General features: G+C 45.6%; 1 protein-coding gene and 1 long non-coding RNA gene across 3 annotated transcripts; one reads left to right on the forward strand and one right to left on the reverse strand.

Annotated features, from left to right (window-relative positions):
• Positions 1 to 17,082: 17,082 nt before the first annotated feature.
• Positions 17,083 to 48,804, reverse strand: CTCFL (CCCTC-binding factor like). 2 transcript variants are annotated; one of them, XM_033186832.1, is made up of 10 exons: positions 47,347 to 47,889; positions 46,736 to 46,952; positions 39,054 to 39,224; positions 38,603 to 38,736; positions 35,567 to 35,687; positions 34,455 to 34,604; positions 32,442 to 32,602; positions 28,462 to 28,644; positions 23,704 to 23,869; positions 17,083 to 18,602 (listed from the first exon to the last, which is right to left on the reverse strand). In XM_033186832.1, exons 1-10 carry the CDS (start codon positions 47,887 to 47,889, stop codon positions 18,451 to 18,453), a joined length of 1,998 nt encoding a protein of 665 aa, XP_033042723.1. In that variant the 3' UTR covers positions 17,083 to 18,450. The 2 variants fall into 2 exon arrangements, with proteins under 2 accessions (XP_033042723.1, XP_033042722.1); XM_033186831.1 differs by lacking the exons at positions 17,083 to 18,602; positions 23,704 to 23,869; positions 46,736 to 46,952; positions 47,347 to 47,889 and adding exons at positions 26,610 to 27,720; positions 48,701 to 48,804.
• LOC117068975 lies at positions 25,105 to 52,009 on the forward strand. The gene is made up of 3 exons (XR_004431328.1): positions 25,105 to 25,249; positions 47,458 to 47,734; positions 51,731 to 52,009. It is a non-coding gene; the product is annotated as an uncharacterized LOC117068975 (long non-coding RNA).
• The last annotated feature ends 19,803 nt before the right edge of the window (positions 52,010 to 71,812 follow it).

Below are 71,812 nucleotides of genomic sequence, written 5' to 3' on the forward strand. Positions count from 1 at the left end.
CCATTGTTTTTGAGACGGAGTCTTGCTCTGTCGCCCAGGCTGGAGTGCAGTGGCGCGATCTCGGCTCACTGCAAGCTCCGCCTCCTGGATTCACACCATTCTCCTGCCTCAGCCTCCCGAGTAGCTGGGACCGCAGGCGCCCGCCACCATGCCTGGCTATTTTTTGTATTTTTAGTAGAGACGGGGTTTCACTGTGTTAGCCAGGATGGTCTCGATCTCCTGAGCTCGTAATCTGCCTGCCTCGGCCTCCCAAAGTGCTGGGATTACAGGCGTGAGCCATTGTGCCCGGCCTCACCCATTTTTAAAAAATGTACCTGAATTGCCATATCCTCCTCCTTTCTTCCCTTATTTCACCTATTTTCATCCTTAAAAGTTTAGAAACTTGACGCAGCAGCACCCTCCTTGCCTAGGCTGGGACCCTGTTCCCCACCCACCCTGTGGCTCCGAAGTGCCCACCACACCATGCCTGTTGTACTAAGGAGGGCTGGGACAGGACCCACTCACCCGCCTTCCCGGTGTGGGGCACAGAGTGGGTTCTCAGCAGACACTTGCTGAACAAATGGATGAGGGAATCAGTGAATGAATGAATAAAGCAAATGCAGAAGTAAATTCAGATTCAAAATCCACCAGAGGTGTCTCGCTGCGATTTCAGTGATCCCGGTCTTTGGTTTAGCAGCGACGTATCTTTTTGAGGCCCGAAACTACTTTTCTAAAATGAGGATATTAGGAGGGGGTGGCAATGCTGGACCTCCCCCAGGGACTGTTGCAAGGATTAAACCAGTTAATATGCTAGTGTATCAGAACAGTGCCTACCCAGAGCAAACACTCAAAAATGTTAATAACAGTAATGATAATATTTATTATTTTATTTATTTATTTATTTTTATTTTATTTTTAAGATGGAGTCTCGCTGTATCACCCAGGCTGGAGTGCTGTGGTGCAATCTTGGCTCATTGCAACCTCCACCTCCCGGGTTCAAGGGATTCTTCTGCCTCAGCCTCCCAAGTAGCTGGGATTACAGGTGTGCACTACCACGCCCAACTAATTTTTTTTTTTAATTTTTAAGTTTTTTTTTTGAGACAGAGTCTTACTGTTGTCACGTGGGCTGGAGTGCAATGTCGTGATCTCAGCTCATTGCAACCTTCGCCTCCCAAGTTCCAGCAGTTCTCCTGCCTCAGCCTCCCGAGTACTGAGATTACAGGCACCTGCCACCATGCCTGGCTAATTTTTGTGTTTTTAGCAGAGATGGGGTTTCACCATGTTGGACAGGCTGGTCTCGAACTCCTGACCTCAGGTGATCTGGCTGCCTCGGCCGCCCAAAGTGCTGCAATTATAGGTGTGAGCCACTGCGCCTGGCCTATTATCAGTTGATATATGAGACATATATCTACCTATCATTACCATTTATGACAAGTGATAAGGTTTCCCATGTACTGTAGCACTGTGAGATTTTACTTTGAAATAAATGCATTTGATATTAAAAAGTGAGTTGGAAATAAGTAAAGGTCGGTGCGGGTGAGGCCTAGATAGGATCCCAGTCCCGCGGTGGTGTTCAACCCCGGGGTGTAGGATCTCAGGTGAAGGGTTACTCAATTTGGGGCAGCTTCCCTAAGCCATGTTTGTGCCATATGCAGGGCTGGCAGCCTGGATGTCAGTGTGGGGAGGCCCCGGCCCTCGGAGGAGGCTGAGGCAGCCTTGTTTGGGACCCCAGGTATGCCTCCAGCCATCTTCCCCACAGCCCCTTCTCTGAGCACGCAGCCTTCACCCCAGACCCGGGCTGGTATTTTTAGCACACAGGCACCCTGCACGGCCCTGTACACTCTGACCAAATTTAGAAATCTCAAGAGATCTTTGCTCTTCTACGCCTTCAGAAAGAGCAATGAATGAAAAGCTCCCAGTCTCCAGTTTAGCGAGAGCAAACCCTCCTGTTTTCAGGGCTCTCTCTGGTAGGGAACCCCAAGCTTTACTGCATAGTGAAAAAAAGCCAGGTGCAGAATCCTGCGTGTTTTGGGTCTACGTCGGCAAACGCAAAGCAACCCCTGCACCGTGCACGTGTGTCTGAGTCGGCACAGCCAGCAGCAGGGCGTGGAAGGAGCCCCCCGCAGGTGGGGGAGGAAGGAGCTGTGGAGGCGATTAACTCACCCTCATGAATATTACCGTTTCCCCTGTTGAACAAGTGTGTATTACTTCCGAAATCTGACAACCCCAAGCACCAAAAGGTTTAAAAATATCTCCAGATTGTAAAGCCTCCGACAGAATGCTGAAACAGGATTGTACAGTTTTTGACCAGGAGCTTCTGAGGTTTTGGCGGACCCTCCATATTTCTGACTGCCGGACAGTCACAGCGCTCTGTTCTCTAATGCCACCAGATGTTCCCTGGGACTCCTGTCCCCAGCTCTGGTCCACACAATGCTGCCCTCCACCTCCAGACCCAGGGGAGGGGAGTGGCCAGGGCTGGCCAAACCGAGCACTGTATGGCCCTTGGTTCAGGACATCTCTGGGACCCAGAGGCCAGAGACCTTCTGCTGGGATCCCCAAGGATCCCCTGGGACCCCCTGGGACTGTTGTCCACCTCTGTGCCACCAGGAGAGGAGAGCCTCGCTAAGACTGGAGTGACACGAGAGGGTGCAACCAAGAGCAGGCAGGGAGAACAGAGTGCAGGCGCTGCCTGAGCCCCTGCCCTGGGCTGTGTCGGGGGAGCTACTGTGGAACTTTCTGTCTCTGCAGGCTCAGCAGGCAGCGGTGTGTGCCACCTGGTTCTGACCAAAACGAACCCACAAACGCTGATGGCGAGATTATTTGCACATGTGTTGTTAAATATGGCCAATATTAAAATTAAATGATACAAATGTATAATTAAAGGAATTATATTAAAAACAGAGATAATGGCTCCTCAGGACACATCACTCCCTAATTAGCATACTGCACTTCACCATTCCCCAGGCTCTTGGGGCTGCCACCTCTGCTGCATTTGCGGGAAGGAAATGCTTTAGGTCCAGACGTGCATTCCTATGCGTCCTCTGGATAGCAGGAAATCCACCAGCATGGAAATGGGCAAAGGCTACAAACAGGCGTCCCCCCAAAGCCGTTGCTTCCCAGCAGGCCTCTGAGAGAAGTCCTGTAACACAGGCAGGGGGGCTCCTGCTCTGCAGGACCCCAAGCAACAGGAAGGAAACGGGAAGGAGAGGGGAAGGAGAAGGGAAGGAGAGGGGATGGAGAGGGGAAGGAGAGGGGAAGGAGAGGGGATGGAGAGGGGAAGGAGAGGGGAAGGAGAGGGGAAGGAGAGGGGAAGGAGAGGGGATGGAGAGGGGAAGGAGAGGGGAAGGAGAGGGGATGGAGAGGGGAAGGAGAGGGGAAGGAGAGGGGAAGGAGAGGGGATGGAGAGGGGAAGGAGAGGTCTTCGACATCCTTACGGTGAGAATCACATTTTCTCTTCCCCGTTTCCCTGGTAGCTAAGAAGGGCATTCAATTAACATGTATTGATTGGCTTGAGGAAATCGGGGTCCTAGAAGTCTAGGGCTTACTGTCACCTAGCGGTGGGGCAGGAAGTGGGACACAGTTTTAATTTGACTCCGGAGCCCTGGACTGGCCTTGCATTTGGCACTTCTTGTGCAGTGCTCAGGGACAACGCAGCTGAATGAAGGCCCCGCAGGTGGCTGGACAGAAATGCCCTGTAGCCTGCATCCCTCACGTTCAAGCCTTCTGCTTTGAGCACTCATTTCTAAGTGGCTTGCAGCCTTGCAAGGTGAGTTTTGGAAGTGCACGGCTACGGTACTTAAAAACAGAGAGTCCCAAGTGGAGGCAGGTCTGCCCTTTCCAGTTAGTTTCCAATGCTGACTACAAAGAGGTTTCTTATTTAGGGGTGAGCCTGCCTTTCACACGTGGGCAGGCTCCACCAGCAGCCTCCTGTGCTCCAGTCTCCAATAGAAGTTAAAAAAACAAGGAAGGTTCAATGTGTTCACTTTGGGGGATCCCTCCTACTTATTAAGAAAACGATTTTCCATTTTTGGTAACAGTAGAGTTTTCTTTTAAATTATGTAAGTAAATTTGGGGAGCAAAGGCTACAGATAGTTATGCAAGGCATCCTGAGCTGATGGGCAGTTGTTGGATTTGACGGGAAACCAGGGTTCAGTTCAATTTCCCAGAGAACGCAAGGCCTGGTGCGGGCAGGGAGGGTCAAGGAAGGGAGGAGCCCAGGGTCCGGCCCTCAGCCCCGCTCAGGGAAGGCAACTGCCTCAGAAAATGCTGGCTTTCATATGTCAGGGACAAAAAGGACCCTTTTTTCTCCTCTTTTTTTAGTTACAAGGAAAGCTTCGAACCATTTATTTATTTATCTATTTTCTTTGAGACGTCTCACCTTTCGCCCAGGCTGGAGTGCAGAGGCACGATCCCGGCTCACTGCAAACTCCGCCTCCCGGGTTCACGCCATTCTCCTGCCTCAGCCTCCCGAGTAGCTGGGACCCCAGGCGCCGGCCACCACATCCAGCTAATTTTTTGTATTTTTGGTAGAGACGGGGTTTCACCATGTTAGCCAGGATGGTCTGGATTTCCTGAGCTCGTGATCCGCCGGCCTCAGCCTCCCAAAGTGCTGGGATTACAGGCGTGAGTCACCGCGCCTGGCCTGAATCTTAAGTAATAAGAACAAAATCAGTCTTCAGAAAACTTTGAGGGGTTCCAACAGCATTTACCATGGAGCCTGGTGAAACAGGAGATTTGTTTTGCCTGGCTGCTGCTTTGTGGGAGGATGGAGCAGAGCAGGATGGGGCATGGCTCCAGACAGGTCGGGAACATTCTCAGAGCTGGGCCCCTGGATGACCCTCTCCTGGTCAATACAAATACAAAGCCCCACCCTGGCAAGAGGTCAATACAAATACAGAGCCCCACCCTGACACATGATTTCAGTTTGTCTTCTGTCATGTTCTGGCGACTTCTCAATAGTGCTGTGGTCCTTGGGGCATGTGCACCAGGAGTGGGGGGCTTTCGCTGCCCTCTGAGGAGATGCTTTCTCTCTCCAGTGTTGATTCATTCTCATTTAATTAAACTTCAAGTTTTAAAAATGAGAATTTTCTAACCCAAGTGTCCATCAATAGATAAACAGATAAACAAAATGTGATCCCCCCTCATGCAAAGGAAAATTATTCACCCTTAAAAGGGTAAAAAAATTCTGACACAGGTTATAGCATGGATGAACCTCAGTGAAATAACCCAGGCACATAGAGTAGTGAAATTCATAAGGGATGGGAAGGAGAATGGAGGTCTCCAGGGGCTGGATGGAGGGGGATAGGGAGTTCATGTTTAATGGGGACAGAGTTTTAGTTTGGCAAGATGAAAAGAGTTCTGGAGATTGGGAGTACAACAAGGGGAATGTGCCTAACACCCCTGAACTGTACTTATCATGGCTAAGATGGCCAATTTTATGTGTATCTTCCTTCCACTTACAAAAAGGATACTGTCAAGAGCAGTGGAAGCCTGTTTGCCAGCTTGCTGGGTCCTATCAAAAGGCCCCGCTGACTTCAGTCCTGTCCAGTTTGCTCACTGGGGCCTGCTCTGTGCTCTGAGGTTCATCGTGGCTTGGAGTTGTTTCTCCTAACAGAGTACAGAGAAGCTGAAAGTCCACTGTTAGCGGGTTGTTGGAGGAGAGCACTTACCAGGGGCCCACCTCTGCTGCCTGCTGTGCCAGGCTGTATGAAGCACTGTAATCCCATTCTCACCATAGCCACAGAGGACAGCACATGGTCACCCCTCAGGAACCCACAGAGACAGCCCGAGGCTCTGATGGGCCATAAAAAGTAATCCAAAAAGGAAAGGTAAGGAAAAAGAGAAAATAATACAACTACATAAATAATAACATTACATGTAAGTGGTCCAAATATACCAATGGAAAACAAAGATGGGTGGACTGGATGAAAAAGAAACTATATAAATAATAAACACCCATTTAAAATATAAAGACATAAGTCATTTAAATAAAATAGAAATAAGTAAATATATAGAGAGAGTAAAGAGAAAATAAATAGAATAAATAGAAAATTTAAAACATGCCCTCAATCTGATAAAGAGTGCCTACAAGGCTACTCGAGATGATTTTGATTTTCGTCAATTTACTGAGACTTGTTTTGTGGCCTATCACATGGTCTGTCCTGGAGAATGCTCCATGTGCTGGTGAAGAGAACGTCTATTCTGCAGTTGGTGTAACGATCTGTTAAGTATCTACCTACCTGTAACGATCTGTTAAGTATCTACCTACCTGTAACTATCTGTTAAGTATCTACCTACCTGTAACTATCTGTTAAGTCCATTCTTCTGGGGTATAGTTTAAGTCCATTGTTTCTTTGCTGACTGTCTTGATGACATGTCTAGTGCTGTCAGTGGAGTACAGTGAAGTTTGCCACTACTATTGTGTTGCCATCAATCTCATTTCTGAAGTCTAGTAGTAATTGTTTTATGAATTTGGGAGCTCCAGTGTTAGGTGCATATATATTTAGAATTGTGATATTTTCCTGTTGGACTCATCCTTTTACCATTATATAATGTCCCTCTTTGTGTTTTTTTCCCCCACTGTTGTTGCTTTAAAGTCTGTTTTGTCTGATATAAGAATAGCTACTCCTGCTTACTTTTGGTTTCCACTTGCATGGATTATCTTTTTCCACCCCTCTACCTTAAGTCCTGTGTGTTAGGTGAGCCTCCTGAAGACAGCTGATACTTGGTTGGTAGATTTTTAGCCATTCTGCCATTCTGTATCTTTTAAGTGGAACATTTAGGCCATTTACATTCAAGAAGAGCCTGTGTAGCCAAAGCAATACTAAGCAAAAAGAACAACTCTGGAGGCACACATTACATAGTCCTCAAACTATACTGCAAGGCCATCCTTATCGAAACAGCATGATTCTGGTATAAAAACAGGTATGTAGACCAATGTAATATAATAGAGAATCCAGAAATACAGTCAAATACTTAAAGCCAACTGATCTTTGACAAAGCAAACAAAAACATAAAGTGGGGAAAGACACCCTATTCAACAAATGGTGCTGGGATGATTGACAAGCCACATGGAGAAGAGTGAAACTGGACCCTCATCTCTCACTCTATACAAAATCAACTCTAGATGGATCAAAGACTTAAATCTAGGACCTGAAACCATAACAGTTCTAGAAGATAATATTGGAAAAACTCTTCTAGACATTGGGTTGGGCAAAGAGTTCATAACCAAGAACCCAAAAGCAAATGCAACAAAAACAAAAATAAATAGATGGGACTTAATTAAACTAAGAAGTTTCTGCACAGAAAAATAAATAATCAGAGTAAACAGGCAACCCACAGAGTGGGACAGAATATTTGTAAACTATGCATGTGACAAAGGACTAATATCCAGAATCTACAAGGAACTCAAACAAACCAGCAAGAAGAAAACAAATGATCCCATCAAAAAGTGGGTAAAGAGCATCAACAGACAATTCTCAAAAAAAAAAAAAAAAAACAAATGACCAACAAACAGATGACAAAATGCTCAATGTCACTAATTATCAGAGAAATACAAATTAAAACCTCAATGAGATGCCACCTTACTCCTGCAAGAATGGCCATAATTAAAAAATAAAAAAATAGGTGTTGGTGTGGATGTGATAAAAAGGGAACACTTTTACTGCTGGTGGGAATGTAAACTAGTATAACCAGTATGGAGAATCCTTAAAGAACTAAAAGTAGAACTACCATTTGATCCAGCCGTTCCATTACTAGGTATCTACCCAGAGGAAAATAACTCATTATATGAAAAAAGACACTTGCACAGCACGTGCATGTTTATAGCAGCACAATTTGCAACTGTCATCATCAAGACAGCCTGGTTCTGATGAAGGGCTAGCTTCGGAAAGAATGGAGCTAAAACACCCACACATGTGGCCAATCCTTTTTTTTTTTTTTTTTTGAGATGAATTCTCACTGTAGCCCAAGCTGGAGTGCAATGGCATGATCTTGGCTCACGACAACCTCTGCCTCCAGGGCTCAAGACATTCTTGTGCCTCAGTCTCTCGAGTAGCAGGGACTACAGGTGTGCGCCATCACACCCAGCTAATTTTTTGTATTTTAGTAGAGACGGGGTTTCACCAAGTTGCCCAGGGTGGTCTCAAACTCCTGAGCTCAGGCAATCTGCCTGCCTCGGCCTCCCAAAGTGCTGGGATTACAGGCGTGAGCCACCATGCCTGTCAATACATTTTAACACAGCTGCAAAGAGAAGTCAAGGGACAAGGGATAGTTTTTAAAATAAATGGTGCTAAAACAATACATCAGCCATGTGTGGAAAAGCGAACATTGATCCACACTTTGGGTCATAAGTGATATTTGGCTCAAAATGGATCACAGACTTAAATGTAAAACATAACATTATGAAACTTCTAGAAGTAAACCTAGGAAAAGACCTTCGTGATCTTGAGTTATGCAAAAGATTTCTTAGATATGACACCAAAAGAATGATTCATCAAAGAAAAACAGATAAATTAGACTTCATCAAAACTGAAAAAAATATTTGCTGTTTGAAAGACACCATTAAGCGAATGAAAAACAAGACACAGACTGGGAGAAAGTATTTACAAAACGTATGTCTGATAAAGAACTTGTGTCCAGAATACATAAATAACTCTCAACCCAGAGTATAAAATGTCAAAAGCTATGAACAGGCACCTCACCAGAAACCATCTGCAGATGGCAAATAAGCATGTGAAAAGATTTTCCAAATCTTTGGCTATTAGTGAAATGCAAATTAAAACTGCAGTGAGATGTCACTATATGCGTAGTAGAAAGGTTAAAATTAAAAACAAAAACAAGGCCAGGCGCTGTGGTTCACGCCTGTAATCCCAGCACTCTGGGAGGCTCAGGCAGGCGGATCACGAGGACAGGAGATTGAGACCATCCTGGCTAACATAGTGAAACTCCGTCTCTACTGAAAATACAACAACAAAAAGAATTAGCCAGGCATGGTGGCGGGCACCTGGGGTCCCAGCTGCTCCGGTGGCTGAGGCAGGAGAATGGCGTGAACCCTGGAGGCGGAACTTGCAGGGAGCTGAGATTGCGGCCCCTGCACTCCAGCCTGGGAGACAGAGTGAGACTCCATGTCAAATATAATAATAATAATAATAATATAACATTATTATAATAATATAATATAATATTAATAATAAGTATATTATTATATAATTATAATAATATTTTAATATTATAATATAATATTATATTATATGATATTAATATTATATTATATTATTATATAATATTAACATTATAATATAATTATAATAATAATAAATAAAATAAAAATAAAAATGAAAACAAAAGCGTGACTGGGTGTGGTGACTCACGCCTGTAATCCCAGCACTTTGGGAGGCCAAGGCAGGTGGATTACTTGAGATCAGCAGTGACAGACCAGCCTGGCCAAAATGGTGAAACCCTGTCTCTACTCAAAATACAAAAATTGACTGGGCATGGTGGCACACACTCCCAGCTACTCGGGAGGCTGAAGCAGGAGAATTGCTTGAGCCCGGTAGGCAGAGGTTGCAGCCAGCAGAGATCACGCCACTGCACTCCAGCCTGGGTGACAGAATGAGACTCTGTTAAAAAAAAAAAAAAAGTCTGACAGTGCCAAGTGGTGGCCAATATTTCTAATGGGGCAATGGGCATGCTGGGACCTTGCTGGTGGGAGTGCAGAGTGGTGCATTCACGTCCGAAGACGGTTTGGCAGTTTCTTATAAACATGCATCTACCTCGTGACTTAGAAATCTCACCCTAGGTATTTGCCCAAGGGAAAGAAAAATACCTGTTTACACAAAACCTGTATGCAAATGTTTATAATGGCTTAATTCATAAACCTCTCAAATTGGAAAGAAAGCCAACGTCCTTGAACACGTGAATGATGAAGCAATTGTGGCGCGATCAGACAATGGAATATCGCTCAACAATCAAAAGAAAGGAACAGTGAGCCACGAAACAGCAGAAAGAATCTCGAAGTCTTTGTTGAATGAAAGAAGCCACACTCAAATATATAGTGTAGAATTCCAGCTATGTGACATTCTGGAAAAGACAAAACTATCTAAGACAATTGAAATAAAATCTGGTGCTGGGTGCTGGGAGTAGGGGTAGTGCTTGACTACAAAGGAGTATAATAGAACCAAACTGGGGTCTGTTTGCCATCGTCAAACTGGGTATTTACACCAAGGTTTCCAGTGATAGGAAGAAAGGTTTTTATTGTAGGGTGTCGAGTATGAAGAACTAGGCAGCTGAATATTTTAAGTCTGACCTCCCCAATGACTTGCAAGTTAGGATTTTTAAAGGTGGGGGTAAGTTATTGGAAAGTAACAGTTACAGGCAACATTATAAATTAATATATGAGGGTTCTATGTTGGTTTAGACTTAAAAAGGGCGGGATGTCTTCAAGTGCGGGCTTACAGGTTGTAGATCGATTCAAAGATTTTCTGATTTGCAATTGGTTAAGGAAGAGCAGCTTTGTTTAACAATCTGGGGTCAGTAGAAAAATGTTCACTGACTAGGGGGAGTGACTTTCTTAAGCCCCTCAAGAAAAAACTTAGAACTAAAGTTTAGCTTTTACTTTTCTTAAATTTGAGGTTTATGTGTCTGGATCTGTCTGATGGGAGATCTTAGAGGGGTTTTGAGTTTTTGAACGACAACTCGGTAACATACATTAAGATGTTGTCTCGGTTTTACAGGGAAGGTAAACATTTTGGGGACTTTGAACTCTTTTCGCTGTCGTCTTAGGTTATTATTTTGTTTTAGTAAGTTCTTTACTTTTGGGGCTAGATGTCTGGATTTCTTTTTGAAGGAACTCAGGGCTTTTTATGTGTGGGGTCCACAGGCCCCTAAAAAAGGGGGTCCTTGTTCTAATTTTGGGAGCTAACAGTGGGATGCCTAGGGAGATGGAGGTGCCCTGTGTCTTGACTGAAGCCGTGATTACGTGACTATTCATTTGTCAAAACTCATAGATCTTAAAAGTGGGAATTTTACTGTAAGTTATACCCCAAAAAAGTTTTTAAATTTAAAGACCTAAAAATATGTAAAACAATGCATTGTTAGAAAATTGTACTAAGAATTCCGCTTTGCACTTCACTGAGCTCAAAAGCTGTGTAAGGAAACTCACTTCCATTTGCCCAAGTGGAGGCCTCACCTTCTCATGACTGATTTCTGATTCTTTGTGGAATTAAAAATATATATATCTATCATGAATTATCTACCTGTCTGCATCCATCCATCCAAACATCTGAAGTCATCCCGCTCGTTGCAATACATGGTAAGGATAATTTTTAAAGAGCACCAGCCGCGCTTATTTGGAAATGGGTCCGTATCACCAAGGGTGGAATATCATCCAGATATAAGACCAAACAAGCTCCAGACAAACTCGCAGAGTCAGACAGACGAATTCCACAGTTGATGAATCCTACCCACACTGCACGTGACCGCATCTGCCTCCAGGTGGAAGAGGAAACTCTGTGTAGTCAGACCCCGAGTCTTCTTGCTGCCTTCCTCCCGTCCCCCGGGCCTTCCCTGGCCACTGCAAAACTGGGGTCTTGTTGGCTCCCCCGCCATGTCACCTGGGCATGCAATCGTGCTGGTCACTCCGTGGAGGAGGCCTGGCAAATTCCACAGCACGAGTCATGTGCCACTTCCAGAGGCTCTGGAACAAAGACCGGGTGACAGGCCAGCAGAGAGATGCTGCATTGCTCTTTTGGGTTGAACCACCCAGAATAAAATGCTAAGGGCCTGGCTACTGAGAGAATCTCCGGTTTTTCAAACATCTGTGAAAGCAGGAAAGAAACGCAGACTGGAGAGCAGGTGGCCTCTGGGGCCAGTGCTCCTGTGCCACTCCCGAGATCCTGTTTCTGGGGGTCTACGGGTAGGGGAGGGAGTGTTCCTGAATCTGTACTTTTTACAAGCTCCCTAGATGATACCTAGGCCCAGAGAGATTTATGAGCCACTGTGGTTGAGGGCCTTGAATGTCAGGTGGGGGAGCTGGGCTTGCACCTCCAGATGGTGGGATCAGAGGAAGGCCAGGGGTGTCACATGTCAAGACTTGAGCAGGGCCACGCGGCAGGAGGAAGGAGCATGTGGGCCCAGGCAGATGGAGCCACTGGTGACCCAGCGAGAAGCACACCTCCAAGTGAGGGGATCCAGGGACTCTGCCCAGGCTGCCTGTAGCGGGAAGCACCCCACAGGGACTGGCTGCCACCCATAGGCGCACGGAGGTGGATCCCCACGTGTTCCAGTCAAAAACCAGGCTCTCCCTCCGTCCACAGCTGCCCGACAGCTACTACTATCGGATAGAAGGACACCCTACTATCCTTCTCACCCTTTCGTTAAAAATTACTTGCATTTTGGCCGGGCGCGGTGGCTCACGCCTATAATCCCAACACTTTGGGAGGCCAAGGCAGGCAGATCACAAGGTTAGGAGATCGAGACCATCCTGGCTAACATGGTGAAACCCCATCTCTACTAAAAATAGAAAAAATTAGTCAGACGTGGTGGCACGCACCTGTAGTCCCAGCCACTCGAGAGGCTGAGGCAGGAGAATGGCTTGAACCCGGGAGGCGGAGCTTGCAGTGAGCCGAGATTGCACCACTGCACTCCAGCCTGGGTGACAGAGCGAGACTTCGTCTCAAAAAAAAAAAAAATTACTTGCATTTTAATTCCAGTGTCTCTGAGGCAATCGGATGTTCGTAGTCAACTGTAACACGGGGCTATATAGGATATTGTGTATCAACATTCTTGGGATCGCATTCTAAAATTGCAGGCACCCAAAGTTAAAACAGAGTGAGATCAGCAATCATGGCCATGTTTCCGGGAGGCTGCTGAGCTCGAAGTCACATGGGGCTGATCCTGAGGCCTCCAGTGTTTGTCCTGGGAGTGAGTGTGCCAGGGAGCTGGTGGCTCAATTGGGTACATCCGTTGATGAAACTCTGACTCCTTCCGCCTTCTCGGAAGAAGACTTTTAAATATCAGCTTTTTTCTCAGCGGTTGCAAGCAGGAGGCTGCAGACTACTTACTGATGCTCTGCTGCAGAGACAGAACAGGCGCATTTGTATCCATTCTAAATCAATTTTTGAACTCCAGGGCAGCTGGATCTAACTGCTTCTATATGATCGGTAAATCTGGGCATGCCTGTGTAACAAGCGTTTTGTTTTCTGCTTAAGAAAAATTATTTAACTGACACAATGATTTTTTTTTTATCTAATAGAAAAATCCTTGGATCCCTCTTAAAATTTTGTCGTATTCACAGATAATTTTAGCGCCGCAAGCATGTTACTCTCCCCATTGGGAGGTAAGCGGTTCTCACGCTGTGAAAACGCCGGATGGGCTTTTTTCCATACACAAGTATGTGTTGAAGTTGTCACACAGCCATTAGGTGAAGGGGCTACCCTGGAAAAGCAAGAGAAAACACACCTTTTTCTATGGAATCTAGTAACCCATGGAGGCTGATTTAAAGTAACTCATTGTTGCCAGGCATGGTGTCTCACACCTGTAATCCCGGCACTTTGCGATGCTGAGGTGGGCCAACTGCTTGAGCCCAGGTGTTTGAGACCAGCCTGAGTAACGTGGCGAGACCCCTTCTCTACAAAAATTACAAAAATTAACCAGGTGTGGCGGCGTGCACCTGTAGTCCCAGCTACTCAGGAGGCTGAGGTGGGAGGATTGCTTGAGCCCAGGAGGCAGAGGTTGCAGTGAGCCAAGATTGCACCACGGTACTCCAACCTGGGTAACAAAGCAAGACCATCTCAAAAAAAAAGTAATTCATTGTCTAGTATGTTATTTTCTGCCATTTTACTGCTTCCGATAGTTCAGGCCTTAGGTTATGAGTATAGCAATGACCAGAATGAGTCTTTTAGTCAGGAACCGTTGGACTCATGTACACACGGTCATACTTTATTAAAGGGAACTATAGAAGCGTGTGTTTAGGCTCACAGTTGCTCCTGAGAGGAGCTATTCACAGCCTTTCTCTATGAACTCTGCAGCCAGCTTTCATCCACTGTGGTGCAATTGAGTGTTTGTTTGAAACAGGGTCTTGCTGTGTCACTCAGGCTGGAGTGCAGTGGTGCAAGCAGCCTCAGGCACTGCACCCTCAACCGCCCAGGATCAAGTGATCCTCCCATCTCAGCCTCCTGAGTAGCTAGGACTGTAGGTGCATACCACCGCATCCAGCTAATTTGTGTGTGTGTGTGTGTGTGTATATATATCTATTTATTTTTTGTAAAGACATGGTTTCACCATGTTGCCCAGACTGGTCTTGAACTCCTGGGTTCAAGCAACCCTTCCCACCTAGGTCCTCCGAAGTGCAGGATTACAGGCATGAGCCACCTGGCCCAGCCTAACTAAGTTTGTTGATAGCACTTTTTGTCCTGACAAAGCGAAGTGAGCATCCCATATAGTACTCTATCTGCTATGCCCAGAAAAACGAACATATGCATCTTAAAATGCATACTTTAAAAGATAATGATTTAAAGGAACCAGGTTCATAATCACACCCATGCCTTGGAAATGATTCAAAAGTTACTAAAAATAGCATAAACCAGGCTGCCACTTAAAATCTTTGTTTATGTGATACTCTCAATTAAAAATAAGCTGCAGTGAAAGCATGAGGAGATGCGGAAAGCTGATTTGGTAAGCCAAATGTCCCAAGGCTTGAATGGAACATATTTAAGCAGGAGTAACAATGCCCATTAGTGACTATTATAATAGTCATACAGAATGCATAGACAGGGACTATTCAATGGTATCAGAAAAAAGTAAACATTTATACTGGAAATAATATCTGGAAAATATTGTGCCATTTTCAAAAGATAGGCTGTCCAACTTTATCATATAAAATGACTTCAGTTTCATCACACCTATCCAGCCTTTTCAGGGACTGATCTCAAACAATAGAGGCTGTGAACATGCATCAGCCAGGTCTTAGGTTTGTTTAAAAGCCATCCTTTATATAGTAAAACTGTTGTCAAACAATGTTGTCATTTAAACACCCACTCCCTGCAAAACAGAGACGTTAAACTGTGCAAGACGTGTACATTTTGAAATTATTTCCTGCTGGATCTCAAAACTATTTTAAGCAAAAGCATGTCACTCAACAAGCATTCACGAACTCAGATCCAACTAGTGTCCTCACTCCCAGGTTTTGCAAAGGTCCCTTCTCTTCCTTGGTGAGGAAAAGATTTTCTTTCTGTATCACAGAATTAATAAAATTACCAAGACTTTGCTATAACGTTGAGTGCTTGTAGTCTCCAATAGTGAATCCGTCTCAATATTGGAAAAGGCAGAAGCGACTGCCCTCTTGCGGGCACTATTGCCACTGCTTCTGTTTCGGAACCAAAGGCACTAACTGCACTTGAGGACCAGGTGTTGCACCTTCTTGCTAGATGTGGGTGAGAGTCACGCATGTAATTGAGTAAGTACTGATCATCTCATCTGAATTGTTTTACATCTCAACAGGTGTTACACACACGAAACACTGCAACTATTTATAAAACTGGGTTTATAGGAGCTTTGATATTGAGACGGAGTCTCACTCTGTTTCCCAGGCTGGAAGGCAGTGGCACAATCTCGGCTCACTGCAACCTCCGCCTCCTGGGTTCAAGTGATTCTCCTGCCTCCACCGCTCCCCAAGTAGCTGGGATTACAGGTGCCTGCCATCACACCTGGCTGATTTTTGTATTTTTAATAGAGGTGGGATTTTTACCATGTTGGCCAAGCTGATCTCAAACTCCTGACCTCAGGTCATCCATCTGCCTCGGCCTCCCAAAGTGCTGGGATTACAGGAGTGAGCCACTGCACCCGGCCTAGGAGTTTTATTTATTTATTTAAAATAGTGTTTAGATACTAACTTGGCTTGCATTTTCAAACATGTTTATGTTATCTGTTTTTGAAATTAAAATACATTTGGTCATAGTAAAATACACGATATAGTTTGGACATTTGTCTCTGGTCAAAGCTCACGTTGAATTCTAATCCCCAATGTTGGAGGCAGGGCCTGGTGGGAGGGGACTGGATCATGGGGGCGATTTCTTAGGAATGATTTAGTACCATCCCCTTGTTGCTGTCCTCATGACAGCGGCAGTTCTCACGGGATCTGGTCGCTTAGAAGAGTGCGGCACCTCCCCACTCTCACTCCTGCTTTCACCATGTGACGTCCCTATTCCCCCTTCGCCATCCGCCTTGATTGTAAGTTTCCTGAGGCCTCCCCAGAAGCTGGGCAGATGCCAATATCATGCTTCCTGTACAGCCTGCGGAACTGTGCGTCAATTAAAACACTTTTCTTTATAAATGACCCAGTTTCAGGTATATCTTTATAGCCATGTGAGAAAGGACTAATACAACATAAAATTTACCATTTTAACTATTTTTAAATGTATGGTTTAGTGGAATAATTAGGTAGATTCACACTGTTGTGGGGCCATCACCACGACTGATCTCCAGAACTCCCTCGTCATCCCAAATAAACTCTTGTGTCCATTAAACACTAACTCTCCATTCTCCTCTCACCCCTCAGTGCTTGGCAAACATCACTTTACCATCTGTCTCCATGAATCTGACTACTCTAGATACCTCCTATAAGTGAGATCATATAATACTAGTCCTTTTGTGACTAGCTGATTTCACTCAGCATAATGTCCTCACGGTTCCCCATGTTGCAGCATGTGTGAGGGTCTCCTTCCTTTTTGAGGCTGCATAATATTCCACCGCATGTATATACCACATTGTTTATCCACTCACCTGTCCATGGAACTTGGGTGGCTTCCATCTTTGACTATTTTTGAATAATGCTGCTATGAACATGGGTGTGCAAATACCTCTTTGAGACCCTGCTTTTAGTTCTTCTGGGTACACGGTATATCTGGCAGTGGGACTGGTGGGTCAGATACTAATTCTATTTTCATTTTTTTTTTGAGAAAATGCCATACTGCTTTCCACAGTGGCTGCACCATTTCACATCCCCACCAACAGTGCAAAAAGGTTCCAATTTCTCCACATTCTCTCCAGACAAAGAAGACGTTTATAAGGACCAATAGTGACGTATAACAAATATAGCAATTTTAAGTCATTTCATTTTATTGAATTACGTAAAACATCTTTAAATAACAGTAAACAAATTAAGAAACTATTGCAAAAATTCAATCACAATGATGGCATACTACGGCCCACAGAATTTAAATCTCACGTGAGTTGAATGGAATTAATTTTCTGGTACAAAGAGAATATATTGCTCTTCCTGCTGGGAAATTATTTCCACATATTCACATTGTGTAACAGAGCTTCTGAACTTGTGATATTTTCAATAAAAGGTCCATATCTTAAGAATTTGAATTTAGGACCTATCAATGATCTTGAAATACTGGGGCGGAGAGAGGGTCGCAGCAAAAGAAACTGCTGGACTAAGAACGAAGAAAAATCTGGCTCCGTATAAAGATAGAAATGAATTTCAAGTGTTAAAGAGGCACCTCTCACGCTGCTTGAGGGTGGGAAAGTCTTGTCAGTTGGCAAGAGAGAGATCCTCAGTAATCACTGGGCATTATGAAAAGTACAGATTCCTTACAGCCACACATTTGCATTATCTGATTTGATGTTTCTTCTCACTCTGCCAATTATTTTAAAAATATAAAAAGAGTAGTGTTAGCAGAAAAAAGGGTTATGGAGTGAAATACTAATAAGCAAGAATGGAATGTAACCAGGGCAATTTCATACCTGCCAAGGAACATAATTGAAAGAGAACACAAAAATCTAAAGGTGAACCCTGCTCCTATAATACCAAAGTAAAATAGATGTATTCTTTGTTTTCTAGTCTAGTTTTTCGTTTCCTACTTAGTTTTCCTTTTTATAAGATTAAAACATTTTTTGTTGAATTTAGAAACTAATTAAAAGCATTATGGTAGCTTTAAATTTTGTAGAAAATTCATTTGTATAAAAATATAAAATTTGTCTTTAACGTTTAAAACCATACTATTAGAAATATCATGGGTGTATATAATGCAACATAAAAATTTCCAGCTTTGACTGTGGAAGCACTAGCTGGTCTAGACTATTTTGAAATATCCAAAAATCACTACTCATTCATTGTGGGCCACCTTGCCAATATCAAGTGAATGAATTCATAGGTTTGAGGTGTTACCCTCTCATTCAAGGTTTAAAACTTTTATAAAATACCTGCAATGTTTCTTTGAAATATCCAGCTAAAAACAGGAGAACAATTCTAGACACTACTTCAAACTTGTGTCGTCCATTGTCATGAACTTAATTGTTTCAAAGAAAATGCTAAAAATGTCTAACTTGCTTTAGGGATTAGAGACAGCACATGCAACCTGACTCTCACCTATCCATCATGTGGAGGAGCACTTCACGCTTTAAATGCTAAAAACTTCTAACTTGCTTTAGGAATTATGGGCAGTGAACATGCAACCTGAATCCCTCTCACTTATCCATCATGTTGAGGAGCATTTCACAGGTCACGCCTTCATCCACCTCCTCTTTGACTCGGGCTGTGGTTTCTCCGCAGGCGCCAGGAAGCATCTCTCCTGGGAACTGTTCTCGCTTCGGGGTGGAAGCCTCCTCAGCAGCAGCTTCTTGAAAACAAGTCCAGGATGAGCACATTTATCAGAAAGTCAAGGAATTGGAATTTATAAACTGTGCAAATATATTTCGGAAACTGTCACTTAAATTGGACACAGCAGCGAGCATGTTAGGAAACAATCGCATGGGTAAGATGGTAACTATTCCGATCTCAACTACCGCCTTAAGTCACGGCTTCTCAGACTCAGCACTACAGACGTGTGGCGTCACAGAGCTGTCTGCTGGGGGCAGGGCGCTGTTCTGGGCACTGCAGGATGTTAGCAGCGATCCTGGCTTCTACCACTAGATGCCAGTATCACCCTCCTCTCCAGCTGCAAAAGCCATAAAAATGTCTCCAGACATTGCCAGTGTCCCCTAAAGGTGACAAGGGGGGGTCACAGTCACTCCCAGCTGGCATCAGCTGCTGTAGGTGAACGTGAATCTTACAGCTTTGTATCGAGGCGGATCTTAGAGATTTATATCGTGGCTGAGCTGCTCACCTAAGTCTTGTCTCAGTACCCGTGGCATGACGCTGCCTACACGAAGAAAGCCAGCTGCCTGCAGGAGATTTGTCCCTTTGGCCAACCAACATATCCTGAGTACTGATTCTGGGTTGCGCGTCCTGCTAGGGATGCTGGAGCCAACGCCAGGTGTGTATCCACAACCTGCTTCCCCTCCAGCAGCTCAGGAGCCAGTCTGCACAATTTAGTGGCTTTGAAACAGTCCACTGTGAACCAACCCGTATCCAACCCTCTACTGTCCCCAACCTTCTCAGTACCAGGGACCCATATTCAACCCTCTACTGTCCCCAACCTTCTCAGTACCAGGGACCCATATCCAACCCTCTACTGTCCCCAACCTTCTCAGTACCAGGGACCAGCTTTGACCCATATCCAACCCTCTACTGTCCCCAACCTTCTCAGTACCAGGGACCCATATCAACCCTCTACTGTCCCCAACCTTCTCAGTACCAGGGACCCATATTCAACCCTCTACTGTCCCCAACCTTCTCAGTACCAGGGACCCATATTCAACCCTCTACTGTCCCCAACCTTCTCAGTACCAGGGACCCATGTTCAACCCTCTACTGTGCCCAACCTTCTCAGTACCAGGGACCCATATTCAACCCTCTACTGTCCCCAACCTTCTCAGTACCAGGGACCCATATCCAACCCTCTACTGTCCCCAACCTTCTCAGTACCAGGGACCAGTTTTGTGGAAGACAATTTTTCCATGGCCTGGTTAGGGGGGCGGGGTTGGTCTGGGGATGGTTCAAGCGCACTACATTTATTATGTACTTTATTTTTATTATTACATTGTGATATATAATGAAATAATTATACAACTCACCATCATGTAGAATCAGTGGGAGCCTGAGCTTGTTTTCCTGCAACCAGACAGTCCCTTTTGGGGGGGTGGAGACGGTGAGAGATCATCGGGCATTAGATTCTCATAAGGAGCTCGCAGCCTACATCCCTTGCACATGTGGTTCACAACAGGGTCCGCACTCTTATGAGAACCTAACGCTGCCGCTGATCTGACAGGCGGCAGAGCTGGGGAGGCGATGGGCGCGATGGGGAGCGGCTATAAATACACACGAAGCTTCGCTCCCTCACCCCCTGCTTACCTCCTGCTGTGAGGCCCCGTTCCCAATAGCCCACAGGTCCATGGACTGGGGGCTGGGGAGCCCTGCTCTCTACTCATTTTCCAAATTACTTCCCCAAACATCCACAGAGCGCCACACTGAAGAACGTGATTGCCTCATGTCAGTTCTAAGCGTCTGAGGACATTTTTGTCCATGCTTCCTTGAAGTACTTTTTTTTGGGGTAGATGGAGGGGGACAAGAAGACCCAGTTCTTAGATATGAAAAGAAACACTGAGATCCACAAAACTGGTGCCATCAGGCCAGGCACGGTGGCTCATGCCTGTAATCCCAGCACTTTGGGAGGCCAAGGTGGGCAGATTACTTGAGGTCAGGAGTTTGAGACACGGTGAAACCCTGTCTCTACTAAAAATAACAGAACAATTAGCCAGGCGTGGTGGCAGGCACCTGTAATCCCAGCTCCTTAGGAGACTGAGGCATGAGAATCACTTGAACCCAAGAGGCAGAGGCTGCGGTGAGCCGAGATCACACCTGGGCTATAAAGTGAAACTCTGTCTTAAAAAACAAAAACAAAAACTGGCGCCATCAGAGTCACCCGTCGAGATCTATCAACGAACTGGAGAGGTGCTGCATGCTGGTGTACCGGTAGAGCAGACACAGAAGCGAGACAATTATCTGGATAACACAGGCTACAAAGACCCTGAAATGCAAATTAAGTCATGCTTTTCGCCGGGTTATTTGCCTTAATTCACACTTGCTTTGGATATGACCGCTGACCATCAAAAATATGAAAAAAGTCTGTGTATGTCCAGTTCCTATCATCAGTTTTTAAGCTGATAAGAGCCTTCTCAACTCTTCTCCACAGCAAAAATGTCACCAACTGAGGGTGACATGTTCAAAATTCATCCCAAACCATTTGGCCTTCCAGAGGTTTCATTTAAGAGATAATTAACAACAAGAAAACGCCACTGCATTTAGGCGTCTTTAGGTGTCGAGATGGGGCGAGCTGCAGAAGGACCCGTTAGGAGCCGAATGAGAATGAGTGGGGAAGTCACGTTTCTCCATGGACCTTTTAGGATCGGACTTAAACTCAGAGCTCAGGCAGCCAGTAGCCTGGCCCTGGGTTTCTACAATGCGGGCTGACGAATTGTGGGTCAAATTTCACCCGTCTGTCTTCTCCAATAAAGGACTGTGCTTATTATTCACTGGTTTATTCAACAAGTAGTGCCTTAACGAGCACTGCTAAGGTCAGGCCTAGTGCCAGGAGCTGGGGACGGACCGATGGGCCATGCCTACCCGGGGGGAGCCTGCCGTGCGCTGCATGTGGGAGTCTGACACTTATTAAAGAACCAAATAAGCGAGAAGTGCACGGGAGGGGCAGCACAGGACCGGGGGGTGCTGGCGCGAAGTGCTTTTATTTTTCTGAAGACATGGAGCATGTTCAAGGGTGATAGGAAAGAGCGGGCCAGCAGGGGTGAGCTGGCTGAGGAGGGTGGGTGGGGGACATAAAGCTGATCGGAGGGGTGGGTTCCAGACTCAGAGTCAGATGGGGACTTAGATGGGAAAGGTGGCTCCTCCATCAGCCCCTTCCTCCATTAAAAAAAATACGAAAAATGGTATTTTACAGCATCATTGGTATAAAGGAATCCAAATGGAATCCAGGCTGTATTCACTACTTGATACCCATCAGTGGGACACTGGTTTTTCTTCTGATCTGACCCGATGAGCACTGTGGACAGCCCTGTGCCCTGCGGGGCCGGATGGAGAAGCCCCAGGAGCTGGCAGAGGATGGTGGGAACTCCAGCTGGGAGTGGGACGACACAGGAATGCCAGGGCAGCGGGCAGCAGAGCCCATCTGCTGGTGCAGAGTCAGCGAGGCCTCCACCCAGAGGGAGGGAGGCAGGGGCTGGGAGTTTGGGATGAAGGTGCTCATTGGAAATCAGTGGAAAAGTTGTTGGTATTGAGGTTCAGAATGAGGGCTCTGGGCACCCGGGCAGGCTCGTCCCCACCCTGCGATGCAGCTCTCTCCCTGCCAGATGGATGACAATGTCCCCTGCAGAGGGCTGTGGTCAGGGTAAGAAGGCACTCTGTGAGCTCTCAGTGGTAACTGCTGACGCCTGGAGGAGAAAGGAGGGTGCTCCGCGGACGGGCAGCGTGCACAATTCTGAAGAGTTCCAGCTGAGCTGAGCGACTGGGCACTGCCTGGGACCCCTCAGGCAGGGCCTGGCTGTGTGATGCAGGCATGGGAAAGGCAGGCCTGGGGCGCACCAGGCTTAGGGCTTTGCCAGATGGTGAGACACAGAGAAAGAGCAGGGGAGTGCGGCCTGCGGACAGAGCGACTAGAACCAGGGACCCAGAACCAACTCCGCACAGAGGAAACGGGAAGGACTGCAGGATGCCCGCTTCTACTTGAGTTTTGGATACATGTTGAACATTTTTTTTAGTATAAGTATATCCCCAATAGTGATGGGACACGTTTAAACAATGATTCACTGTGTATCTGAAATTCAGATTGAGCTGGGCATGCTCTATTTGATCTGGTAAATCTTGAGGGAAGGCAGGTGGAGGGCAACCATCATCTGTGGGAACATTTGCAAGGCAGGGACTGAGTCTGGAATCAGAATGTGGGGCATATGCTTGTGCTGTAAGGTTGGACAGTTTCCAGTCATCTATGATTCTAAGGTTCTCACAGGAAAGGAACGGAGATAGTAAACAGAGCGGGTGTTTGCCTGTGCAGGTGTCAGGTCGGTCCCTCTGACAGCAGAGCCATTCACAGGACACACAGGACAGGGCCCAGCTTTGGCCAACCTGAGAACTCACTTCAGCTCCCAGAGGCCAGAGGACGAAGACTGTGATGGCTGTGGGGGCAGCACAGAGGCCCCTAAAAGGATATATCCACATCCCAAGCCCCATACCTGACCTCCTTTTTTCAAAAGAAATCCTGAATCCTAAATGAAAAACGTCTTTGTAAGAGGCAAGAGAGGACCCAGACACAGAAGAGAGGACAGAGCTATGAAAAGACAGAGGCAGAGACTGGAGGACGTGGCCACAAAGTGAGGAACGCTGGGGCCACCAGAGCTGCAAGAGGCCAGGAGGGATCCTCCTCTAGGTCCTCAGAGGGAGGGAGGCCCTGCCCACACTTGGATTGAGGATTTCTGGCCTCTAGAGCTATTTGAAAATCAATTTCTGTTGTCCCAAGTCACCCAGCTTGTGGTCATCTATTGCAACAGCCCGGGACAGTCCCCATAGCTGCAGGTAACAGTCCAACGTGATGGAAGAAGGGTCCTGGGGGTGGGGGTCGCAAGTGGACCTGCGTGAGGCTCTCACACTGACTTTCTCACGCTATGCTCACTGCCATTCTGAGAGATCTTGCACAAGGCACCTCACAGGACCGACTGTTGGACAAATAGGGGCTTTGGACACATCCCCTGGACAGCAACACTCGGCACCCAGGATAGTTACAACCAGAAAACCACTGACGCAGTAAAAACAAATCTGTGTAAAATCAGTACCGTCTCCATTCGCGGCTTCCTTCCATCCCTTTGCAGCTTCCTTCTGACCCTTCATGGCTTCCCTCAGGATGGTCTGCTTCCTCTTTCTTGTTCTTCTTCCTTTTCCTGAAGCAGCCGACTTTGCTTCCCCTGAGCCACACTTCTCTGAATGTCTGTGCATGTTACTCTGTCGGAGAATTGACATGGAATACACAAGGCGAGTGAAATGGGGCAGGGACCTCTCTCGGGGGCCTGTGGGGACCTCCAAGCATGGAAATAAAGGAAAATCCTGAGTTCTTTCGAAGGAAATTCCACGCACCTCACTAGCCCTAAGACGTATACAAGCAACTTGATAAGCAAGAAGGTAAAAGGAGCCCAGGCATTGTGACCCACCTAGGTAATCCCAGTACTTCAGGAGGCCAAAGGGGAGGGTAGCTTGAGCCCAGGAGTTCGAGACCAGACTGGGCAACAACAGTGAGACCCCAGCTCTACAAAAGATAAAACATAACAAATCAGCCAGCTGTGGTGGCATGCGCCCTGAGATCCCAGCTACTCATGAGGCTGAGGTGGGAGGATCGCTTTAGCCCAGGAGGTCGAGGCTGCAGTGAGCTGTGACTGCACCACTGCACTTCAGCCTGAGTCACAGAATGAGAACCTATCTCAAAAGAAAAGAAAAGAAAAGAAATGAAAAGGTAATAGGAACCTAAAACAATAGCCAAGGAAGCTAGACTCAGGATGTTTGGTTCCCTTACAGAAACCTGAGATTTTTTTTTTTTTGAGATTGAGTCTTGCTTTGTCACCCAGGCTGAAGTGCAGTGGTGCGGTCTCAGCTCACCGCAACCTCTACCTTCCAGGTTCAAGCGATTCTCCTGCCTCAGCCTCCCGAGTAGCTGGGACTACAGGCGAGTGCCACCATGCCCAGCTAATTTTTGTATTTTTAGTAGAGACAGGGTTTCATCATCCTGGCCAGGCTGGACTCAAACGCCTGACCTCAAGTGATCCACCTGCCTTGGCTTCCCAAAGTGCTGGGATTACAGGCGTGAGCCACCGCACCCGGCCAAGATAACATCTTAACATCCGTCCCTGAGTTGTTTTTTAGAACCCTGGCTCTTTACCAAGCAGGCCCACTGGCAGGGAGACCTAAGACAAGGGGGAACTGGGGGCTGAAATCTGACCACTACTAAATTTGTTCTAATTTTGTTCTTAATTTCCTCCTGAGAGGCCTGGAGGAGGTCATGCCCCATGAACCAGAGCTAACATTCTTTTCCGAAAATTATAAACAAAACTTCTCCTCCTTAACCAATTGCAAACCAGAGTCTCTGAATCTACCTACAGCCTGTAAGCCCCTGCTGCAAGATATCCTGCTCTTTTAGGGCAAGGTATCCTCCATGCACTGATTTATGATTTTGTCTGTAGCTTCTGCTTGCTTGGCATCCTGCAAATAAACACCTTCCTTTCTCCTGCTGCAAACTGCGGTGTGGATATCTGGTCTTACTGCACCAGGCAAGCAGATCCCAGTTTGGTTCTACAAGAGTCGGCTTCCCCAAATGCACTGAAAAACGCACAGGTAAAGCGACAGGCTTTGGGAAAACTGTGGGTAACATGGATTTTTGATAATCTTGTGCAAAGATGACTTTTTAAAGGTGACCCTTTCTGTTGTGTTTAGGTCTAGCCAAAAGCTAGCTTGCTTTGAGTATTTTTTAAATAACAGAAATCAATGAGAAGACAAAATTTATTTCTCTAGAATGTTTCTACTCTCTAAAGTGATGATCGATATTGAACCAAAAATTCAATACATCAGTCAATTTTATAACCACCAACTACGTACCATAAAGATTTTACTTTTCTGTTAGCTTCTCTCTTGAAGCTAGTGAGCAGAGGTCATGGGTGGCAGTTATGAAACTGTATACAACATTCAGGAATAAAAGTCAAAGACTTCCCCTAGTCAAGCCTATTCGTGACATATTCTCATCTAACAAACACTTAGGATAATCTTAAGCGAGGAAATTTTCACTTTTTGAAAAGGTCCCAGGCAAAAGTAAAAAACTGGTAACAGGTGTTTAAATTTGCAAATTACACGAAACATCCCGCCTGATTCCCATTCTGACTTTCCCACTGTGCTTAACAGGACTGTCTGCGTTTATGATGGAAGGAGGAAGAATTTACACATAATGGGGGTGATGTAACAGGTTGTTTAAACTTCTTCCATTTTATGCTTAGACACTGGGGTTGGCAAATGACAACCAGTGGGTCAAATCTGGCTGCCAACTGTTTGTGAAAGCAAGTGTTACTGGAACACAGCCACATCTATTCATTTACATACTGCATCCACAGTTGCTTCTGTGATACAAGGGCAGACTCAAGAAGTCATGGCAGAAACTGATTTGCATTGCCCTGGTGATTAATGACGCTGTGCTTCCTGGCCACCTGTATGTCTTCTTTGGAGAAAGGTCTATTTAGATACTTTATCTGTTTTGTTTTGTTTTCTTCCTGAGACAGTCTCGCTCTGTCGCCCAGGCTGGAGTGCAGTGGCACGATCTCAGCTCACTGCAACCTCTGCCTCCTGGGTTCAAGCAATTCTCCTGCCTCAGTCTCCTGAGTAGCTAGGATTACAGGCATGTGCCACCACACCCGGCTAATTTTTGTATTGTTAGTAGAGAGAGGGTTTCACCATGTTGGCCATGCTGGTTTTGAACTCCTGACCTTGTGATCCACCTGCCTTGGCCTCCCAAAGTGCTGGGATTATAGACGTGAGCCACCATGCCTGGCCTAGATACTTTACCTGTTTTTCACTGTAGTAAATAAAAACTCAGTAAATACAGTCTATTTACTGAGTTATAAGAGTTCTTATGTTCTAGACACAAGTCCAAATATGCTTTCTTGAACGGAAGTTTCAAAAATTTTATGTTCTGAGGGGACTGCATGAGGCAGACTTGTTCTTTTCTCTACATTTTTATTTCTTGCACCAAAGGGCAGTTTCTTCTCTTTAGAATTCTACTCGTTCATTTTAACTCTTTACGATTTTGGCATGAGCAGTGGTGTTTGGGAGCACTGCCACAGCTTTCATTTGAAATTTTAAATGAATAGGGTTGACATTCCAGAACTACCCCACTGTGCTACTCAGAAAAACACAACTACACGACTGTTTTCAGAAGAAAGATTTAAAAGAATGGTCAACTTCAAGAAATTCAACTTTTATAAAACTTTTTAGGAAGTTAGGCTGAAGCCTACATGGTCCAGGGATCTAGCTAGCCATGTGCAGTGGTTTTTAAATGTCCTGAAATTCTCTGATGCTGTTCCTTTCAAAAGAAACTTCATTTCCCACTCCTTGAGTGTGGGTGGGACTTCATGGTTCATTTCTTGTGACTAGAAGTAATCTGCCACTTTTTTTTTGAGACGGAGTCTTGCTCTGTCACCCAGGCTGGAGGCCAGTAGTGCCATCTCAGCTCACTGCAACCTCCGTCTCCTGGGTTCAAGTGATCCTCCCATCCTAGCCTCCCAAGTAGCTGGGATTACAAGCATGCACCACCACACTTAGTTTTTTTTTTTTTTCTTTTTAGAGACAGGGTTTCACCATGTTGGCCAGACTGGTCTCGAGCACCTGGCCTCAAATTATCCGCCTGCCTTGGACTCCCAAAGTACTGGGATTACAGGTGTGAGCCCTCACACCTGGCTGCTGTGCCGCTTTTAAGACTAGATTGCAAAAGGTCCCGTGGCTTCCTCCTTGCACTCTCTCACTTGCTCTGAGTCAGGAGGACACTCAAGCAGCCCTACAGAGAGGGCTGTGGCAAGGGACTGAGGCCGGTGCCAGCAGCTGTGTGGCAGAGCTGTCCTGGAAGCGGATCCTCTGGCCCGTGTCCAGCCTTCAGATGATGCAGCCCTGGAGGACATCCTGACTGCAGCCTCAGAAGTGACACTGAGCCAGGACCACCCAGTTCAGCCAACCCACAGAATCTGTCAGGTGATAAATGTTTGTGGTTTTAAGTCACTCTATTTTGAGGTAATCTGTCATGCAGAAATAAATAACTAATACAACACCTAAAAAAATAAAACCATAAATGTATTCCTTAGCCCAGCACCAATAGCACTATTCTTTTTTCTTATTATTAAAAAAATTATTCTAGAGACAGGGTCTCACTCTGTCTTCGAGGCCAGAGTGCAGTAGTGTGATCGTGACTCACTGCAGCCTCCAACTCCTGGGCTCAAGTGATCCTCCTGTCTCAGCCTCCTGAGCAGCTAGGCCGACAGGGGTGCACCACCACACCCAGGTAATTTTTTTGGAGGGATGGGGGTTTCCCTATGTTGTCCAGGCTGATCTCAAACTCCTGGCCTCAAGTGATCCTCTCGCCTTGGCCTCCCAAGTAGCTGGGATTATAGACACCAATAACGTTATTCTAGGGACATCTGAAAAATGTGTGAAAATTGCATTCTCTCTGTCAAGTAGCCTAAATCTAGTTCACTGGAACAATTTGAAAATATTACACTAAAAGCTGGGGTTTTCTGGAGAGTCTGATAACTCTCTAAAACTATTTGTAAGATTTTGTGTGTTGGATTGTCCTTTTATTTTTTTTTAGAGGATGAGGAGACCACACTTTCATAGGATTCTTCGAGAATTTTTGATTTTAAAAAACTAATAACCACTTTCCTAAGGTATGACAGATGCTCCTGAAGTCCTGGCAGGTTTCTATAATCGGGTTTAAACTCTCCTGGTGTGACACTGTCCTCCTGAGATAGAGGGATCTTTCCATGGGGGATTTACTGTGACTTAAGTAAGCTTACCCAGCGGGAAAAGCCTTTGCCACACTTGCAGCATCTGTAAACAGTCGGGATGAAATTTGCATCGTGGTATTTCCTGAAGTGAACGTTTAGAAGTTGCTTCTGCCGGAAACACTGATTGCAGGAAAGGCAGGTGAACGGCTTTTCTCCAGTGTGGGTGCGAATGTGAGCAGTCATATGACGTTCCTAAGAGGGAAGGGGAAGAAAGCAGCTTGTCTAGTTCAAAGGGTTTTTTTCTATATTAGACATTGTTTATCGTACAATACCTTTTATTTCCCTCCCCAAAGATGAGTCCACTATTAAGCAGAATTACTGCAAACACAATCTGAACAAGGCATCATTCACACTCAGTGAGTGGCCGTCTAGGAAACAAACTTGTATACAGCAGCAGCAAATGACAAAGGTCTTGCAGTGGAGTCCTTGCTGGCTCTCCAGTCCTGTTGAGATGTGGGAGTACACACCGCAGGGCGTGAAAGGATGGTCCTTTGTCCCCTCATTACTGGGAGTCCTCCTTGTATACAACTATTTGCAATTACCTGAGTTTACAAAGGGCAAATAGAACCTCCAAACTTAAAAATCAAATGTCAGAGTTTAAATTCAACGGGACTTTGGGGTTGCAAGTACGTTAAGTATCTAAACATTTTTCCATTTACTTCCCAATAGTATTGTAACAGAACTTAATACCGATTTTTTTTTTTTTTTTTGAGACAGGGTCTCGCTCTGTCACCCAGGCTGGAGTACAATGCAACAATCATAGCTCAATGCAATCTCAAACTCCTGGGCCCAAGTGATCCTCCTGCCTCAGCCTCCTGAGTAGGTGGGACTGTGGGTGTATGCCACTATGCTCAGCTCAGTTTGTGTTTTTTGTAGAGACAGGGTCTCACTATGTTGCCCAGGCTGGTCTCAGATGCCTAGCCTCAAGCAATTCTCCTGCCTTAGCCTCCCAAAGTGTTGGGATTATAGGTGTGAGCCATTGTACCTGGCCTAAATAGAGATTTTATCTTAGACAAGAGAAAATAATTTGGGAAATGGGGACAAAAATATGTATGAAGTGAAGCAAAAGCACACATTTTGTTTTATTTAAAATGTGATAATTTGGATTAAACATATATTCAGCCATTTCTGCATTACTGTCAGTGGCCTAACTGATGGTCTTTCTTCTAATCTTTCTCTCTTCCAATTCACTGAACACCCTCTTCCACGCACAGCTTTCACCTCATCACCCTCCTTCGGGACAGCATCTCTGGCTCTCTGCTGGGAGCCAGGCTCTCAAGGACTGCGGCAGCCAGGAGCATCCAGCAGTGCTCCGAGCCTCTGCCCACGGCCATGGCCTGCCTGGCTGCTTTCTGCTCCTACATACCTGCTGTATGCCTGCTCCAGGACCCCCTCATCCCTTCCAAGTCTTATCCATCTTTCAGGAAGCCCTTCTAGTTCATTTGAACAAATATGAGCCTGGGGCCACAGAATATTCTTTGTTCAAAATTTACCAGAAAAATTTTTTCCTTTATTCAAGGGATTTACAGTTTATAGCCCACACTTCAAGACACAGGAAGCACTGATTTTCACCTTTGGTAACCAATAGCATGCAATGCTTCAAAGCAGTGGTTTGGTTTTCAAACTTCTAGTCTGAGGGCCCTTCAAACTTTAAAAAATTACTGTGGCCTCCGAAGAGCTTTTATTTATACAGGTGGCATATATTAGTATTTACTTTCTTAGAAAGCAAAACTGAGGAATTCTTAAGTATTTAAAAAAAAAAAACCATGTATTAACTCATTTAATAATAACAACAAACCAACTACATATTATTTCTGTAAAATTATCTATTTTTCAAAACAAAAATAACCTAATGTCTGTCTCAATAGATAAGGTTGCCAGTTAAAATACAGGCTGCAACTACTTGTATATAAAACTATTCGTTGTTTGTCTGAAATTCAAATGTCACTAAGTGTGCTGTATTTTTATTTGCTAAGTCTGGCAATTCTATTAAAAGCATTCAGGGCTGGGTGCGGTGGCTCATGCCTGTAATCCCAGCACTTTGGGAGGCTGAGACAGGCGGATCACGAGGTCAGGAGATCGAGACCAACCTGGCTAACACGGTGAAACCCCGTCTCTACTAAAAATACAAAAAATAAGCCAGGTGTGGTGACGGGTGCCTATAGTCCCAGCTACTCAGGAGGAGGCTGAGGCAGGAGAATGGCGTGAACCTGGGAGGCGGAGTTTGCAGGGATCGTGCCACTGCACTCTAGCCTGGGCAACAGAGCGAGACTCCCTCCGTCTCAAAAAAAAAAAAAAAGCATTCAGATGGATTCCTATCTCTGCTCTTCCGTCAGTCCACTGGAGTATGTTAAATGATAAAGAAAATTTGGTCTCATAGACATGTAGTTTGAAAAGAGAGCAACATTTCACCAGCTCTTCCAAGTAATTGTGGCCATTCTTCTCTATTACACTAAAATTCAGTTAGTAGCAATTTCTTTTTTTAGGGTCTCACTCACTTGCCTGGGCTGGAGTGCGGTCGTATGAACACAGCTTACTGCAGCCTCAACCTCCTGGGCTTAAGTGATCCTCCAACCTCAGCCTCCTGAGTAGCTAGGACAGATGTGCACACCACACCCAGCTAATTTTTGTATTTTTTTGTAGAGACAGGATCTCATTATGTTGCCCAGGTTGGTCTTGAACTCCTGAGCTCAAGAGTTCTGTCCATCTCGGCCTCCCAAAGTGCTGGGACTATAGGTGTGAGCCTGTGTGTCTGGCCATGGTAATTTCTTACCCATGGGTTGCAATGTGGAATCTGAAACCCTGCCAAGGAACTTGTCCTCTGTGACTTTAAAACCTCTTGGTCTTTTCCTTTGAATGGATCTTTTACCTGTGTGTGAGTCTGTAACATCATGGATTGGTCATTTGGAAAATACTAGTTTACTGAGCTATGCAGATCTTCTAAATGCTAACATATTTCATTATACAATATAAAAATTGCTTTAAAAAATCACTCCAATCTTCTTTTTTTTTTTTTTTTTTTTTGAAATGGAGTCTCGCTCTCTCTCCCAGGCTGGAGTGCAGTGGCATGATCTCGGCTCACTGCAACCTCTGCATCCCAGGTTCAAGCGATTCTCCTATCTCAGCCTCCTGAGCAGCTGGGACTACAGGTGTGCACCACCATGCCCAGCGAATTTTTGTGTTTTTTAGTAGAGATGGGGTTTCACCATATTGGCCAGGCTGGTCTCAAACTCCTGACCTCAAGTGATCCACACGCCTCAGCCTCCCAAAGTGCTGGGATTACAGGTGTGAGCCACCACACCTGGCCTACGTTCATTTTTTTAAAAAATGTCCACCAATGCCCAAAGACTGAGTAAATAGAGTTTATCTTGTTCCTTAGTGAAAATGACATTCACTGAAAAAGTGGCTAGTTGAGCTGGAAACTCAAACAAGCCCCCAGGTGCTTTTCCTCCAGACTGTGGAAGACAGTGGAGGTGCATATGCCGGCTTCTAATCTCATCACAAAGATTATTACAAAGAAAGTATTCCGGGTCAAGACTGAATAAAGTTAACAACTTTCACTGCCTCTTCAAGGACACTGTCACGTAAAACTGCCCTTTATTTTTGCTGCCAGTGTATGAAGGTGAAGACCACCACCATGACCAGTTTCACCGTGTGTCACTGCCTTGATCTGGGCTAAGGACCACCACTGTTTTGGCACCAAAAGTGCAAATGTCAGTGTCTCAAAATGACACCTTTCCATTATCATAACAAGGGCTTGGCTCCTGTGGGACCCTAGTTGGTCACAGGGAGCTCTGGGAGTACATGAACATACTTTAAGAACTGTTGTTTTGTACGACTGGCTCACCGTTGCTTTCTGCTTATTTTGAATAGGATACTCTATTAAAAGCGTGACTTTTCTCAGTATTTTCAAGGTGGTAAAGAATCCCACCCCAGCCCTCCATTCTTCCATGCACCACTGCCTCTCCAAATTAAGTAAAGTACAATACCTGCTTGCAGGCATAACTGCAGTGTTCGCACTTGAACCTCTTCTCATTTTTATGAGTTTTCTGGTGCTGAATGAGGGCATAGCGCTCATGGAAGACAGCAGAACAGTAGCGGCATTTCAGCTCTGCAGCACTGTAAGCATGCAAGTTGCGCATATGCACACCTAAAATGGTTACAGAACATTATAGACTTCAAGAGTGTTGTTTTCTGTTAACCTGCTTCCCCTCTCCTCTAAACCGGGGTTTCTCAGCCTTGGCGCTGGAGCATGCTAGTTCCTTCCTGGGCAGGGCGGGGTGGGTTATCCTGTGCATTGGAGGAGGTGAAGCAGCACTCCTGGTGTCTGTCTACCAGATGCCAGCAGCACCTCTTTCTCTCAGGTCGTGAAAGCCAAAATACCTCTAGGTATCACCACCTGTCCTCTGCGGGGTAAAATCATTCCCAGTTGAGAACCACTGCTCTAAATGAACAGAATGCTGAAATACCATTTTAATATTCTTTCAATATGGAGTTAAATGTTATGTAAGGTATGTCATACTGAACCTAAAATGTTCATTTAACAAAGCACTTTGAGCACTACCTTATGACGGGGTAGGTCAATGTTAGGATGATGTTAAGGTGGTTTTATATAAAAAGATATAACATCTTTATTTTACCTTAAAAAATCCACATGCTGTTAGAAGTCAGTGCCCTGTTATTTCCCATGTTGAAATTAACCCAAGACACATGGTGAGGTCTGGCTGGGTTTGCTCATCTATGCCTAACGCATGATAGTCTTGTGATACTTGTGTAAGAAACCAAATGACAACTGACAGCTCTGTGATGGAGCTATCCCACCCTACCCACACCCTACCCACAGTGACTCAGACATTTAGAGAGCTTGATTTCTCATATAGTCATGGGAAAGAATTCGTGTGTTTATAAAGCATCTCACACGGCCATGCAGAGTGTATCACCCGCCGGCATGACATAGATATAAACCATGTTACTTTGTCATGGTGTCAAAAAAGTCTAGCAACTGGCTAGACTTGTGCCCCAGCAAGCCCCACTGGGCTGTTTTGTGATGTGCTGGTAACTGTGGCAATCATGACAGAATGGTCCAGATGAAAAATAAAAGTTAAGACTTTGTGGAACACCTTTCACCTTTCAGAAAGGTTTTCAAAAAAGTTCATCTCACCTCCAGAATTTCTTTGGGCAAAAGGGTCAATTTTTTGTTTTGCTAACATATTTTGTGTCATATGTTTTGTGTCATATATTTTGGAAAGAGAAATAAGATCATGGAAAAAGGGAGGCCCAGGAATCCTGAAAAAAAGAAGAGGCTCATTTGCTCACACTTACCCACACCCTCCCTCCCATTGCTCAGCAGTGGCTGGCTTCCTCACAGTCAGTATCAAATCCCAGCTCCTAGGCCTGCTGTTCAGACCCTCTGGATTTCCACTCCCACTCTGGGGGGTCTGACAGTTAAAAGGATCACCACGGTAGATGCAGATTACACATTATAGGCCCACCTCCTTTCCCAAAGTTACTGTTTCTTAAGGGGAAAACTGTGTCTTTTGTACCTTCTGCTCTCAAAACTTTAAGCCCACAGCCAGGGTTTAAGAAAAGCTTGCTGGGTGACACAGAGAGAGCATTGATAAATAGGAACCCAGAATCCAGCCGCCTCCTAGCACCCTTGGTCATGTGACTCCCGGGCAGGTTACTGTATGTCTCTGAGCCCCAGTGTCCTCCTCATCTGAAAAATAGGCCCAATGTGGACAGAAATAATACCCATCCGTGAAAGGTCTTACACGTGCATACGGAACAGGCCTGGGCCGGGATTCTAAAATCATGCTATAAAATGCACTTATGAGATCCAGCCACCAGATGGTGCGACAGGACCTCTGAAGAAAATGTGTCCCTGGGCCAAGTTCCCGCCGCCTCCCAGTATCAGGGCCAGTACATTGCAGGTACATAGGGCCTCGCTCCAAAGAGCCAGCAAATGCCGTAGTAAAAGAAAGATCACTAAACCGGAAACTCACGTAGGTCACTTTTCCGTGCAATGATGGTGGCACAATGGGGACACTGGTATTTGGGGACGTTTTCGCTGTGTTTCTGCAGAATATGTATTTTCATCGTCCCGCTCTGGGTGAAGCGGGTGTGGCAGATGTGGCATTCGTAAGGCTTCTCACCTGAGAGGCAGACAACAAAGTGATTCCCCCTCCAGGCCTGATCCTTGCCAAAGGCTACCTGTGCTGAAAGTGTTTCTTTTGCCCTAAGCCTCCTTTATCAACCCCCTTCTCGCCAGACAAGCCCCAATTCGTATGAGACTCCCAAATCAAGCCCAGACAGCTTATGTCAAGTACAGCTGTGTCCATGACGGACCAGACACATGACCTCCTCGCATCTGGTGGCTACGCAAGAGTTCAATGTGGTTCACATCCATGGGGCTGTACGAAGAACCAAGAAGTACACATAAATGTATTCTTTATACAACAAGACATCAAGTACCTCTGTTACAAAACCAGCACACTTTATGTTTTGCCTTAAAGTTGAAGAATGAATTAAGGAGTTGACTTTTATTTTTATTTACTTTGTTTTTTGAAACAGGTTCTCACTCTGTCACCCAGGCTGGAGTGTGGTGGCGCAATCTTGGCTCACTGCAGCCTCAACCTCCTGGGTTCAAGTGTTTCTCCTGCTTCAGCCTCCCAAGTAGCTAGGACCACAGGTGTGCACCACCAGGCCCAGCTAATTTTTAAATGACTTGTAGAGACAGGGTCTCCTTACGTTGCCCAGGTTGGTCTCAAACTCCTGGACTCAAGGGATCCTCCTGCCTCAGCCTCCCAAAGTGCTGGGATTACAAGTTTGAGCCACTGTGCCTGGCCAGGAGTTGAGTTTTAAATACCCGAAAAATCTACGGAAGCGAATGCTTTGTGTTTTACTCCACACAGTGGGGTTGCGGCACAATGTCTATGCAGACTCTCTTACTGCTAAATAAAGATAAAGGTACAGATCAAGATCCTCGTATCACAAAGGCACACAAAAATCCACTTTTACCTTTGAACTTTAATTGTGCCAATAAAACGTAATTTTTTAAAGCTTGCTTTAAGAGCTAACACTGTAGGTATCAGGCCTTCAGCACCAGAGCCCTTACCTGAGTGTGTTCTCATGTGGCGTTTCAGCTTGTAGGTGTCTCTGCTGGCGTAGCTGCACTGGCAACACTGAAAGGGGCGCTCCCCAGTGTGGGATCGGATATGGCGCTTTAATTTACTTGCCTAATAAATACATAAATGATGTTCATTGCAATAGAAACTCAAAAATGGCAGAGTCTTCCATTAATCAGCATTATAAAAGAGATTTAATTAATCAGATTTTAACATCAGAGCACCAGAGCATACTTCACTCACGGAAAAAAACAAGAAGAAGTCATTACTTTTGATCATCTGTTATGGGTGATTTTATTTCATTTGATGTGTGTGCGTATACGCTCCTTTAGGGCAATGGGCAGCAGTGCTGAAGGCTTTCGCATTCACCTTCACTTAACCCTACCTGCTGAATGCTACACAGGATTGTATTTTCATTTCTAAGGCAATATATGCCCAATAGTTACAAAATTTAGATTACACTGTAAAAGCACAAAGGCAAACATTTTATTTTCCTTGCATAGAGTGAAAATCTTGAAACTCTAGCTCTTGTCAGGTGTGGTGGCTCACACCTATAATCCCAGGACTTTGGGAGGCTGAGAGGGGTGGATCACCTGAGCTCAGAAGTTTGAGACCAGCCTGGGCAACATGGCAAAACCCGGTCTCTACCAAAAATTAAAAATGAGCTGGGCATGGTAGCACATGCCTGTGGTCCCAGCTATTCGAGAGGCTGAGGTGGGAGGATTGAGCCCGGGAGGCTGACGTTGCAATGAGCCAAGATCACGCCACTGCACTCCAACTAGGGTAACAGAGTGAGACCATGTCTCAAAAAAATAAAAATAAAAATAAAAATGAAACCCTAGCTCTTTAACGGAGGAACATCTGTATGTGTTGCCTCATGGTCACAAGTCCTGCAGACTCCACCCTGGCTGGCCCCAGGGTAACAGTGTGAGTGGAGGAAGGCATCCCTGGCTATTCAGCATCGGGACCACGTGACAGAGGGTTCCTATAAAGAATTAAGTTTTAAGTAGAAGAAATTAAATTCTAATTTGAATAATTATGTATCCCAGGCAATCAGTTAAATAGCAAACAACATAATACCTCCCATTTGAGCTTCACTGCCTGACTGGTTTACTGCCTTCTAGAACTATTCTTATTCTGTATTTGTGTATCACAGGCCCTTATCTACTGCTAGCAGGAAATGGGGCCATCAGCTACAGGTGGACTACAGACATCAGGAAGCTGCATCAGTCCTGCTGGTGATCCAGGGATGCCATACTCCATCTGTCTCCCCAGTAAGTGGTGAGCACACAGAGGCCTAAGGAACACTCGAGAACAAAAGGTGGCTTAGGATGGAAGACAAGAGCCAAGCCAAAAAATTTCACTTAGATTTTCAGAAGAAAAGTGAATGCCTCAAGTATGTTAGAAAGCAAAACAAAAAATTTAAAAAACTGTATAGCATGAAAGTTTTGAGGAGAAAAATGGTGTGAATGAACAAAGAAGGCCATTAAAAAAGACTCTGGGTGACTCTTAAAGGTGGGATGGGAGGATGAGGGAGTTCAAAAAGTTCAAAAGCTTTTTTTTTTTTTTTTTGAGATGGTGTCTCACTCTCATCCAGACTGGAATGTGTGATCTTGGCTCACTGCAACCTCTGCCTCCCAGGTTCAAGTCATTTTCCTGCCTCCGCCTCCTGAGTAGCTAGGACTACAGGCATGTGCCACCACACCTGGCTAATTTTTTGTATTTTTAGTAGAGACAGGGTTTTACCATGTTGGCCAGGCTGGTTTTGAACTCCTGACCTCAAGCAATCCGCTCGCCTCGGCCTCCCAAAGTGCTGAGATTACAGGCGTGAGCCACCACACCTAGCCAATTCAAAAGCTTTTTTTAAAAAAGGGACACATCTGCACCACAGCTCTGATCCATTCCTGCTGGCATTTTTGTCACAGGATGGGATGAGGGAACAAACAAGCATGGCAAGACTTGAGGAGACTGCAAAAATGGGGGGTTACGGCAGCAGTAGAGACCCCTGTGCTGAGGCCACCTCCCACAGGCTGTGTGCAGACCGCTGGCACTGGGGGAGGGTCTCGTGGACCTGGGAAGTTTGTACCAAGCACTGGCAGGGCACCAACAAAAAGTCCACTCCAGGCTTAGGATCCCCAGGTGACTCTGTTCCCTGAACCCTCCATTTTGCATTCTCATACTACAATCACAACCTTTAACTCAGATGAGAAATAATTTTTTTAAAAATAGTCTAACAGCAGAAAAAAAGTTCTTGGAATCAAATTCTGACCCTAACCATGAAATTTCCTAATTTGTGAAACCCGGCTGCACTGTTACTATATTTAATCTTCAGCTGTTCCCTTTAACTTAGTTCCATTTGAGTGTACCGTTGACCCAGTCCCGACCAGGCTCAAAACCGGGCCTCAGTCTGTTTCCCAACACACTGTGGGACCTTGAAAATTAACTGGTGGAAACTGGCATTGCCTAGTAAAAGCAGCGCTCTGCCTGTTTCACGTGAGTACCACTAAACCCATTAGAAGATATAAATAAAGCAAATTAATTAAAGTGACTACGGCACACCTAAAGTTTGAAAAGGGTGGTCTCTAATTCAGAACAGAAACTGCTCTGCTTAAATCTTCAAGCAAGCTGCTTTGTATCTAATCAAGCTCAAAAATTTCAGCCAATATTCAGATTGGATCTGCATTCTACATTAAAGGAAATACATTTTGATTTTGTGGCCCTGAGTACTAGATAAAATGCAGAACTTTTAAACAAATCTGGGACTTATTTCTTGACCACAAGGAGTTTATTTGTAATTTGTACACCTTTACATATTATTTTCACTAATTAGTAATCAAAGAAACATAGAAATCCAATTTTCTATTTTAACTTCATAAAAGAGAATGCATATTATTTCCTGCATAAATTTTATACGAATAATAAAAAGCCTGTTTGTAAGAGATTCTACTGTTAGTTACACTTGGCATAACTTGTACAGCAGCCTCTACTAAGAGGCCATGAAGCTTCAAGTCCAAGAATGGCTTTACCTCCACACTGGCATACTTGCACATGGAACATTTAAAGGGCTTCTCATGAGTATGTTTATAGCGCCTGTGTCGGACAAGTTCTCCACTGGTGACAAATGCCATGTTGCAGTCGTTACACTTATAGGGCCTGGTTCCTGTAGGATCACATAGTTTATACTTTTAAAACAAGACTTAACCACAAAAGTTCCAAGGAATTCATAGCTTTTTAATTACATTCAGTCTCAAAAATGCTTTAAAAATTAAGAAGAGGCTCTCTAAACTACAAATACCGCAGATGCATGTGAGAAAAATCTTTGTTAACAGTATTTTTAATGGAAATTCAAGAAAAAAAAAGACAAAACTACAGTATAAAATGTTACATGATTCTACTGTAGAAATCTGTGGATTCACATTCTTAACGTAAGCCTTAACACACATTATTCCACAGAAAGAGCCCTCCCAGCAGTTTTACCTGTGTGGGTGTTAACATGGTTCCGCAGCAGAGTGACCGTACGGAAGGTTTTCAGGCACAGGTGACACAGGTGAGGCTTCTCATTGGTGTGAGTTTTCATATGACGATTAAAACTCGACATTCTAGAAGAGGTGAACATGCAGACATCACAGTGGAAGGTTCGTTTTGCTCCTATAGGCAGGAAATAGTTTATGTATGTTAGAAGTTCAAATTCCATTTAAACACTTGAAAGTAAATCAGCACATCGTCTTTTCAACTAATATGGGAACTGAACAATAGAACATGCTATTTATATTCATAAGCTGATGGAAGCAATTCAGGATGCCATGTTCCTGGATAATGCTTTTTTGCTGTTTCAAGATGCACCAATGTCTGCTTCTGGGCACAGAGTGGACTAGGTACTCTGCTCATCCTTCTTGCTGAGAAAACAAATGCTAGGGAGGACATGCCTGAACATTTCAGAATGTCTTGTAGACCTAAGGAGACACGAGAAAAGGCACACCACCTACCTAAAGTGAGGCGCCCAAGAAGAGATTCACCTATAAAAATGTGGCCCTGCATTCTCTGTAGGGTGAACTAAAGATAACCCATCCCATCCCTGCATCCTTCTCTCCAGCCAGGGCACTGCGAGAAAAACCATCTAGAATGGTACCATCCAAAACCATAACCATGAATCATGTGTGACTCTTAAATTTAGACTTTAACTAATTAAAATTAAACGTAATTAAACATTTAGTCAGTTAAGTGACAGAGTGAGACCCTGTCTCAAAAAAAAAAAAAAAAGAAGCATGAAAATGATGCTTCATCATATTGAGAATACCAATAGATAAAATTTATTTAAAAAAATGAGAAACTTCTGGAATTGAAAAATACAATAAGTGAAATGAAAAATTCAACAGGGGGACTCAACAGCAGAGCTGAGCAAAAAGAAGGAAGACTCAGTGAATCTGAAGACAGGTCAACTGAGATTATTCAGTTTGAGGGAAAGAAAGAAAAAAATGAACAAAGAAAAATGAAACGAGCCTAAGAGATCTGTGGGACATGATCAGGCACACCAGCATATGCACAATGGGAGACCCAAGGTGACACAGGAGAAGAGAATATTTGAAGAAATGATTGCCAAAAACTCCCCAAATTTGACAAAAAATCTACACATCCAAAAGCTTAATAAATTTCAAGTAGGGTAAAGTCAAAGAGATTCACATCAAGACACACCACAATCAGACTGCTGAAAGACAAAAAATGAATCTTGAAAGCAGCAAGAAAGACAGACACGCCTTGTCACATACATGGGATTGTCAATAAGATTAATGGCTGATTTATCATCAGAAACCATGGAGGCCAGAAAGCAGTGGAATGACATTCAATGTGCCGTAAGAAAAAAAACATCAAACAAGAATTCTATGTCTGACAAAACCACCCTTCAAAAATGAAGGAGAAATTACGACATTCCCAGAAAAACAGAAACTGAGCAAGTCTGTCATTGGCAGATGACATCTAGCCTCTGAAAAATGCTAGAGAGACTCCAACAGGCTGAAATGAAAGGACACCAAACAATAACTCAAATCCATATGAAAAAATAAAGACAGTGATAAAAGTAACAACATATGCAAATATAAATGACAATACTCATGCATTTTTTTTACTTGTAATCCTCTTTTTTCCTATCTGACTCAAAGACAGAATAAAGCAATAATTATAAATCTATGTTGATGGCATATAATTTATAAAGATACACTCTCTGGCAATAACAACAGGAAGTGGAGTGGGGAATGGAATTACATAAGTGAAGTTTTTTTATATACTATTAAAATTGAATGGCCATTAATCTAAACCAGATTATTATGAATTGAGATGTTAAATGTAACACCAAGGACAACTAAAGAAAATAACTCAAAAATATATAGTAAAATAAATAAGAATTAAAATTATACACTTGGCAGTGGCTATTCAACACAAAAGAAAGCAGTAATGAAAGAACTGAGGAATAAAACATGTGACATTTAAAAAACAAATACAGAAATAAGGAAGTAAGTCCTTTTTTATCAGTAAAGAGATTAAACTCTCCAATGCAAAGGTAAGGACTGGCAGAAAGGACACTAAACAAGATGCAATTATTTGTCTTCTACAAAAGACTCATTTTAGATTCAAAGACAAATAGGCTGAAAGTAAAAAGATGGAGAAAGATATTCCATACAAACAGTAACCAAAAGAGTGCTAGAGTGGCTATACAAATATCAGACTATATTAAGACAAAATTGTTGTAAAAGACAAAAGGATGTTATATAATAATGAATGGGTCAATCTATCATAAAGATACAACAATTATAAACATATATGTGGCCAGGCGCATATGTGACTCAAACCTGTAATCCCAGCACTTGGGAGGCTAAGGCAGGCCGATCATTTGAGGTCAAGAGTTCAAGACCAGCCTGGACAACATGGTGAAACCTCATCTCTACTAAAAATACAAAAATTAGCTGGGTGTAGTTGTGCATATCTATAATCCCAGCTACTCAGGAGGCTGAGGCAGAATTGCTAGAACCCGGGAGACAGAGGTTGCAGTGAGCCAGGACTGTGCCACTGCATTCCAGCCTGGCGACAAAGTGAGACTCCATCTCAAAACAACCCCACAAACCTCCCCCCGCCAAAAATATATGCACCTAATAACAGTCCCAAAATACTTGACACAAATGGAACAAAACTGAAGGTAGGAACAGGCAATTCAATAATAGTTGCAGACCTCAATACCTCACTTTAAACAATGGACAGAACTAGACAAGGTCAGTGACGAAACAGGCTTAAGTCACACTTTAACCAAACAGACAAAACAGACATCTACAGAACATCCCACCCAGCAACACTGGAATAGACATTGTTCTGAGGTGCATAGGGAAGATTCTCTAGGATAGACCACATGTGAAGTTACAAACATATTGAGACACACATATCTTAATAAATTTAAAAAGACAAATTGAGCCAGGCATGGTGGCTCACGCCTGTAATCCAGCACTTTGGGAGGCTGAGATGGGAGGACCGCTTGAGGCCAAAAGTTCAAGACTAGCCCAGGCAACATAATGGGACTCCATCTCTACAATTTTTTTTTAATTAGCTGGGTGTGGTAATGTGTGCCTCTTTTTTTTTTTTTTTTTTTTTGAGACGGAGTCTCGCTCTGTCGCCCAAGCTGGAGTGCAGTGGCCGGATCTCAGCTCACTGCAAGCTCCGCCTCCCGGGTTCACGCCATTCTCCTGCCTCAGCCTCCCGAGTAGCTGGGACTACAGGCGCCCGCCTCCTCGCCCGGCTAGTTTTTTGTACTTTTTTTAGTAGAGACGGGGTTTCACCGTGTTAGTCAGGATGGTCTCGATCTCCTGACCTTGTGATCCGCCCACCTCGGCCTCCCAAAGTGCTGGGATTACAGGCTTGAGCCACTGCGCCCGGCCTTTTTTTTTTTTTTTGAGACAGAGTCTTGCTCTGTAGCCCAGGCTGGAGTGCAGTGGCGCCATCTCGGCTCACTGCAAGCTCCGCCTCCCAGGTTCACGCTATTCTCCTGCCTCAGCCTCCTGAGTAGCTGGGACTATAGGCGCCTGCCACCACGCCCGGCTAATTTTTTGTATTTTTAGTAGAGACGGGGTTTCACTGTGGTCTCGATCTCCTGACCTCGTGATCTGCCCACCTCGGCCTCCCAAAGTGCTGGGATTATAAGCGTGAGCCACTGCGCCCGGCCTATGTGTGCCTCTTGTCCTAGCTACTTGCGACACTGAAGTAGGGGTTCAAGGTTACAGTGAGCTATGCTTGTAACACCGCACTCCAGCCTGGGCAACAGAGCAAGAACCTGTCTCTAAAACAAACAAACAAAAATATCAAAATATGTTCTATGTTTTCTGACCATAATAAAATGAAATTAGAAATGAATACCAAGGGAAATTCGGAAGATTCACATAAACATGGAAGTCAAAAAACACACTCCCAAATGACAAATGGGTCAAAGTAGAAATCACAAGAAAATTATTAAGTTCTTTGAGATGAACGAAAGTGAAAACATGAGATACCAAAAGTTATAGAATGCACCCAAGGCAGTGCTCAGAGGAAAATTTTTAGCTATAAACACTTACATTAAAAAAGAAGAAATATTTCAAATAACCTAACTTTACACTTTGAGGAACTAGAAAAAGAAGATAAATCTAAACCCAAAGCTAGTAGAAGAAGAAAATATTAAGATTAGAGAGAAAAAAATTAGAGAAAACCAACAAAACCACCAAAAGTTGGTTCTTTGAAAAGATCAACACCGACAAACCTTTATCTAGACTTGTGACTGAGGGGGTAAAAAAGAGAATACTCAAATTACTAAAATCAGGAAGAAAAGTGGGAACATTCTTACCAATCTTACAGAAATAAAAATGTTTATAATAGAATACTATGAACAATTATATGCCAACAAATTGGATAATACAGATGAAATAGAAAATTCCTAGAAACACACAAACTACTAAAACTGATTTAAGAAGAAACAGAAAATTGGAATAGACCTGTATCAGTAAAGACAGTGAGTCATTAATCAACAAACTTCCAAGAAAGAAAACCCCAGGACCAAATTGCTTCACCGATTAAGTCTACCAAATGCTTAAATATTAATGCCAATCCTCTAAATCTTCAAAAAAGGGAGGAAACACTTCTTCCCAATGAATTACACGAGGCCAGTATTACTTACATACTAAAGCCAGACAAAGACATCAAAAGAAGACTACAGACCAATATTCCTAATGAATACAGATGCAAAAATCTTCAGCAGAACACTAGCAAACCAAATCCAGCAGCATACTAAAAGGATTGTATACCATAACCAAGTTGAGATTTTCTGCAGGAAAAAAAGGGTGGTTCAACATATGTGAATCAATCAGTGTAACACACCATATTAACAGAATGAAAAAAAAAAACAACACATGATCTCAATAAATGCAGAAAAATCATTTCATATAATCCAATACCGTTTTCTTGATAAAATACTCAACAAACTTCGAATAGAAGGTTTACAGGTTGAGTTGTGACCCCTGCAAAAATACGTGAAGTCCTCATGCCAGATACCTGTGAATGTGATCTTATGTACAAAAAGGGTCTTTGCAGATGTAATCAAGTTAAGCTGAGGTCATACTGGAGGAAGGTGGGTCATAAGCCAATGTGACTGGCGTACTTATAAGAAGAGGAAAAGAGATACACACAGAGACACACAGGAATAATTCCATGTGATAACAGAGGTACAGATTGGAGTAATGCATCTGCAAGCCAATGAATGGCATGACTGCTGGCAACCAGAAGCTAAGAGAAAGGCATGAAATATATTCTCCCCGACAGCCTTCCAAGAGAGCATGGCTTTGCCAACACCTCGATTTCACACTCGTAGCTTCCAGAACTGTGAGAGGTATGTTTCTGTGGTTTGAAGCCACTCAGTTGGTGGTGCTTTGTCATGGCATCCCTGGGAAGCCGATACAGTGCCAGTTAAAAATGAGCCAGATTTGAATAGCCATTTTTTTCCAAAGAAGATACATAAGTGGCCAATGATCACATGAAGAGATACTCAACACCCTTAGTCATTAGAGAAATGGAAACCAAAACTACGAGATACCTCTTCACACCTGCTAGGATGGCTGTAATTAAACGATAACAACAAATGGAAAGTAAGTTGGTGAGGATGTGGAGAAACTGGAAGCTACACACATTGCTGGTGCAAATTCAAACTGGTGCAGCTGCTATGGAAAACAGTGTGGCAGCTCCTCAAAAAGTTAAATATAGAGTAACCACATCATCCAGCAATTCCACTCCTAAGTATATACTCAAAAGGATTGGAAACAGGTGCTCAAACAAAAAATTTGTACACCGATGGTCATAACAGCACCATTCACACTTGCTGAAAGGTGGACACAATTGCGGTATCAATGAGTGAATGGATAAATAAAATGTGTTGTACCCACAGGGGGATTATTACTTAGCCATTAAAAACGAATGAGGCACTGACACATGCTACAATACCAACAAACTCTCCAAGCATTATGCTAAGCTCAAGAGTCTAGACACGAAAGGCACATGGTATACATACATGATTCAGCTTCTGGAAAATGTGCAGAACAGGAAAAGCAATGGAAACAAAAAGCAGATTAGTGATAGCCAGGAACGGAGTAGGAAGTGACTGCCTAACGGGTACAGGCCTCTTATTGGAGTGATACAAATATTCTGGAATTTAGACAGTGGTGATGGTTCTACAAGTTTGTAAATACATCAAAATCTCCAGCCTGGGCGACACAGCGAGACTCTGTTTCAAAAAAAAAAAAAAAAAAAAAAACCTAAAAATGAGCTAAAAATTGTAAAACTTGGGGTGCAAAACTCTTGATTTAAACACATGAGAAACTACCATATATCAAAAGGCTGCAAATTCAACCACCTATGGAAGGCAGAGGCCTGAGTAAAAAGTCTTAACTACATGTAAGAATGGGGTGGTGGTGGCAGTGTGTTTGGGCGGCATTCTCCTTTTCTAAACTGAGTCACCTTCCAATCCCAGGCACCTGTTGCCAGGAGGAAGGAAACTGTGCCCAATGTTGCCAGATATAATTTAAAAGAGCTAGAGATTGCAATTTTGGGGGTGAAATATGTTGACTTAAATATATTAGTGAGAAACTAATATTAAAAAAAAATAAGGCTGGGCGCAGTGGCTCATGCCTGTAATCCCAGCACTTTGGGAGGCCAAGGTGGGCGGATCACAAGGTCAGGAGATCGAGACCATCCTGGCTAACACGGTGAAACCCCGTTTCTACTAAAACTTCAAAAAAAATTAGCTGGGCCTGGTGGTGGGCGCCTATAGTCCCAGCTACTCAGGAGGCTGAGGCAGGAGAATGGCGTGAACCCAGGAGGCGGAGTTTGCAGTGAGCCGAGATCGCACCACTGCACTCCAGCCTGGGTGACAGAGCGAGACTCCGTCTCAAAAAAAAAAAAAAAGCCAAACAAATCACATTTTCGTAGGAGAAACTCATCCATCCTGTGGGCTGCTGGAATGCAATCTCAGTTTAATAAGGCTTTAATATTGCTTCAGGGTCTTCCTAATCTGGACCCATCCACCTCTCTGAGCACCCACCTCCCACCCACCTAGATCTATAAACACAGTAGAGCTCTCCACCCTCACATACGAAGTAGATACTTCCAGACCTACACGCCCAGACCACTTCCTAGTGCTTGGAATCCTGATCCCAATTTAATGGCTTCTTTGTCCTGGACTCACCTAAATATCACTTCCCTTAGAAGGCACCCTCCACTGCTTCCTGAAGGAGGAATCACTCCTTTTCTTGGCCCTGAAGAACACGAGGCCTCACCACCTGTCCTGTAATGACTTGTCCCCCATATCCCTCTGGGGCTGCAAATTAGACAGCAGAGACCAGGGGATGGCCTTCTTTGCTTACGTGCACAAGGTTTTGTGGGAACATTTTTACTGTTCTTTCAAAACGTTTGTGTGCAAAGTGCAAAACCCTTCTGGATTTGATTCACAATTCAGAATATTAGTTTAAAATTTCTCCCATTTCCTGACAATTTGAAAGTAACTAAAAGTCGACCACTTAAAACTTCAATTACCATCACCTTCTCATAAAGAAAAACAGCGGCCCAGTTTTATGGAGTGTATTCTATGAGATGAACTGGCCTACCCTTTGTCTTTCTTTGATTTTTTGTAGATTTGGCCTTTTCAACATCTGCTTGACCAGCTGTAGGTTGATCTTCTTGTTCTTCCCCATTTAAATTTGAAATTGTGAGAACAATTTCGTCACTTCTTTCATCTCTTGACATTGTTTCCACAAAAAAGAGCGGTTCCTTTGTTCTTTCAGCCAATCTTTCAGTCAATAACTGGTTCTTCTCCTGCCCTTCCTGGAGTTAATAAACAACAATAAATATTCAAACAACTATTAATTTCAATATAATTAGATTTTTGCCTGGATGAACCACAGAATACAAAAAGAAAAGCGAAAGTTGAAGATTATGCATCACAATGTTAATTATTTAGCATCGGGGTTGCGGCTGTGAAACTTAACACTTTTTTTTTTTTTTAAACATAATTCATCTTACAGTATTCCAATTAGCACAACTTTTAAAACTCTTTTTAAAAAAAGAACCCAAGAACTCTCAGGATTTTCCTGGGAAGTATTTTTACTGTCTTTAATTTGCAACTGCAAAATACCTTGTCCAGGCATAATATTGCATAAAAACCAACTTCAATTTCTTCTTTTTCATGTAAGGCGTTGTTTATTAAAACCAGCTTTACCTTAATCAGTCCAGCACTTTCAGCCAGGCTCACCGCTAACTTACTGTCTTCACTGGCCACCATCACATTCTCCTCTAGAGTGTGGAACTGCAACACCTCCATCTCTTGCAGGGAGCACAGCTCTTGCTGGATACTAATGGCCACATACTGCTGCAGGCTCTGCCGAGGCCCTTCCTCAAGCCACAGCAACCCAGGGCCAGCCTGTTGCACCACCACCTGCACCCCGTCTTGCTGCTGTATGCTCAGCAAGCTCAAATCCTGCAACTCCACAGCTTCAGAAGTGAAGTGCACTGTCTGCAGGGTCAAGATGTGCTTCTCACTCTCCTCCGAGGTGGCCGGCACCGGCTTCACTTCTTCCTCCAGGACGCTGTCCTGGAGGGCCCCAGAGGTACACGCGGCCTCCAACTCACTAGGGCTCTGATGGTCTTTCTCTCTGCACACTTCGTCTTTTTCCTCCTCCTTCAGGCCTTTTTCTGGCATCAACTCGAGTTCTTTGATTTTGGTGAATTGCTCAGAAAGGACAGAGATCTCAGTAGCTGCCATGATGACTTGGCCTGTTTGAGAAATAAGCGGTTTTCATAGGGGAAGAAGTAGGGGGGAGGATATGAGGAGGGATGGGGGGTGCTGGAGCCTAGCAAGCTTTGGAGTTGAAACAAGGTCTGGCCTCAAAAGGCTTTGGACCTAGTAGGGTCAGAACAATGCTGATCTGGCCTGGGTCTAGGAGGGGGTCGAGGCTAAGCAGGATTTAGGCTAAAGCAGGATTTTGTACAAAACTCTAAAACGAACAGGTTTGGGGCCAGCACACATCCTGTGCCTGGCAAGGTTCCACCTGAGCAGGCTCTGGGCCAGTGCATAGCATATCCTGGGCCTAGCAAGGTTAGGCCTGAGCAGATCTGGTCAGTGAACATCCTGGGCCTAGCAAGGTTTGGGCCTAGCAGGCTCTCGGCCAGTGCACATCCTGGACCTAGCAACTTTCAGGTCCAAGCAGGCCCTGGGCCAGTGCACATCCTGGGCCTAGCGAGGTTCGGGCCCTGAGCAGGCATTCCCCTCGTGCACGGTTCTAGACACAGCACCCTCAGAGCCAGGCAGGTTTTGGGCCTAGTGGCCTCGAGCCCACCCAGACTTCGCCAAGCAGGCCTCGACCAGGCCAAGCACACCCCTTCGGAGGCCTGGCAGTGCCCCTGCTTTACCGTGCCCAACACGCCCCGCCCCGACCCTCCCCAGCAGCCCCTCAGCGTCTGCCGCCCGCCCTTGGGCCTTTCCGTCCAGCCCCTCCCTCCGCCCACACCCAGAACAGCCCATGCTCTTGGAGGAGAACAGGTGGGCTTGACCCTACCCAGGACTGGCCCCTCACCGCGGAAGGCGTGGCCGGAGTGGCCGGCCCACTCCGTCTGTGGCTTGTGGGCTCTGCCTCGTGCACCGCGTGCTGCAGCCCACAGCCCGCTGCCGCAGGGCTGGCGCGAGTGGAGGGTGGCAGTGCGCAGGCGCGGAGCGGAAAAGCGGGGGCACGAAGGGGGTGGAGCCAGGCGGGGTTGGGGGAGGAGTGGTGTACTTTGGGGGGAGGGGGAGCAGGGAGGGGGAGGACCCCGCAGGAGGCAGTGATGGACCTGGGGGATGGATGAAGAGGGGAGGAGGGTCCCACATAGGGAACTGGGAGACCTTGGTGGGCGGTGGATAAGGAGGGGAGGAGAGCCTGCGGCGCTGGAAGACCTGGGAGGGGGGCGCCTAAGGAGGAGCGTCCTGCAGGGGGCACGGAAATACCTCGGGGTTGAGGTGGATGCGGAAGGGAGGAGGGCCCCGCAGGGGGTGCTGGGAGACCTGGGGGGGGGAAACTAAGGAGGGCACGAGGCCCCGCAGGGGGTGCTGGGAGATCGGGTAGGGAGCTAAGGAGGGCACGAGGGCCTGCAGGGGGCCTGGGAGACCTGAGGAGGAATGGATAAGGAGGGGAGGAGGGCCAGCAGGAGGCACTGAGATACTGGGGGGAGGGGTGGAATGAAGAGGGCAGGAGAGCCCTGCAGGGGGCGCTGGGAGACCTGAGGAGGGGGTAATGGATAAGGAGAAGAGGAGGGTCTGCAGGGGACCCTGGGAGCCCTGCGGGGAGGGGTGTGGGTGGGGGAGGAATGGATAAGGAGGGGAGGAGGGCCAGCAGGAGGCACTGAGATCCGTGGTGGGGTGGGGGGGGAGGTGTAGAATGAGGAGGGGAGGAGAGCCCTGCAGTGGGGCTGGGAGACCTGGTAGGGGGGTAATGGATAAGGAGGGGCGGAGGGCCAGTAGGAGGCACTGAGATACTGGGGGGAGGGGTGGAATGAGGAGGGGAGGAGAGTCCTGCAGGGGGCGCTGGGAGACCTTGTGGGGGAATGGATAAGGAGGGGAGGAGGGCCTGCAGGGGGTGCGGGGAGACCTGGGGGAGGGGAATGGATAAGGAGGGGAGGAGGGCCAGCAGGAGGCACTGGGATACTGGGGGGAGGGGTGGAAATGAGGAGGGCAGGAGAGCCCTGCAGGGGGCCTGGGAGACCTGAGGAGGTGGTAATGGATAAGGAGGAGGGCCCGCGGGGGTTCTTGGGAGACCTGGGGGATGAACAGGAGGGGACCAAGGGAGGAGGGTTTGCAGGGGGTGCTGGGAGACCTGGGGGAGGGGAATGGATAAGGAGGGGAGGAGGGCCAGCAGGAGGCACTGAGATACTGGGGGGAGGGGTGGAATGAAGAGGGCAGGAGAGCCCTGCAGGGGGCGCTGGGAGACCTGAGGAGGGGGTAATGGATAAGGAGAAGAGGAGGGTCTGCAGGGGACCCTGGGAGCTCTGCGGGGAGGGGTGTGGGTGGGGGAGGAATGGATAAGGAGGGGAGGAGGGCCCGCAGGAGGCCCTGAGATACTGGGGGGAGGGGTGGAATGAGGAGGGGAGGAGAGCCCTGCAGGGGGCGCTGGGACCCTTGTGGAGGAATGGATAAGGAGGGGAGGAGGGCCTGCAGGGGGGCTGGGAGACCTGAGGAGGGGGTAATGGATAATGAGGGGAGGAGGGCCTGCAGGGGTTCTTGGGAGACCTGGGGGATGAATAGGAGGGGACCAGGGGAGGAGGGTCTGCAGGTGGCCCTGGAAGCCCCGTCGCGGGCGGGGGTGGGGAATGGATAAGGTGGGGGAGGGCCGGCAGGGGAGCGCTGGGAGACGTTGAGGGTGGAGTGGGGCCTGCAAGGGCCGCTGGGAGACCTGGAGAGGAATGGATAAGGAGGGGAGGAGGGCCTGCAGGGGGCGCTGGGAGACTTGGGCGGGGGTGGGGGGAATGTAGAAGGAGGGAGGGGGGTCTGGAGGGGGCGCTGGGGAACCTGGGGCAAGTGGATACGGAGGGGAGGAGGACCCGCAGGGGGCGCTGGGAGACCTGGGCGGGGCGGGGGTAGGGAATGGATAAGGACGGCAGGAGGGCCCTGCAGGGGGCGCTGGCAGATCTGGAGTGGGGGGAGAATAAGGAGGGGAAGTGGGAGAGGAGGGGAAGGGGTGGGATGGACGTAGAGGAGACTAAGCCGGGAGAGACCTTACAAGGGTTCCAAGAGATGGGTTGGGGTGGGCTGGACAGGGCAGGAGTGGAGGGTGAAGAGGGCCTTCTATGAGCCACGGAGACCTGAGCAGGGGCTAGGTGGGGGCTGGGAATGTGCAGGAAAGGAGACGTGGAAGGAGGGGGAGATAGGGCGGCAGGGATGATGGAGATTGACAGGGACCCCAGACGTGGGGGTCGGGAAATGGGGATGGAAATAAATGGAAAAAAAGAGGCTTCGTGGTGGGAAAGGGGAGGAACTCTGAGGACTCCGGGGCACTGAGGTGTGCAGAGTTGCCGAATCCTGAGTACCCTCGAGGGAGCAGAGGAAGCTCGAGGAACGAGGAAGAGAGGGGACGACGAGGGCAAAAAAGGGAGAACGTAAGCAGGTGTGGAGGAGGACGACCGTCCGAGGGAGAAGACGGGGTTGTTGAGCAGAGGAAGGGCAGGAATGTGGGGGCTGGAAAGGGAGAGGAGACAGCAGATGGAGCAGGGGTGCTTCGGAGTTCACACGTACTTCCCAGGAGCTCACTTAGGGCAGGTGGGAGGGTGGGGGATGTGGAGGGGCGGCAACACTGAACGGGCTGAAACCCACTGAACTGTTCACTTTAAAGTTCATTTTGTTATGTGTGTTTTCACTTGAATCAATTACTTTTAATGGAAATTCATATCGATGGTCTCTAGAAGTCGAGTTGACACCTGCAACCCAGATTTTAAAAATGCAAATTTGGAGCCAACGAGTAAATGAAATAATTTGTACCTCACTGATTTCTTTTAAGGCACAGCTTACAACGTTCCAGGAAACTGTTCTTATTTGTTTTCACTTTTGTTTCAAAATCTTAATGGCATGTTGTTTGCAGATTGTGAATAAATATTTGTATGCTGCAAAAAGCAAATCCAAAACCAACAGCTCAAAGGAGAAAGTGTGGCAAAGAGGAGATTGGAGATTGGTCCCCAAAACTCCTGGAGTGACAAAAATTGACCTGGATGAAGAAATGACTTTCTCTTGGCCTTCTTTTGTTTAAACATATCTTCCAATCCCGGGGATGGCTTTCCCTCCCATCCATAGCCAGAGAACTTTCTGTATCCATCAAAGTGCTTTCTATATGTTTGCCGCTTTCCACAGCTCCCTCTTTGTCATTTGAAATAATATATAATCAAATATTTTTTTATTTTCAATAGTATAAAAGATAGAATTAAATTCAGCTTTGAAAGACACCCATGTACCAGTGGTAATGCATTTGCCAGTGACTTTCTTGGCTGCCTAGTTTCTGCATGGTGTCTGGGGTTTCTGTCACAGTATATGTACTATACAAAGAAAATAAATATTTGAAGGTCACTGGGAAAATAGTGTGCTATAATGACTTATTTTAAATCATTTAAATTCGTTTTTCTGCTTGAGCAATCAGCACCTATTTAGTGCCTTCTTGGGTAATTTTGCATGATGGCTGTGACACTCATGCTGCTAGGAAGTTTTTCAGAGTTTGTATTATAGAATCATGTTTAGAAAATTTCAAATACAAATTTAAAAGTCATTTTTTAAAAGGAGATATAAAGCCAGTGGGAGGCGGGATAGAGAAAGGGGAAACTGAGTTAGATTTGAAGGGGACAAAGGGACTTAAAAAAAGAAAGAGATGGAAGGGGAGGGATGAAGAGGAGGAGAGAGGGCCAAGCAGGCAGGGGAGACAGGCCTGCAGTTGCTAAACTTTGCTCCTTCCCTGCATTCTTGTATAATATTTGCGGGGAGGCACTCCAAGCCAGACCTGCTGGATTTCCTCCTCATAGGCCTGTGTGGCCCAGGAAACTGTTTAGAAAAGTAGGAGGTAGAATCCTGTTTGTACCCTGAGTGTGTGGAGCAGTTTCTACCGGGTAAACCTTCTCTCTCTGTTTTTTAGGGGATCAAGATAGACTGCAAGGCAAGGTGTTTGCATTTAGTCTCACGTAAAAAGAACAGTGGACTCCTGGGCCCACACCCTCCTTGTCAAGTCTCAATTCCTCAGATGGGCTTCAGGTCCCCCTTTAACCAATGCCGTGCGCCTGTCCAGCCTTTTCATCTACAGAGTTCTGTCTCTGTTCCATCCAGACCCATCTCCTCCTTATCCCCAGGGGCTGTGCTAGAAGTGGATGTAAGGGGACAGAGTGTGTCTTGTTCCTTGCATCCAAAACCTGCTGAGACCCAGGCCCTCCTCGTAGCAAATGCCATTCGGTCTCTTACAGATGCCCAGGTGTGGTGACGGGTCAGCCATGGGTTCCCCCAGTGCCTGCTGTGGAGCTCGGTCACTTGCCTCCTCCAGGTGATAATGCTATTTATTATGCCTTTTGTGCCTGATGTTTGGGGATTTCCATATAGCGGACAGGTGAGCTTTGCTCTCCCAGCTGCCAGCTGGCTGTAGCACATGTATTTTGCAGGTGGTATTGCTTTGTGGCGGGTCCACACTATCAGTTTATCAGGCAATGTGCTCAAAGGAAAGGAAGGCCTTGCAAAGTATGTGGCACAGGTAGGGGCTATACACACATTACTGTGTCCCCCCAAATTCATAGGAAGTCCCAACCCTCTGGGGGTACAAAATGTCACAATATTTAGAAGTAGGAGCTTTAAAGAGGTAATTGAGTTTGAACAAAGGCCTTTGGGGGCAGTAGGGGTGGGGGAGAACTAAGCCACCTGACTGTATTAGGGCCTCCAAAGTGGTGATTATTGAAATGATGGCGAGAGGATGGGGCCCCAGTGCTAGCTGGCTGAGGTCCTTAAAAGACACCAGGGAAGTGCACACACACAGGAAAGGCTGCGTGAGAGCAGCAAGAGGATGGCTTTATGCAAGTCAAGAACGGGGCCTCGGGAGAACCAAACTCGCCAACACCTTGCTCTTGTACTTCCAGCCTCCAAAACTATGAGAAATAAATGTCTGTTTTCTTAGCCATTTAGTCTGTGGTGTTTTGTTACAGCAGCTGTAGCACACCAGTGCAGGTACACACCAGGACAGGCTCACATCAGTGCAGGCTCACACCAATTCAGGCACACACCAGTGCAAGCTCACACTAATGCAGGCTCACATCAGCGCAGGCACACACCAGGACAGGCTCACACCAGTGCAGGTACACATCAGGACAGGCACACACCAGGACAGGCTCACACCAATGCAGGTACACACCAGGACAGGCACACACCAGGACAGGCTCACACTAATGCAGGCTCACATCAGCGCAGGCACACACCAGGACAGGCTCACACCAGTGCAGGTACACATCAGGACAGGCACACACCAGGACAGGCTCACACCAGTGCAGGTACACACCAGGACAGGCACACACCAGGACAGGCTCACACCAGTGCAGGTACACACCAGGACAGGCACACACCAGGACAGGCACACACCAGGACAGGCTCACACCAGTGCAGGTACACACCAGGACAGGCACACACCAGGACAGGCTCACACCAGGATAGGCTCACACCAGTGCAGGTACACACCAGGATAGGCTCACACCAGGATAGGCTCACACCAGTGCAGGCACACACCAGGATAGGCTCACACCAGGATAAGCTCACATCAGTGCAGGCACACACCAGGATAGGGTCACATCAGAATAGGCTCACACCAGTGCAGGCACACATCAATGCAGGCACACACCAGGATAGGGTCATACCAGGATAGGCTCACACCAGTGCAGGCACACACCAGGATAGGCTCACACCAGTGCAGGCTCACGCCAGTGCAGGGTCGCACCCATGCAGGCTCACACCACGCAAATGGGACCGAGTATGGGAGGCTGTGCTACTGCGTGGCTGCTGAAAGCAAATGTTGGAACATGTTCCCCTTAGCCCTTTGGGCTAAGAATTATCCCCAGTGTGTGTGCCTGACTGGGTGGGCATGGAGACAGATGAGCTCTAGAACATTATTTGAAACTGCCATAGTTTCAAATAGAGATGGACAAATCAGAAATGTAAAAATATTTTGAAAAAAATTCTATGAGGCACCAGTGGACGAAACAGACCATTGAGTACTGTCATTGTCTTTAAAAAATTCCGTGTTCACTGGTTTCAAAGTAAGTGTCATGAGGTTTCTTACTTAGTTGTTCCCTGGCTCCCCTAAGTTGACTGTAAAATCTTTATGAGGCACTTGGTGCGCACATAAGTATTTGAAGCACCCAAGGGATAAAAGAGCTCGATAATGAAATGGTGAGTGAAGGCTGGAATTGCCCTAAAGTCTGGGTAGGAAGGGGGCCTCCAGCTGAGTATGCCAAGCATGTGACATGAGTTATCTCTCAAATCTTCCAGAAAGCCCTGTGAGGGGGCAGTATCATAAGACCCTTTTCACAGAGAAAGAAATAGAAAGGTTAAGAAACTTGCTCGGCCGGGCGCGGTGGCTCAAGCCTGTAATCCCAGCACTTTGGGAGGCCGAGATGGGTGGATCACGAGGTCAGGAGATCGAGACCATCCTGGCTAACACAGTGAAACCCCGTCTCTACTAAAAAATACAAAAAACTAGCCGGGCATGGTGGCGGGCGCCTGTAGTCCCAGCTACTCGGGAGGCTGAGGCAGGAGAATGGCGTAAACCCGGGAGGCGGAGCTTGCAGTGAGCTGAGGTCCGGCCACTGCACTCCAGCCTGGGCGACACAGCAAGACTCCGTCTCAAAAAAAAAAAAAAAAAAAAAAAAAAAAAAAGAAACTTGCTCAAGGCTGGGCATGGTGGCTCACACCTGCAATCCCAGTGCTTTGGGAGGCTGAGGCCAGAGGATCACTCGAGGACAAGAGTTTGAGACCAGCCTGGGCAACATAGCGAGACCCTGTCTCTACAAAAACAAAAACAAACAAACAAAAAAAGTAAAAAATAAAAGCTTGCTCAAGTGGTGGAAACAGTGATTCAGAGATCTTTGTCTTAAATACTTTATAATTTGCTATTTATTATGCTTCTTGTTAATTTCCACATGGGAAATTATATATATGTATATATTTTTAAATGTATATTATATATACTTATATATTAAATACACATTTCTACATATGTTCCCTATATATGTACTACGTAATATATATGGTAAGAAAGCTCAACATGGGTAGGGTTCTCTGTGAGTTTTATTAAGTGTTGAATCCAAAGTGCCTGGGACAGGATCCTTGACAACAATTTGTGGAATAACTGAGTATTGGAGTCCATTGGTCTTTGCCCACTCTTTTTTACAGCCTCTCTGGCATACATGAAGGGTGAATCTGGGTTTTTTATCCCACAGCCTTACACAAGTAAATGTCATGATGAGTTTTCTCTTGTTGTTCTGCAGTGATATTTGCCTGGACAATTTAATGATGTCTCTGACCTCTTCATTTTAAGAAACCTTTCAAGAACTTTTTACTTCATTCGATAGTTGTCTATTCATGCCATAGGTATTTATAACGAACTGTGATATCTATATTGTGGAGAAACGTCGTGCTCAGAAGGCTTTTCTTTTCTTTTTCTTTTTCTTTTCTTTTCTTTTTTTTTTGAAATGGAATCTCGCTCTGTTGCCCAGGCTGGAGTGCAGTGGCATGATCTTGGCTTACTGCAACCTCCACTTCCTGGTTTCAAGTGATTCTCCTGCCTCAGCCTCCCAAGTAGCTGGGATTACAGGTGCATGCCACCATGCCCAGGTAATTTTTGTATTTTTAGTAGAGACATGGGGTCTCATCATTTTGGCCAGGCTGGTCTTGAACTCCTAACCTCAAGTGATTCACCCACCTCAGCCTCCCAAAGTGCTGGAATTACAGGCATGAGCCACCGCACCCGGCCCAGAAGTCTTTTCTGAAATGTAATCTGGTGCCCAGAATTTCCAGCTTTGACACTTTATGTGTCAGTTCCCCTAGATATACTATGGACCTGCATTAAGGCAAAGAGAATTTAACACATAACAGGCCAGGAAATAGGTCTTAGTGTTAAGATATATTAATACTGCCTCAACTGCATGCGTTAGTATAAACAGCTCAATTCTCAGGAAAAACAGCTGGAAGTGGGTTGCTACCTTGTCAAATGGCAGAACTAGAGGGTAGACACCAAGTTTTTCTTCTGCACAGTTGATTCTTCTGTGTTTATTTATCATTCACTCTGAAGCCTGACCAGCAGCTCAAATGTAAACTATTATTTCATCCACGCTTACGTGGTGTCTGGCTCCTCTAAGTGTTATAAAGATAATTTGTACCACAAAAGTACATAAACAAGTTTAGCTCTCTTTCACCTGATTTCAACCAATGAATGGCAAAGGAGTGTCCATTTCAGAACATGTCAGTTAACCTGTTGGGCAAATGTTGTTTATATACAGAGCACTATACTTTGAACTTTGATATGAACACAGAGAGGGTGTACCCTTATTGAACAAGCAGTTCAGCTTTGCTCATGGAATTGGCCACAGATATGAGCAGTTTTGGGACACGTGAGGCCCAAGAGAGAATTTTTAAGATTGTTTGTAATGTTTGTGAAGAGGAAGAGGTAGAGTAAAGAACGGTTATGTACAAGTGTGCCAGGTGTTCTGGAACCTTCCAGAACTTTATCATTAAAACCTCTTCCTTCTCCTACTTATTCATGAAGAAGCATTTGGTAAATAAGCAAATAAAAGCTTTATAACCTTCCTACCTTCCCTCCTTGGATTGCAGGTGTGAGCCACCCTGCCTGGCCTTGAGCAAGCTTCTTAACCTTTCTATTTCTTTCTCCGTGAAAAGAGGATTATGATACTGCCCCCCATAGGACTTTCTGGAATATTTGAGAAGTAAGTCATGTCATGTGCTTAGTATACTCAACTGGAGGTCTCCTTCCTGCCCACATTAAATGGGGTCTGAAAGCAAGCATCTTGGGGGAGAAGAAACTGGAAAGTGCATTTTAACCCATAAATGGTCATTTGGGTGGCGGATGGTGAAGGGGCTGATGTGAAGGACGACTTTTTCTCTCTTGCATAATTGCTTTAAAAAGTACACATTAATAGTGCAAAGAGAAAGGTAAGAATCTTGAGATAGGAAGATTATCCTGGATTCTTCAGGTGGTCCTAATGTCATTCCAAGAGTTGATAAAAGGGAGGCAGGAGAATCCGAGTCAGAAGGAGATGTGAAAAGGAAGCAAAGAGACAGAGACTGGAAGATCAGAGGCTGCTGGCTTTGAGATGGAGGAAGGGGCCACAAGCCAAGGAATGGTGGTGGCCTCTAGAAGCTGTAAAAGGCAAAGAAAGAGAGTTTCCCTTAGAGCCTCCAAAAGGGACACCACTCTGCTCACCCATTTTAGACTCCTGACCTCCAGGACTTTAAGCCACTCAGTCTGTGGTCATTTATTAGAGCAGCTGGGGGAAACTGGTACAGGAGTTTCCTGCATCCAACATGTCCCACACCTCTGCTTCTCCCTCCTCACAGCTACCCCCTCATCTCGGTGCTGCTTTTGGTTTCTCCTCCTGGCTTCTCAAGAAGAGATGGGGGAACCCAGGCACAGTCCTTGGATCTTTTGTCTCCCTGCACTCTCCCTCGGGGATCTCATCCAGTTTCAGTGTTTTCAGTGAACTGTGTATGCATGACGGCTTCCCCTCTCCAATGGGGACTGCTTCCCTGACTCTAGACCCGGGGACCCACCTGCCCCCCATCATCCCTGTCGAAGCGTCTAATGGGCAAATGAGGCTTGTCCAAAGCAGAACATTTGCTCCCTCCACTGGAATGCTGTTTTACCTAGTCTTCCCATTACAGCTAACGGGGATCCTTCTAGATGCACTGGCTGAACACCTTAGAGGTTCCTCTTTCTCTCACAGCTGAATCTATTCCATCAGCAAATGCATCTACCTCAAAAGTGTCTACAGAATCTGGCCACCTCTCCTTACCACCAGGCCCCTACCTTGATCCATCTATCACGCCATCACTCCAAACCCCACCACTCCAAACGCCACCACGCCCAATGCCACTAGGCCCAGGCAGGACTCTTCCATGGTGCCCTTCTCTCAGACATCACAGTGGGTTACCCTGTCTTCCACCTGCTCCCACCTCGTGGCCTCTTGCTGTTGCTCAGACACCCAACGCTGGCTGTCACCCCAGGGACTTTGCATTTGTTGTTCCTTCTATGGGTATGCTCTTTCCCCGAGTAGCAATATTTGTTTTTTCACTTTCTGCAAGTCTTTGTTCAACTGCTCTGTCTCCGAGGTCTTCCCAGTCCTCCCTATTAAAAACTACAACCACAGGAGGATTGCTTAAGCCCAGGAGGTCGAGGCTGCAGTGAGCTATGATTGTGTCACTGAACTCTGGTCTGGGCAACAGAATGAGACCCCGTCTCAAAAAATAAAAAAAATTAAAAAATTGCAACCCCAATTTTCCTTGTCTCCTTTATTTTCCCCAGGATTAAAAGTTGCTGGGGCCAGGCACAGTGGTTCACTTTTGTAATTCCAGCACTTTGGGAGGCTGAGGTGAGCAGATCACTTGAGCCCATCAGTTGACCATCCTGGGCAACATAGCAAAACTCCATCTCTACCAAAAAAAAAAAAAAAAAAAAAAAAAAAAAAAAAGCAAAAATTATCTGGGTGTAGTGACACATGCCTGTGTTCCAATTACTCGGGAGGCTGATGTGGGAGAATGGCTTGAGCCCGGGAGGCAGAGGCTGCAGTGAACCGTGATGACATCACTGCATTCCAACCTGGGTGAAAGAGTAAGACCTTGTCTCAAAAAAAAAAAAAAAAAAAAAAGTTGCTGGTATCTCCTCCAAAAAAATTGGGTGCTTGTGGTCTGCCTTGGGTAAATGTAATTAAAATGTACAACGTGCCTGCCCTAGGACAAGGCAAGGGTTCTTTCTGCTGTGGTTCTCTCCTCAATACCAGATCAGTGCACAGCACATGCCAGTCAATCAACAGATGTCTGTTGAATGAATGGACATGAAAGTATAACTGTGCAATAAGTTTACCTGGTTCTAAGAGCTGTGTATTCAAAATAAATTTGCAGTGAGTTTGGTTTATTTCTAAGATTAGTTGTCTATATTTAAGCTTAACATAATATGCACCTTAGCACTTCTTTAACAGCTCTATTTGTAGAAATTATAAAGGCTGCTTACTGTAATAAAACAATATAAAACAGAATCCCCAAACTGAAGCTGAAAATATATTCATGGTTTACCTTTCCTGCTCAAATTACCTCTGGCTTCTTCCTGATACAGGTTCCAAAATATATTTTCTCCAGAATTAAAATTCAGAATCATTGACCTAAACAGGGAAGGGACAATTTTCATTTGGAACAAGGGCTACATTTAGGTCAATAAGAGAACTCATGGGAAGTGACTACTTTGTCTTCCATATGCTGAGGGGCTCCTCCTCAATTCTGGGTCTTCAGGGCTGCCCTGGGGAGAGGCTGACCAAGTATCTGCAAAGGGAAGGAAGGAAAGAAGGACAGAGCATGTTGGCAGTGAACAAGCAGCCCACCATGGGTCAGAGGGAGGCTGGAGAAGGCAGATAAAGCAGGACTCCCAAAGGGTGCGGCTCCAGCCAGAAACACTCTCGGAGCCAGGTACCAGGAGAGAGGACGTTGTTTGCTGCAGCTTGCCCCATTCTTCTCTTGACAGCAGAACTGTCCTGATTCAGGAAATCACCTTGACAGTTTACTTGAGGGTGGAAGGAAAGACCCTGATCAAGACACAAATGAAGAAAGCCAAAGGACTCCGCGTTAGGAAGGGAGAACTCCTCATTTTTGCTTTTTGTTGTTTGTGTGTATGATTTCAAAGAGGTGGGACATGAAAAGAGCAGAGAGGAGATGACCAAACCATCCTGCAAAATGGCCAAAATATCGTTTAAAGATGTATCTTACTAAAGGACCGGTTGTACGTGTCTTCTTCAAGCTGTCAGCATGCTCTGCGGCACTCTCAAAAGCCTTGGGGAGTGGTTTCCTGTGTGTGTGCTTGTGGTGTGGTGTAGCAAAGAGGCTGGTTCCTGACAGAGCAGGAGCACCATCATCTCGGACAAACACCGCCACTTTAAGTTCCAACTCCCTTTCTAGCCTCATGTATTTCAAGGAAATCACTTCTCTTCTAACTACAAGTAGCCAGAAAGAGTAGACAGTAAAACACGGATAAGAAAGCTCGGGCCCAGAGGGGAGGTGGGGGAAACTCTCTTGGGTAACTGCCAAACTTTACCCTCATACCATGGGCCCCAGTAAAACAGTGGGCCTTAATAAGCACATTCCTTTCCCTTCAGGTGCATTAAGATAGGGAATGTAAAAGCAGACTCAGGGGGTATGCCTGCAGCTGCAGAAAGATGTATGGGAACAGACACACAACTCTCCCTCCCAGATAAGCACAACAAAGAGACACAGAAGCAGTCCAAGCCTCTGATAAACTCTCTCACCCTAAATCCTTGAAAACTTTTAGTCTGTAAGAAAGTGTGCCTCTGACCTAACGTGGCCAGACGCCCCTCTCAGGTTTGTTTTCTCTAAAATAATCCTGTCTTGACAGTCAAGCTACCTTTCGTGTTTCTTTCCTTTTTCTTTGATTCTTACAGTTCCCTGTTCGTGGAGTGCATGCAGGGCAGGACAGCATTGTGGGAAGGGGAGACTGATCAGCACACAGAATCAACCCAGAGTGGGGAGCTTGGGCACAATGTCTACAACTGGTTTTTTGAAAAAACACAAGCTTTTGTGTTGTGTTTTGTTTTGAAAATAATTATAGATTCACAGGATATTGCAAAAACAAAAACAAAACAAAACAAAACAAAAACAAAAAGTATGCAGGGAAGTTCCATGTATCCTTCCCTCAATTTCTCCTAATGGGCACTCCTTATGTGTTATTGTACAATATCAAAACCAGGAAACTGACATTGGCACAATCCAGAGTTTGTTTAGACTTTCACCAATTTCCCTGCACGTGTGTGTGTGTGTGTGTGTCTATCACATGTGAAACCACCATAATCAGGATGCAAAACAGCCAATTACCACATAGATCCCTTAAGCTACCCATTTATAGCCACATCCACCCTCTTCCTTCACCCCACCCAGATGACTGTAAGAATTTAACCCTTTGGGAACTGGCAGAAGTCTTGGGAAAGACATTGGCATTTTCCACAAGGCTTGTATGGGAGGTTCATGCCTATCTTATCTAGATAGGAAGGGCTATCTGGGTTGCTGTACTGTAATGTTGAAACTATGCTGATAATACTGAAAAGGACATTTATTAATTTTAATCCTGAATAGCTCACACTCCAAAGTCCTTTCGTTTCACAAAAGCAGTGGTGCCCAACCCCTTTCTGCATTGGTAGACGGTCTCTGGTGAGGGGCAGGATGATGTACAGGAGCCATGCTGAGTCTGGGTCCTTGAGCATAAGGGGTATCCATGGATAGGGAGAAGAAGGCATCAAGGAGGTGGTGAAGCATGGGGGGGTTCATCTTTTTCATCAGCCCCAAATTCTACTCAGTGCAGTGACACTGATTGCATAAATGAGACATCACAGGTTCCTACATTATGAATAAATGATATATTTTAAAACCTAGGACAAAAGTTGCAGAGTGATTTGCCTGCAGGAACCAGGCAAGTCAATGACTTTGGCAACTGGAGAGGGACAGGTGTCCTCTGTCCCAGGTAAGTTCTGATTTTCAAACAGTGGCAATTAATTAATAGAAATTTCAAATTCTCTCATCAACCAGACAAAATATATGTGTGAACTAGTTTTGGTCACTGCCAGCTGGTGACCTTTATCCTGGATATTTCTTCACTGATTTCCTTCCTTTCCTTCCTTTCCTTCCCTTCCTTCCCTTCCCTCCTTCCTTCCTCCCTCCCTCCCTCCCTCCCTCCATCCCTCCCTCCCTCCCTCCCCCTCTCTCTCTTTCTTTCTTTCTTTTTCTTTCTTTCTTCCTATCTCTCTCTCTCTCTTTCTTGCTTTCATTTTTTTAAGTCACAGAACAAGAAAACACAGAAGGAAGAAATCATCCTGAAAGTACTTGTAAGTACTGACTAACCTGTTAAGTCATTGCTTTTCTGAAATGAGAGCTGTGGAAATGATAATAATGAATATTTGCATAATGCTATAAGGCTTACCAAAGTCATGTTGGAATACACTGCCTTGATTTTCCTCCTAGAGAGGAATGGATAGTTTGTCTAAGGTCTCAAAGCAGGGAAGTGGGTGGTGTAACCAGGACTTGAACCCAAAACTGACTTCAGATCCCATGCTGTATTTCAATCCCATACCAATCCTCTTTTCTTTTGGCTTCCTCTCCCCAAACCAGTATGCCTATAGCAGAGCTCAGTTTTCTTTGCCAGGCATTTCTGACCCTTCTGGCCTCAAGCTGGAGAATTCAGCTGCCACTGCCCCACCAACTATGCTCACTCCCCCAAGTGAGTGTGGAGTCAAAGACATGAACCAGCAGCTCACTCTCAGTCAGTTTCAGATCCATGTTCTTTTTGGGGTGAGTCAGTCTGAGGGGTTCAGCACTGTCCTCAAGTCTTAGCCCTGTACTAGTTTGAGCTCCCCTGGAAGCAGCGCCAAGAGTCCAGGGCTAGGATGCAGGTAGTTTATTCGGAGAGGATTCCGGAAGAAAGTGAGGGAGCAGGGAAATGACACGGGGAAGAAGGGAAAGCCAGCATAAGGGCAAATTATTAGGCCACTGCTGTAGTCCATGGATGCTTCAATGCCAGAAAAGCTTCCAGAATGCTTCCCAGATTGTCTGCCAGAAGGCCTGTGGGCAAGGAGTGTTCACCCACTCCTTCACATGCTTGCAGTCAAGGGGTACTCTTGGGGTGTCCCCCACTTCCTATGTTTGCACATGGATTAAAAGGGATGCCCACTCTGAGGAAGGCCCTTAGGCAGAGAAGGATACTCTGGGCTCCACACTGGAGCTTGGCGAGCCTGACCACACACGGAGCTGTCACCACAGGTACGTACAAAATCAGGGTGTGGGGGCACTGCAAGGGTCTTGCCAGAGCTCCCAGCGACATGACGATTACTTCAGTGGTGCCAGTCAGAGAAATAGTGTGTGTTTCCAACACAGAGGAGCAGCTGGCTGTGCTGAACTTGTTGTATTGAAACTGAGAGGTTATTGCAGCTTTTTGAGGAATTTTCATGTAGAATGTAGACCATATGTAATTTTGACTGTGTTCAGAACCTAATTCCCATAGGAACTTTTATCTCACCTCTTTCAAACACACCTTGTTATAGACATCTGCCCCTAACACACACACATTCACAGAAGGAGAAAAACACACACTGAGACACACACACACACACACTGACACACATTTCCTCCCCATGCTGTTTTCTCACTTGCCCCTCTCTTTATCTGAGTCTAATCCAAGCATCCTTCACGACCCCTTCAAGTCTCCCTTCCCCTGTATCTCCCTGGGTCCTGCTGGCTGCTTCTGAGCCCCTTCTCCTCTCTTCTCCCTGTGTTCAGAGCCCTGATGAGGCTGGGAAAGAGACAGAGGCCAGCTCCTGTAGAGCTATGTAGACAGACCCCGGTAAGGAGTTTGACTCTATATATGTTCCCCAGGAAGTCTTTGGAGGGTTTAAGTGAGGGAGTGACATGAAGCCATAAACCATTTATGTATTTTTTTTATTTTTTATTTTTTGAGATGGAGTCTTACGCTGTCACCCAGGCTGGAGTGCAGTGGCACAAGCTCGGCTCGCTGCAACCTCCACATCCCCGGTTCAAGCGATTCTCCTGGCTCAGCCTCCTGAGTAGCTGGGATTACAGGTGCACACCACCACGCCTGGCTAATTTTTGTATTTTTAGTAGAGACAGGGTTTCACCATGTTGGCCAGGCTGGTCTCACACTCCTGACCTCAAGGGATCCGCCTGCCTTGGCCTCCCAAAGTGCTGGAATTACAGGCGTGAGCCATTGTGCCTGGCTGAAACCATTTATATTTTAGAACATTCTTTTCTTGTTCTTTCTTATCTTGTCTCCAGAGTACCTAGGATGGTGCTTTTGACTTCATCATTATCGTTGTGATCTTTGCAGCTGGAATGTCTGTGATATCTTCATGTCGGGGCAGAAGAGAAGTCGATCAAGGTGTCCTTGTACTGAGGGTGCTGCTGGCATGTGCTTTACTCGGTGAGCGGCAGTGACAGCGCAGGGCAGGCCGGCCGCTGTCTGCGTCAGGAGGCTGTAATTATTTTCTTACAGCTGTAAGGTCAGAAACATGAATGAATTGATCCCCATCTCGAGGCCTGAATGACACAAACATTGTTATGACTGAAACATTTTTCTTATCAGGTTATTCTTAATGGAGATGCCCACTTGGGACTTGTTTAGTCTTCATTGTGTTAAATAGCCTGGGCTGAAGCATGAGGGAATTAGCCTTTGGTTCGGTGACCTTGAAAATTTGATCTAGAAGGAAGATGAGGTGCTGGCTTCTTCTTCTCAGATAGCATCGTTTTACCTCGGCTCACCATGTCGGTCATGTGCACCAGCTTGCCAGTGGCTCCTTCGGCCTAGTGCCTCCTTCCCTTCCTGTGACACCGCTCCCTGAGCTGCAGCCTTCCCAGCCTCAGCTTTCCTCACGAACACCCAGCTCAGGCGCACCTGAGGAGGAGATCTTCCCTGAGATGTAAACGTGGCCGGTTCCTTCTTATCCAAACTGCACTTTCTCCAAAGTAACTGCTTTCTAAAATATTCCCCTTCACCAGACACGATTTCTATCACAATCCCACGTTCTGGATCTTTCCTATCTGCTTTCTTGTTGATGTGTTTGCCTGTTGGTTGTTTGTTTCCCTTAGCATGCAGACCTCAGAAAAGCAGGGCCCTGTCTGTCTTGCTCTCCATTTTCCTACAGAGCTTTGAGCAGCGTCTGGCACTCATCTGCTGCATGGACGTAGAAAGTCCAAATGCCACACACACGTTTGAGTCTTGAGTTCCTGCTGTGAACCAGAGCCAGGGCACTGCTGGTGTTTCTGACCTTGACAACCACAGACACAGCACACATAACTCCCTAACCTCAGTCTCCTCATTCATCAGCCCCATGCGAGCGTTTGGCTCTTGCAAATGGACTCCATGGCACAGGCATGAGGCGGAGGGCTCTGGGCTCTGTGGTTAATGTGTACCAATGCACCTTTTTATCTATAGCTGACTTTGCCACCCTAGGCCTGCTTTCTTCCTAAGACTTTCCCCTGGCCTCTTTCCAGCAGTCTGTCAGGGAGTTATAGACTAAGCTACCCTTCGGCAATTAGACTGGACTTTAGTTGTTTTTGAAAGATGAATTTAGAGGTAATTTTCTAATTACTAGCGGTTGTCAAATAAACTGAGACAAAAGACTGCCGAGTCTTTGCCTGGGCAGAGATGAGCCCTCGCTACAGCAGGAGCTGGTCCTGTGCCTTGGCGATGAATGCAGGGAGACAAGCAGCTTAAAAACCAATTAACTTTCTGCTTCTTTTGCTAATGTGGGGACAGTGCTGGGAAGAGTTTGGCTGCTTGAGAATGGAGTTCAAACAGGGCCAGCTGCGGAAGTTAAGCTAGCAGAACTGATGAAAGGAACACGCTTCAAGGACGTCTGCGTTCTTAGCAATATCAAAATGTTCATCTTCATTTGATGGAACACTTCTGAGTCTGAATTGTCAGTACAAACGTTAAAGATGTAATAGCTATTGACGCCTATTCTAGATAATAATGCCTAAAGATATCACTGGGACATTTTTTCATAGGAACTTTGATCTGTAAGTGAAAGTTTTCCTTTCAGTTGCTATCTGCAGAAATGTCAAACTTACACACAGTAATATTTATAAGATGGCTTTTGTGTTTTCTTCTGCAATTGTGTGACATTTTGCTTGGTTAAGTTGTTGCATCTTGTCATGGTTTGATGTCACGTGGCAACCAATGTCACAGAAGGCCTGGAGGTCATCTGGGAGCTGTTGCTTGGGCTTGGGGACTGGTTTGCAGCCTTGGAGGCCAGGAACCTGGTGCTGTCAGGACCCTATGGCAGAGCCAGACAGACTCAGAAGCACTGGTGTATCAACCAGGGGGTCAATGTCTTAGTTTACAGCAAAAGTAACCCTTTTCTAGGGAGACCCCAAGTCTGCCACCCAAGTTGCCCCACTCCTTGCAGCTACTGTTAGAGACAGTCATGACAGGTTAGAGACAGCCATGATAGGGTGGAAAGGTACCGCTGGTGTAGAAGACTTGTCCCACTTCCGCTAATGACCTTGGAGAAGCCTCAACCTTCCTGAGCCTCAGTTTCCTCATGTGTAAAGTGGTGATCATGCCTCCTATGATGGGAGTTGTTGGAAAGCTAAAAGGGGAACACATATGTAAACTGCTGGGTCCAGGAGTAAGCACTGAATCATTTCATGGCACAGGCAGATACAGAGTACAGACTGGAGCCAGTGTGTGGATTCCTGTTCCAACCACAAGCCTGAAATAAACTCCTGCATATTTCTAAGATTTGGGATCCACAAATTAAATTGGGATCAGAATGTTATCTACTTCATAGGCTTGTTGCTGTTGTTGTATCAAATAAGATGCTCTATAAAAAGCACATAGCATGATGACCAGACACAGTAAGGGTTCAAATGAACGGGAGCTCTCATTGTTGTTGGGAAAATTAATAGTTCTGATGGTAGAATAGTAGCAGCTGTTGTGGCACCACCAGCAAGAAATACAAGCAGCCAGAAGGTGTAGGTCAGTCGGTGACTATGAAATAGGAACAGAGGTGGACTGTGTAGAGGGTTTTTCAGCCCTGGCACTACCGATGTTTGGGGCTAGACAGATTGTTCTTAGGCACTGTAGGGTGTTTAGAAGCATCTCTGGCCTCTACTCACTAGGTGCCAATAGCACCACCCAGTTGTGACAACCAAAGATGTCTCTGGGTACTGCCATTGTCCCTGGGCAGGGGCAGAATCACCCCAGCTGAGAACCACTGGTCTGGGGGAATACATCACCCAGGTGACAGGGAAGCCTGTGGTTCTCCAAAGCATGCCTCGGTGCCTGCACCTGCACACACTCCTACCTGCCAGGTGCTTTGCTTCAGTTCTCTCTTTCCTAGATTTAGTCCATTTGATGACAAAGACTGGGTGGCCACTATGAACAAGCACCTGGGCATAATCTGTGGGAGAACAAGGCTTGGCCTCTGCTCCCAGGGACACCTCACAGACCTTTTCCCTTCAGTCCCTTCTTTAGCACTGCCCTTCCTTATGTGAGGCACAATGCTGTTGACTAGATCACAGCTGTCTAAACGACACTGCCGTCTGTGGGAAGCCACCGCTCAGCCCTTCTCTGAAGGCAGAACTTCTCTGCAGTGTATTATTTCATACTTCTTCCAAGAGTGCGCCTTTTTCCTTGTGCAAGTGCTCATGATATTTATTAGCATGAAAACCTTGGGGGAACGCATGAACCACCCTGGACCTCAAGTTCCTATGCAAAATGGGGATAATGACATATCCCATTCAGCGGTGCTTGCAAGTGGATTAACTGAGATTCTGTAGGCTCTTACCCTTGTTCTCTCCTTTCCAATGATAACTTTATTCTAAATTGCAAAGGCACCTCACCATGGCCTCTTGGTATTTACCATAAGAGCTTTTTAAGAACAGAAGTTAACGTAATGTGTTTAAACTTAAGTTTTTTGAGAATCCTGTTCTCCCTATGCCTGTATTTATCTGCATTACTATCCAATTTAAAATGTTAAGTTCTTTACCAACAGAACTTAGTTTGCAGATCTCTGTATCATGACCAGAATAGCCCATCCTGTTGTAATTTGGACTAATGTCTGAGAAGGCCTGCATGAGTAAAAGGTCAAATTATTTTCCAATTAAAAAAGAGATATTTTATGACTTTCAAACCCAGAGAGAATGGGGCTAGGAAGCTATGACAAAAAAATTCTTTAGGGAAACAGTAAGTAACCAGAAGAGAATGATTCAGAACTCTGTTTTGTAAGCTCTGTATTAATGACTCACTTTATGTCCATATAAAATACCCACTGAGAAATGCTCATTTATAACTCCCACTATGCTTACTGTGTTTAAAAACAACTTATGCTTTTAAGTAGCTTCAACAGTCACCCGAAATCCTGTTGACACTGTTAATTTGCTCAGCAAAGACTTTCTTTAAGATCTTAAAAGGTAAACTTTCACCCAGCCTCTGTCAGAATCACTATGAATTAGAGTTATCCAGAATTAAGAAGGTTTTGTTGGCTCACTTCCATTCTGTTGAACTTACTCAAAATGTCAGAACATTCTACATTTCCGGCATATACAATGTTCACATGATGACAGTTTTTATAGATGCCTCACATCCTTTAATCCAGGCACCCCATTTTAATTGTGTCCTGTTTTATCTGTTGATTTTTTAATTGGCAAATAAATACTTTTGAAAGGAAATTTTAATTCATTTTCACATGTGCTGGCTCTACTGGAGAGCTCATAGGACCAGACAGCAACAGACCCAGCCAGATTTGAATTTTTATCTAAATTCTCAATCTGAACCTCACACTTACAAATAAATGTGACTGCTGGAAAGAGTTTGGATGTTGGAGTCAAGAGACCAGGCTCTAGTTCTTGGGCAAGTCTCCTAATCTCCCAGGGCCTCAGTTTCCTTGTCTAAATAGTAGGGAGGTCAGTGGGGAGATTCTTGGCTGCCTTTCCAGCTCTTAGTACCCTGTGATTCCAAGATTCTCTTCTGGTCATTTTTCTTCCCAGCATCTATCCAGAAAACCCCACTCTGACATCTACTTTCCAGTATTTACATGAAAAGGACTTACTTTATTCTATAACTTTGTATGTTTACTGCATTGAGATTTCTTTGAGTGGGACATCCTTAACACAGGATGTTCCTCATTATTTTTAAACTGTCCTGGATGATCCTAAAAATACCCTGAAACTCCATGTATGGACTGCCTGAATTGTGAACATTAACCCACATTTATATAATCCCTTGGCTATGTAATCAGGCAATGAAGTTCACGTTAAAAAGAGGAGTGTCTTGACTTTTGTCTTGGGTCCAGGATCTGCCCTTGGGACCCATTCATCACCTCATTTCCCTTCTTAACTCCTGTTTATCTCTCCTGTTCCTACTCAAAGGAACAGGAAAACACCCAGCACAATAAAACTTCATTTTATTAAATGGATTGTTCTGAGTGAAAAACAAGGTTGTCCACCTGGAGCTGTGATAAGTCTTTTTTTCTGTACTATGAGGACACTAGGTGTGAACAGATACTGACATGGGAAAGTTGAGGGTTGAGGAGCGGGGTGAGGAGGAAAGAAAGAATGGCAAAGGAGTTACGTTGCAGTCAGTAAAGGTTAGAAATGAATCACAAGATCGGGGTAGGAAACCAAGTAATAAAATAAGTGCCTAATAGTGGGTTGCCAGGTAGACAGTGGGCTCATACTGAAGTGATAACGGCAGTGCAGCAGGGAGGCTGAGCCACAGAAAGGAGTGGGCGAGATGGAAAAATAAAGAGAGAATAATGAAAGCCAACACAGAGGGGGAGAGCAGAGGAGTCTGTCACTTTGTCTTAGGAGAAATTAAGAAGCAGACAAATTATAAGTGTACTTTCATTTGGAAACATGATCAGACAGTCTGAGATGGGTGCTCCTGGGTGAAGTGATCATGGCTTGTAGGTGCCTGTGAGTAGCTCGCTCTGACCTGACATGGAAAGGACCAGGACTTGCCAACATTTGCAGGTGGCAATGAAGTGCAAGATTGAGGGGATGCGGGGGGGCTCATTGGATCTCTTTGATTCTTCTGTTCAGAAAGAAAAGAGCGGAAGAACATGGCTAACATTCTTAAGGGCCCTGGGCCAATGCAGGTGTTCTCATTGAATTTTCACCAGGGCCCTATGCAGTAGGTGCTGGTTTTATCCCTCTAGTTCAGATGAGAAAACTGAGGCCATGAGCTTGTTCAAGATCACATGAGCAGCAAGGACTCTTGCTTCCGATCTCCCTGACACCTGCCTGCCCAGGTTGCCTCCTGAAGCCACTGCATCCCCGTGAATGTGCATCTCCCACGAGGGCGGGTGTGTGGTTTACAGCCACAGGGAGGCGTTTTCAGAGCCCACCTGGAGTTGGATGACATTGCTTTCCTTTGTCCTGACACCAAAAAGGAAACTGGCATGGCCACTCTGAACATTTTTTCTTCTTTGGCATTTGGTTGCCTTTTTTCCCTCCTCCATTGGCAATAGTTCTATCAGGTTCTCAGTCAAAATAATGCATTGCCCAAGCACAAACGTGACCCTTGCTGTGTCATGGGAACACATTGCACAGAGAACTCCATCACACTCAAACACCGGCTGTGCCTTGCCAGCCCTGGTGGACTTGAAGTTTGGATAAGCTTTAAGTTTGTGGAGCAGCTCAGCTCTGGGATCGTGGTAAGAGTGGGATCTAGAGAGATGGGAGTTCCTCCTGCAAACGTGCTCTTGAGCCTATGTTGAGGTCAGTAACCATGCTCAGCCACAGTGGCCTCTGCAGGTTGAGGAGGGATTAGCTGTCCTTCCAGAAGCTTCTCTCTAGTTTCAAATTTCATACCCAAATGAAGAAAGGAATGCTTCCTTTGAAATTGATGCCATCCTCGGAGCCACCACACTGAGTGCGGGCCTCTTGCACCCCCATGCAGGGTACTGCTTTGCTCTTCCTGTCTTCCCTGCTGCAAGACCTTAGGGAATGCCCATGGACGGGGTACTTCCTGAGCAGGTTTTCACTAAAAGAAACACTCAGCAAAATAAAGAAAGTTCCTAGCATACCGTCCAGGCCTACCTAATGTTTCATGAGGACAATAGAAGGCATCATTTGTTTTCAGAGCATAATTTTATTATATCTTAATGCAAGAAAAGGTAAGATAAATTTCCTATTATTTTAAAATAACTGTGTCATTGTTATAATAACCATTTTACTGAAAATGATGAATATATAATTGCCTTTCTTCTATATTAGCATATTATGATTTACCACCACAAATGTTGTTTTTCTTTTCTTAATTAATTTTTATACTTTCAATATTGAAAACCTTTTCAGCATCTTCTAAACTGGTTCATTCAGGCTTACACTGTAGACCTTTTGCAACAAGCCTATA

The sequence above is a fragment of the Trachypithecus francoisi genome, unplaced genomic scaffold (genome assembly GCF_009764315.1).
Source record: "Trachypithecus francoisi isolate TF-2019V2 unplaced genomic scaffold, Tfra_2.0 Lachesis_group21, whole genome shotgun sequence".
NCBI lineage: Eukaryota > Metazoa > Chordata > Mammalia > Primates > Cercopithecidae > Trachypithecus > Trachypithecus francoisi.

Excerpts from the sequence above, each read along its gene's own strand:
- CTCFL (XM_033186832.1), bottom strand. The coding sequence starts at position 47,889 with ATGGCAGCTACTGAGATCTCTGTCCTTTCTGAGCAATTCACCAAAATC. Across the intron at positions 38,737-39,053 it reads CCATGTTAACACCCACACAG|GAACCAGGCCCTATAAGTGT; the intron begins GTAAAACTGCTG and ends GTGATCCTACAG. Across the intron at positions 18,603-23,703 it reads GGAAGCCGCGAATGGAGACG|AAGCTGCTGCTGAGGAGGCT; the intron begins GTACTGATTTTA and ends CTTGTTTTCAAG.